Below are 72089 nucleotides of genomic sequence, written 5' to 3' on the forward strand. Positions count from 1 at the left end.
GTGGTTCTGCTATGAACTCCCCCTTCCAGGCCCCTCTATGCACACTGCCTGTGTATTATTTAGATTAGAGCAGCTTCTCTCTTATCTTTTACAAGCTGGATAAATCGTCCTCTGAGCTGGCTGGGCTTTCACATACTGAAGAATTACAGACAAGGGCAAAGCTGTTTGCAGGAAGAAACGAGCAGCCTGAAACTTCAGTGCATGAGAGATGCAGGGGGAAAGAAACACACGATGATCTCTTGAGATTCAAAAGGAAGGGTGTATACAGCCTGCTTGTGTATGGATGTATTTTTTATGTGTGGACATACTGTACATCAACCTACTTCCTGTTTTGGTGGCCATTTTGTTTGTTTATAAACAAACTTTTTAAACCTGTTTTTAACCACTTTTAATGCGGCGGGGAGCGGCGAAATTGTGACAGAGGGTAATAGGAGATGTCCCCTAACGCACTGGTATGTTTACTTTTGTGCGATTTTAACAATACAGATTCTCTTTAAGGACCAGAGACCGCTGGTACCAGAAATGGCAAAACACCAACAAATCGCCGCAAATACCCGCTGCAACTGCCATCCACGCCGCATGCCACGAACCTCAGGCCACCCACTCTGCTGTCTCTATGATGGCAGAGTGTTATGAGCCGGTCAGGAGCCGCTTTCGTTGGCTCCTGACCCTGTCTATCAATGTAAGCCAATGGGAGTTGCTTACGCTGATAGACAGGGCCAGAAGCCAATGAGATCTGCCCCTGTCCAGCTCACAGAGCTCTGCCTTCGTAGAGATGGCAGGGTGAGTGAGCTGCAGCGGGGAGACAGCAGGAATGCGTGGCGGCGGGGAAACAGCAGGAATGCGTGGCGGCCGGGAGACAGCAGGAATGCGTGGCGGCGGGGAGACAGCAGGAATGCGTGGCGGCGGGGAGACAGCAGGAATGCGTGGCGGCGGGGAGACAGCAGGAATGCGTGGCGGCGGTGAGTTGAAATCTACACCCTGGCAGCCAGATCAGCATCAAAACAGTGCGTAGATTTCAACTAGCGATGTCCTAAAGTAGTTAAAATAAGCAGCAAAAACCAAAGTTGTGGTCAGTCCAGTTATCGCATTATTTATTTCTATCAAAACCACATTTTCAAAAACAGAACAGAACGCCAACAGATTAAAGATTCCATATAAATTAAAATGGAAGAGTCTGACTTCCCTAGTTACAATTCCCTCTCATTCTGGAATTCCATTAATTATTTTAACACATAAGATCCAACAAAGCCATGATTAGTATCTAATCTGTAGAATTCCGTTGTAACTATGCGACTGGTCAATTACTTGCAAAATCAAGTTTATAACAGGGAAGATTGCCATCATTTGTATAGAGAAGTCACTCCCATTTTCATGTCTTGTGACCATGTTACAAAAAATGAAAAAAAAAAAAAAACCTTAAAGGGATACTGTAGGGGGGTCGGGGAAAAATGAGTTGAAGTTACCCGGGGCTTCTAATGGTCCCCCGCAGACATCCTGTGTTGGCGCAGCCACTCACCGATGCTCCGGCCCCCCTCTGGTTCACTTCTGGAATCTCAGACTTTAAAGTCAGAAAACCACTGCGCCTGCATTGCCGTGTCCTCGCTCCCGCTGATGGCACCAGGAGTGTATTGCACAAGTCCAGTATGGTCTCTGAATCACACACCTGAAACAAGCATGCGGCTAATCTTGTCTGATTTTTCTCAGAAACATCTGATCTGCTGCATGCTTGTTCAGGGTCTATGGGTTAAAGTATTAGAGACAGAAGATCAGCAGAAAGCCATGAAACTGGTATTGCCTAAAAGAAAATAAATATGGCAGCCCCCATATACCATCTAGCTTCAGCTTAAGTGAGATATACTGGCTGTGAGACCAATGCTAATACATCTGTAATTTGCACTGGTATGTTAGACATAACAGATTTTCATAGCAGCTGTACCATCACCCGGGTTGTGGGGGGTGAAAGGACAGTAGGACGGCAGTCACAGAAATGACACTGCATGTAAAACTACCATTTCAACTCTGTCATAGTGAAAGTACAAATTGTTTTATGCTATAGTTCTACAGATATCTCTGGTGATAGTTTCAGACAACAAAATACAGGGTGCATAGCTGCTGAATGAGCAGGTCAGAAAAGTGTCCCCCCTTCCAACCTTTTAACGACATTTAACTATTTGACATTCCTGGACGTGAAACTCACGTCCAGGAAGCCATGTGCGCTCCTGCGCGTCCACGCGGCCGATCGCGCGCGTGCACTCGCGCTCCCGGCCGGCGGTTTGTTAGCCAGTGAATCAGTGAATCGGGCAACGGTGCCCGATCACTGATTCCTCTCCCCCGCAGAAAAAGCGACAGCTTCTCTCGGAAGCTACGCTTTTTCTGCTTCCTATGTCGCTCTAAGCGTACGTGGTACGCTTAGAGTGACGTCACTGTAAACAACTCATGGCTGCCATCTTGTGGCCAAAAAGTAAACTACATCTAAATGTTAAATAAAAATACACATATATTTACAAAAAAAAATACAATTTCAATCCCACCCTCCCAAAAATACCCACATAAAATGTTTAATTAAAAAAAAAAAAAAAACATTACAATTAAAAAAAAAAAAAAAACATTACAATTAAAAAAAAAAAAAAAAACACAAATATTTACTTAAGGGTCTAAACTTTTTAAATATCTATGTAAAGATGAAATATTTCTTTTTTTTTTTATTATTATAAGCTTGTAAATAGTGATGAATGCAAAACGGAAAAAATGCACTTTTATTTCCAAATAAAATATTGTCGCCATACATTGTGATAGGGACATAATTTAAATGGTGTAATAAACGGGACAAATGGGCATATACAATACGTGGGTTTTAATTATGGAGGCATGTATTATTTTAAAACTATAATTGCCGAAAAGTGAGAAATAATGATTTGTTTCCGTTTTCTTCTTATTCTTCCTTTTAAAATGCATTTACAGTAAAGTGGCTCTTAGTAAAATGTACCCCCCAAAGAAAGCCTAATTGGTGGCGGAAAAAACAAGATATAGATCAGTTCATTGTGATAAGTAGTAATAAAGTTATAGGCTAATGAATGGGAGGCGAACATTGTTCGGATGCATGAAGCGAAAAACGACTGAATGCGAACTGGTTAATCGCAATATTATAATGGAAAACTACTTAAAGGGAACCAGAGAGGAACGAGGGGTGAAAAAGGGCAAAGATTTTATACATACCTGGGGCTTCTTCCAGCCCCATAAGCCTGAATCTCTCCCACGCCGCCGTCCTCAGCTTCCTGGATCCTCTGGCGGACGCGACCAATTGTCCGCATCACAGGGGCTCCCTCCATACATGTACGCATGCGGCTGCGCAGTAAGCAGCCACATGCGTATCTGTATGGGGAGAGCACCCTGTGATGCGGAGAATTGGCCGCGTCCGCCGGCCGACTTGCCGACTCGCGGCAATGACGGGACCCGGTGGCGGCGGATCCAGGCAGCAGAGGACGGCGGCGTGGGAGCGATCCGTGCGTATGGGGCTGGAGGAAGCCCCAGGTATGTATATCTCATCCTCTCTGGTTCCCTTTAAGGCCAAATGGAGCCTCTACGGAATAGATAAGATACATAAACGTAACTACAGCCATATAGTAGCTGGACTCAATCAATAATTACAGAGTTATTATGAGTAGTAAGTGAGAACAACGGTTAAGATGTGTTCTGTTATGCTATGTATGTCTATTTAGTTTTGTTTGTTTCTGTTGTTACTAGACATACTATATTCACCCACACCTATCATATACAGGAAGACCCTGAATCTGACTCCCCATCCTAACTAGACGCACTACATTTCTCTGGAATGAGCACAAGAGCAATAGCACAGTATATCAGAAAAGATTATGATACAAGTAAATACATTAACTGTAGATCTGTTAGTGGAGTGACTTATTACATAATTCCCTCTCTCTACATTGCAATTGACAGGTCAATAGACCACTGAGTCAATTGAACAAACAGCTGGAAGGAACCTACCCCTGCCAGTCAGCCATAGAGGTTAGAAATTGACTGGATAGGAAGTCTACTTCCAGCACTCTACAATTTAATACTATGCACCCCACCAGCAAACCCCTACTGCCCAGATTACTTATGCATATACTGCCCCTGCTCACACACATTTTCTACTTAAGAGTTGCTATAATACTTGTAGTGTATTGTTATGTTGGAAGCTATGTTACAAATCCCATGTCAAATCCTGCATATGATTTAATAAAAATTATTGTTGGAAAAAAAAAAAAAAAAAAAAAAAGGGTTCCCCCTACACTAGTTTACCTGGACATCATGTCATTTTGTTTCCATAAACCCCATGAGCAGAGAGAGGAGCCTAAGCAGGGTTGTAGTTTCATAATGCATCACTTCTGCTCAGTAGTAAATATGCAAAATATTCCCTAATGTCCCTGTACGCTAGACACAAGTCCAGAGTGGCTGATGTGAAGTGTACCTGTTATTTTACACAATCATTCTAATCCAACTTGCAAACAAAAGCTGTTTCAGGCTAAATTGACCTTCATCAGTGCAAGGGATGGATTACAACAGATACAACATGGAACTCAGTCTTTAAAGTGCTCCCGAGGTGAGTTATGTGGAGGCTGCCATATGTATTTCATTTTAATGGGACCCTGAACAATTTTAAAAATGACAATTTCCACTTACCTGGGGCTTCCTCCAGCCCACCATAGGCCGCGGGGTCCCCCTGCATACTCCTGGCTTCTCTCGCGGTCCTGCTGGCAGCTCAGTTATTCAGCAACTTCCTCCTGAAAGTCGCCAGTCTTCTTCCTGGCCGGCACAGGTCATCAAGTCGCCCGGCGTGAGAGTCCTGTGCATGTGTGGTTCAGAATTAGAGAGCTGCGCATGCGCAGGAATCTCACGCCGGCCAACTTGGTGACGCGTGCTCGGCCAGGAAGACGACTGGCGACTTTCAAGAGGAAGTCGCTGATTTATGAAGCCGCCAGTGGGACTGGGAGAGGAGCCAGGAAGACGTTGGGGGACCTCGGGGGCCTATGGTGGGCTGGAGGAAGCCCCGTGGAAGTGAAAATCATTATTTTTAAACCTGTTCAGGTTCCCTTTAAGCAATGCCAGTTGCCTGGCACCCCTGCTGATCCTCTGCCTCTAATACTTTTTAGCAAATCTGGTGTTTGACAATATTGTACAATCTGACAAGATTAGCTCCATGCTTGTTTCTGGTGTTATTCAGACACTATTGAAGCCAAATAGACCAGCAGGGTCGACGGCAACTGGTATTGTTTGACCTGGATGCTGCCAGATTTATTTCCTGTTATTCTCACCTCGATTTCACTTTAAAGAGACTCCGTAACAAAAATTGCATCCTGTTTTTTATCATCCTACAAGTTCCAAAAGCTATTCTAATGTGTTCTGGCTTACTGCAGCACTTTATACTATCACTGTCTCTGTAATAAATCAATGTATCTTTCCCATGTCAGACTTGTCGGCCTGTGTCTGGAAGGCTGCCAAGTTCTTCAGTGTTGTGGTTCTGCTATGAATTCCCCCTTCCAGGCCCCTCTCTGCACACTGTCTGTGTGTTATTTAGATTAGAGCAGCTTCTCTCTTCTCTCTTATCTTTTACAAGCTGGATAAATCGTCCTCTGAGCTGGCTGGGCTTTCACATACTGAGGAATTACAAACAAGGGCAAAGCTGTTTGCAGGAAGAAAAGAGCAGCCTGAAACTTCAGTGCATGGGGGAAAGAAACACACAAATGATCTCTTGAGATTCAAAAGGAATGCTGTATACAGCCTGCTTGTGTATGGATGTATTTTCTATGTGTGGACATACTGTACATCAACCTACTTCCTGTTTTGGTGGCCATTTTGTTTGTTTACAAACAAACTTTTTAAAACTGTTTTTAACCACTTTTAATGCGGCGAGGAGCGGCGAAATTGTGACAGAGGGTAATAGGAGATGTCCCCTAACGCACTGGTATGTTTACTTTGAAGCGATTTTAACAATACAGATTCTCTTTAAGCACTGCATAGTCTTCAAACAGCCTTAGAAGTTGGCCTTCATCACTGCGAGTACTGCCAGCTGATTGGTTGAGGCTGCTGGTTACTGGAGTTCCAGATAACTAGGATAGCTATGCTTAGTAAAGAGGTTTTTAGTCTCTTACAAAATCCCCAATAAATGAAGTCATTTGGCTGCTGGCAATAGCCGGTTTCTGAATTACGTGTTCAGAAATTGCGACAACTCCGAATGACATTAACACCAGAAGTTTCAGCGGGCCTAGGGTGAGGCGTCTTTCCATATCACCCTGCTCCGAAATTTGGCCCTGGCCATTTTCAATGTACTCTAAAATCCTAGTACTTGTGGTACGCCATGACTTTACTCTGCGTCTCCTAAATAGTCCCATATTTTACAATCTCATGCTTAGGGGGCCAGCCAGGGGTTGTCATTTTTTTTTAACCATAAATGCCCATACCAAATGCAGGCAACAACTAGCAATGCCGCTAAAACTACATATAAGTTCAATTCCCGCATGCAGGTGTGCTTTAACATAATGCTTTTATATTGAATGTTATTACCAGCCCTTTAGAATATTCTCTCTGTGTGATGAGACATTAACTTGTTACCTCTCGTACAGCTTGTATTGTATCAGCTGGGAACCAGATTTACTGCAAATCACGGGGGACGTTAAAAAAACAAAACGTAAACAACCAGAGCAGCAGCAGGGAAAAATAGCCCCGGCTGCATACAAATATACTGCATATGTATTTCATCTGATGCAAAAACAAAAAATAGTAATAATTCAGCCCTCAGGATAGGCAGAAAATAAAACGTTAGATAATTAGGAGCAAAGCAAGTACCGTTAATTACGATAGAAAAAAAAATATATTGTTTTTGAAAATCCTCAGAATGCCGTAATCTGTGCGAATGGCAGCATTGTCTATAAATAGAATTTTACTTTTGTAGAAAACAAGTCATTTTTCTTGTGTCTGCAGGTCGCCTGTTGTAAGTGTTTTTTCTATAAAAGTGAAACGGTCGGACGCAATCGATGGCCACAGTAAAGAGTCGCTGGGAGTCTCCGGTCGGTCATGGTAGGCACTTTTTCTGTGCAGAAATTCCAGCCGTGGTTTGACAACAGTGCCACGCCCAGCAGCGGGAAGAGGGCGGAGCCAGCGACTGTCGCGCAGCATCTACAGAGTCATGAAGTTGACGAACTCCGGGAGTTTGCGGCGGTTGCTCTGAGGTAGGAATGTGCTGCTCAGCTCCAGAACGTTGTTGCGGTTTTCTCCAGACCTGAAAGACCTAAAGAGGAAGGGGAGAAGTCAGATGATATTTTAAAATATTACCATTATTTTTAATATTAGATATACATGTTCTATGTACATGAACTAATGTAAAGCACTTGCTTAAAATCGTGGGTGTTTTCTGCAATGCGATAACGCGCATAATGCTTCCCAATGTGCAATCGCAGTGCACTGGTAGCATTGTGCGATTTTCTGCGGTGGGGGAAAAGCCCGACACTGTTGCTTTGTCTGCAATGGGGAAATAGCAAGCGTTGTGCGATACAGTCAGCTGTTCTCAGCTGGCTGCCGGCCAAGAATGCGGATTCAGCCGTGAGAAAATGCTGCCATTTTCCTGCGGCCTCAAGTGTGACCATTCCCTTAGTTTTCCATGTAACTCCAAGCCTGGGACCCACTTGCAGCGTTTTTGTTTTGAAAACCACACTCTCATTCACTTGAATGAGAGTCGTGGCACAGTTGGCGGAAAGGATTTTTTGAAAACAAAAACGCTGCAAGTGGGTGCCAGGCCTTAGGCTTTGCTTATAGTGGTGTGATGCAAAAGCTGCATTGTAGCGTGGAATGTCACCCTTCAAAGCAACACCTATGAGACATTCAAAGTGCAAAAGATACTATTGGGTAAGGTCCTTTATATCGTGAAGGATCAAAACACAGTCCTTTTTAAGGGCAGTCCACCTTTCCCACCATGACTAATGTATTGCTTTAGAGAAGGACTCATATAGTTAATGCAATCTCAAGATCACCGGAAATTCCTTATAAAAAAAGCTTTATTGACACATATACAAAACGGGTTCCAACGCTTCAGTGTCTTCTTCGCAGTTGGGAAGGTTTTGTGTACGCCTGGTATGTTCAGGCGCCCCCAGTATATTATTATTTGATTCCTATTTGGTTTTCCTCGTCTGATTGAGCCATACAGAGCTGGGTATCTTGGCCTGATGAAGGGCATATTTATTGTTATAAAAGCCCGAAACGAACGTGTGTCGTTGCCTTGAATAATACAAATACCCATAAAGCTACAATCATTTTCCAAGTCAAATTAGATATCGTTCCTATTTTTGGCTCTATGAGGACCCACTGTTTGATATTCAAGAACTGTATTTTTATACATTTTCTATTTTTGGATATACCTGTTTTGTATATGTGTCAATAAAGCTTTTTTATAAGGAATTTCCGGTGATCTTGAGATTGCATCAATTATAGGAGTCCTTCTCTAAAGCAATACATTAGACATTCAAAGTGCGTCAGACTTTTCCATTGCGTTGCATTCCTACTTTTACAGGGAAAGAAACGCAACACTCGCTGTCCACCGAGCAGAACGCTTGTTCATCTTTCTAATATGTGAACATCTGAACTTCAAAGTTGAAAAACTCAAAGCTAACCCATTGTTCTATCCAATGGAAAAATGATTCTTGATGAAGGTAAAGGATGCATTGTTGCTGTATACTCTGAAGACCACTTGTGTGTTATATTTTACTTTGAAATGTTATCAGATCTGATTGCTGTAAATATTGTAATCACATCTATACTTAAGATTCTTAATTACAGTATGAAAATACATTAATACACAGTATACAGACTGGAACCATTGTCTTCATTTCATAGAGGAATAATATCAATTAAATTATCCGTTTAGGTCTTCTGTGGGTACCATGAGGATTACCTCGCCGCCTCTGGGAGAGTTGGGATGTGTACAGTTAGGATGAATAATGAGATGCAAATTTCTCCTTGCATTCAATTTTCATGTAAACTATATGCAGCTTGACATTAAACCAGTCAGAATAATTTCCTGTCAATTTGTATTGGTCCAAGTTCAAGCTGCATAACATGTACATGAAATTTGAATGCAAGGAGAAATTCTCATTGATCATCCCCTAGACTGCAGTGTTCCCTAACCGTGTCCTCAAGGCCCACCAACAGTGCATGTTTTGTGGAAAGCCACAGAGGTAGTTAATCAGCTCTGCTGAGACACTAATTACCTCACCTGTGCATGTTTGTGGTTTCCTGCAGTGCATTGCAGGAGTCTGACAGCCACAATCATGACTCATTAAGGCAAATGCATTGTGGGACTTGTAGTTCCTTAACAGCTGGTGAGCCAAGTTTGCAGATCACTGCTCTAGAGCAGGGCTTTTCAACCCTGTCCTCAAGTACCACTGCGGCCTAGAGCGGTTCGGTTGCGTTTTTAGGAACACTTGCGGCTGAGGAAACGCTTGGGTAATGTATTTCAATGGGCTGGTGCACACCAGAGCGGGTCGGTTTTAGCTGAAACGCAAACTCCCGGACTGCAGCATTTTTGGGATTTCGGAGGCGTTTCTGCCTCCAATGTTAACTATAGGAAAAACGCTTGATAAAACGCCAGATCAGAGCGGTTTTCCAGGCGTTTTAGATGTTCAGTACAGCTTTACTGTAACAATATCTGTAATCTGCTACACAAAAATGCTACACAAAACCGCAAAGCGCTTCATAATAAGAAAAACGCTAGCATTTTGCGAATCTGCTAGCGGTTTTTGGTGTGCACTAGGCCTACCAATGCATGTTTTGCAGAAAACCACACACACATTCACAGGTGAGGTAATTAGTGTCTCAGCAGAGCTGATTAACTGCCTCTGAGGATTTCCATAAAACATGCACTGTTGGTGGTACTTGGGGACAGGGTTGAAAAGCCCGGCTCTGTGACTGATTCAGCAGGATGCTATGTAGCCCTCTTTGGGACAATACAATCCCTCTAGGTATGCATAATTAATCTATACGCACCCCCAGAATCCCCCCTAACCCCCCTTAGAGATATCCTGAAATTACTAGACGAATACCCTAACACCTCAGTTATCTGGGCAGGTGACTTTAACATAGCCATAAACTCTACACTAGATAGATCACATGCCACACCATCCTCAAAACAGAAGCAACAATCTACACTACTAAATAAACTCCTAACCTCAGCTCACCTCATAGACACATGGAGAGAATACAATCCCCTTGCGCGAGGTTATACCTTTTACTCCCCCTCTCACCACACCTACTCCAGAATAGACATGATACTTTTGTCAACCCCTCTAATACCTAACTTAACCTTCTCGAGACATGTCATTAGCGCATGGTCGGATCACGATATTGTTTGGACAGCCTGCGCCTCTCTTACCACCCCCTTAACTCGCCCCCCATGGAGATTGAACGAAAGCCTACTGGCGGATGGTGAAATAGTACTTGATCTAGAAGAGCGTCTCAGTGAATATTTCATAATTAATGATACCACTGATATCAGACCAGATATACTATGGCTAGCTCACAAACCCACAATAAGAGGACAGATAATCAAAATAGCCTCTCAAAGTAAAAAAATCTATAACTGAAAAACAACGTACTCTAGAACACAAACTAACTCAACTACGCTTAGCTCATGCACTCCAACGCTCTAGATATCTCCAGAATCAAATAGAGACCACTCAATCGCAAATAAATATCATACTATCAAACCGCACTAAGAAAGCGATTCGTTGGACGAGATCAAAAATATACGCTCAATACAATAAGCCAAGCACATGGCTTGCCAGAAAATTACGCCAGACCCAATCCCTTAATAAAGTTCACCAAATTAGAACTAAATCAGGAGCAGTCACCTCTGACCCATTAAAAATACACAAAGAATTTGCAGAATACTACCAATCCCTATATGCGGCTAAGGAAAATAATGACCCATTAACCCACCCCTCTGAATTTTTAAATGACCTAAGAACCCCATACCTCCACCCGGAAAAAGCTCTAGCTCTAAATTTGCCAATTTCAGAACTGGAAGTCCAAATAGCTATTAAACACCTGAAACAAGGTAAGGCTCCTGGGCCAGATGGCTTCTCGGCCATATACTATAAAAAATGTAAGAAAATTCTAACCCCCTATCTTGTCAAACTATTCAATGCTACCCTGGACGGCAAACCGCTTGCCCCCGAATTTTTACAATCCACTATTGCAGTGATCCCTAAGCCGAAAAGGGACCCTCTGGATATTAAAAATTACAGGCCTATCTCATTACTCAACCTAGACTATAAGCTATTCACATCAATTCTAGTCTCGAGATTAAATAGAGTGTTGGGCCCACTAATCCACAGAGACCAAGTGGGGTTCATCCCACAACGACAGGCCTCTGACAATGTCAGAAAGGTCGTGGACCTTCTCCATGTCGCTGCCTCCAATAAGCTTCCTTTGGCTCTGGTCTCGCTCGACATGGAGAAGACCTTTGACACAATCGACTGGCCATATATGCTACAGGCTCTCCAAAAAGCGGGTATAGGAGGCTCCTTCCTTCAGGCCATTCAAACCCTGTACTCCACCCCCTCAGCCCAACTAAAGCTCCCCTCCAACATACCAACCACAATTCCCATTCAAAGAGGGACGCGACAAGGCTGTCCCCTATCGCCTGCCATCTTCGCTCTGACTATAGAACCGCTGGCAGCCAAGATACGAGCCACAACCGACATCCAAGGTATATAAGTTGCTGGAACGGAATATAAAGCCAATCTGTTCACAGACGACCTGCTTCTTACTTTGACATCTCCTCATACATCCTTGCCTAACTTAATTGACCTAATGAAAAGATTTGGCAAGGTCTCTGGCCTCTCCCTTAACATTACCAAATCTGAAGTGCTTTTTGCCAATTTAACCAAAACACAGGCTACTGCTATTACTTCCTCCCTAGGCCTCTCACTCCAAAACAAATATATTACCTACCTTGGAGTTAAAATTTCTACCAACCCCAAAGAACTTTTCAACCTAAATTATAAACCAATGCTGGCCTCACTAAAGCAAGATCTACTAAAGTGGAATTCGCCCACCTTATCCTGGACTGGCAGAATCCAGGCGATCAGAATGACCCCGCTCCCCCGTCTACTTTACCTGTTCAGAACACTACCAGTCCTAGTTACCAAAACCTCCCTCAAAGATTTGCAACTCTCCATTTTCAAGTTTATAACAAACAATAAACGAGCTAGGATAAACCAAAAAATAATGTATACGAACAGAGACAGAGGTGGAATGGGAGTACCAGATCTATTTAGTTACTATCAAGCCTCGCAGATAGCACAAATAGCCCAGATACACGCTGATCTCAACCCTCCCCTATGGGCTGAAATAGAAAATGGCCTACTACAACCAGTCACATTTCCTGCTCTCCAATGGTCGCCACGCATATCCCCAACCAGATACCAAAAAATCTCCCCACTAACAGCACACTCTTTAACGATCTGGAATAGACTTAAACTCCAAAAAGGATTGCAGTCAGAGATCCCCCTCCAGATGCCTCTGATAGGCAACCCTAACTTCCCTCCTGGTCTAGAGCAAGGGGCATTCAAATGGTGGACAGAAAAAGGGTATGTTGCTGTCAAAAACTTCTTAGTAAACGACAAATCACCCACTTGGGAGCAATTTAAAAACACTACCTCTTTCCCACCCTCTGAATACTTCCACGCTATACAAATCTTCCACTTTATAAAATCAACATGCCCCAACAACACAATATTCCCCCCCAGGACCACCTATGAAGCCTGGTGTGCTCTACACCCTTTAGAAGGAGGCCTTATTTCATATATCTACTCCCAGCTCTCACAACCAGTAGAACTCACAAAAACCCGTACAATGCTACAATGGGAGAGAGATTTAGGTATCACGCTAACCCTTAAACGCTGGTCCAAATGCTGCTTAACCCTCACAAAAGGCAGCAACTATTTCTCTCATATTGAGACCAACTACAAAATATTACACAGAACCTATATAACCCCCACCAAAATGCATGCAATCTCACAGACTAACACCCATCTATGTTTCAGAGGGTGTGGCTTGCCTGGGACTATTGACCATATATGGTGGTTCTGCCCCATTGTAAAAAGATACTGGGACCAAGTTACTTCTATCCTAAGCACAGCCCTAGAAAGATCTCTCTCACCAGATCCCCTACTCCTATTATTGGGAGACAAACCCCCTGGTTGGAGTTTCCCCCAACATAGGCTCTCTCAGCATATAGCCAAGGCCGCAAGAATGCACATAGCACGCCAATGGAGGCAACCAACACTGTCAATGGACCTTACAGATCATATTATTAGCGATATCCTAATTTCAGAACGGACCTTAGCTATAATCAATGACAATACAGATGCCTTTACCAGAACCTGGCAGCCCTGGCTTTCTTGCTCCCACACGTTGGGTCTTCGATCCTGTGCCCTTTCTTTCTGAGTATCACTCTGCAACACCGCAGAAAAACCTGTATATACCCCTAAATACAATTGTAAACCAAACGACTGTCTGTAACCAACCAACTGTGTTTATCTGCGTACCAATATCAATGCTTCGACCAAAATGTACCACTACTTTTCTATCCTGTTTATGTAATGTAATGCCCTATGTTAAGGGCTTTTTGAACTGCGATTTTGCAATCATTTATATATTTCAATAAAAACTTTTGAAACTAAAAGCCCTGCTCTAGAGCATGTACAGCTGTACCGATATCTCACTAAAAGATCTGTGGTGCCAGATCATCTCATGCGAGCACACAGCTCCTCTCTTGATCCTACCTACTGTCCCAGCAAGCCCCAAGGTGTCCTCATCCTTCCTCTATAGTATCCCAGGGTGTCTGTAAAGAGTTGTCGCTATAACAATAGTACATAGATCTTAGACCAGGCAAAGCTGTAGATCAGTGTTTCTCAAACCTGTCCTCATGACTCCCCCACGGTGCATGTTTTACAGGCAACCTCACCTATGCACAGGTGGGGTGATCAGTGTCTCCGCTAGGTGGGTTCCATGTAGCTGAGACACTAATTATGCCACCTGTGCATAGGTGAGGTTGCCTGTAAAACATGCACCATTGGAGAGTCACAGAGAATGATCAACCTCTATCCTTCCTGGTGACACTAGAGGCTCATACACACATCAGACTATAGTCTTTGGAAAATGAAAGATCACAGACCAATCTTACCACCCTTCATGTAGTATGAGAGTCATACTCTACACAGTCTTTTCTATGGAGCTGAACTCCCCATCAGATGGAAATATTTGCAAGATGCTGCACACAAAGATGCTGCACACATTCAAAAGATCATTATCTGCAAAAGATCTGTTTCTGCAAAAGATCCATTCCCGCAAAATGCATTCATAGTCTATGATATCTGCAGATCTCAATACACGCCTTGTTTAACAGACATTCATCTGCAGATCAGATCCACCAGGATGGATCTTCAGATCTGCAGATGATTGTCTGTTAAAGGGACTCCGAGCAGTGCAGAAACTATGGAAAGATGCACATCATTTTAAAGCTCTCTTTCTCCTCTTTCCAATGATATATAAACCGCCACCCTACGCCTTTTAGTTTTCGCTATTTTCGCGATTGAAATTGCCGCGGCCGCAATTTCGATCGCGAAAATAGAGAAAACTAAAAGGCGTAGGGCAACGATTTAGGTATCGTCAGAAAGAGGAGAAAGAGAGCTTTAAAATGATATCCATCTTTCCATAGTTATATTGTATTACACAGGGCGACTTTTTGTCAAAGTCAGCAGCTGCATTCAGCAGAATGGAGCTGCTGACACTGGGGAAAGTGTCGTCCTGTGTAATACAATATAACTATGGCTTGATGGATATCATTTTAAAGCTCTCTTTCTCCTCTTTCTGGCGACACCTAAATCGTTGCCCTACACCTTTTAGTTTTCTCTATTTTCGCGATCGAATTCGCGGCCGCGGCAATTTAAATCGCGAAAATAGCGAAAACTAAAAGACGTAGGGTGGTGTTTTATATATTATTGGAAAGAGGAAAAAGAGAGCTTTAAAATGATATGCATCTTTCCATAGTTTCTGCACTGCTCGGAGTCCCTTTAAACAACATGTGCATGAGGATCTGCAGATATCATAGACTATGAATGCATTTTGCAGGAACGGATCTTTTGCAGATACTGATCTTTTGAATGTGTACAGCATCTTTCTGTTCAGCATCTTGCAAAGATTTCTATCTGATGGGGAGTTCATCTCAATAGAATAGACTGTGTAGGTATGGCTCTCATACTACATGGAAGGGGGTAAAATTGGTCTGTGATCTTTCATTTTCTAGAGACTACGGTCTGATGTGTGTATGCACCTTAAGGGCTAGTTCACAGTGCAGTTGCAGAATAATTCTGCATGTTAATTAATTGCCCATACAATTCTATGTGCCTGTTCACGTCTCTGCGCTGTAACAGATCTTGTTATCCTAACTGGCTGCATGCAGGCCTTGTATTTAAGTTTATGTCCAGTCCCCATTGCAGTTCAGTCATAACAGGTGCATTATGCAACTGACCACTGTGAATGCAAAAGGTTTGTACGCACCATCTCTGTGGCAGACAAGACACCCGGGTACACGACTAAACTAAGGATATGAAAACTACTTTTCCACCACCGTAGTACCCCAATACTCATTATACAGGTGGTAAAATGACATGTAAATCTGTTCTGCAGCTTCCATATCCATGTTTTTCTCTACAAGTGGACAATAAACCCCACTGAAAACATCTAAAGATGAAGTGATGGTGAACAGAAGCTTCAATGGCTTCTACTGAAGACACCAATAAAAAACAAACCTAAGCAACAAGTATTTTTTGATGCTTTGACAAACAGATGTATTTGCCTTGTTGTCAATGTGGCGATAGGTACAACACCAGCAACAAATGAGGGGTAAGTGAGAAATGCTGAGAACAACAAAGAAGCAATGGTCTATCACAAACATACAAGTGGCCAAAAGTCAAACAGAAACAGAGATTATCATCAACACCAAAAGTGTTAGGGCTCGTTTCCACTATAGCGAATCCGCATGCGGGCTCTGCATGCAGATTCGCATAGTCAATGTAAGTGGATGGGGCTGTTTCCACTTGTGCGGCGGCGGGAGCGTTTTTTGGTGCGGCAGAAATCTGCACGGCAGAGCCGTCAGATTTCGCGTGCGGGAGGAATACGGGCGAATCGCCGCTAATGCATTTAATAGGGAAATCGCATGCGGCTTTGTCATGCGGATTTCCCTGCGATTTCGCATGGTTTGCTATGGAGCTTTACTCAGGCAGTGACATGGTTAAATTCGCCTGGCTCCTTGCCATGCGAAATCGCGGCTAAATCCGCATGCGGAAACGCAGCCGCATGCGATTTCTTCTGCGGTGGAATCCAGGCGATTCCGCACCGCAACAGTGGAAACGAGCCCTAACTGAAGCATTTCTAGAGATGAAGAAGCATCTCCAGTGAGGAATCAGGATTTTTAATAAAGATCTGCTGTTAAAGGACAACTGAAGTGAGAAGTATATGGAGGCTACCATATGTATTTCCTTTTAAGCAATACCAGCTGCCTGGCTATCCTGCTGATCCTCTGCCTCTAATACTAGAACAAGCATGCAGCAGATCAGGTGTTTGACATTATTGTCAGATCTGACAAGATTGGCTGCAGTAGTGTCTGAATAACAACACCAGAAAAAATAGCATGCAGCTAAATAGACCAGCAGGACTGCCAGGCAACTGGTGTTGTTTAAAAGGAAATAAATAGGTGCTGCGCAGCAGTACAATGCACTTGCGTACTGCTGCATGCATTCTGCCCGCAAGCGCAGAGCTTAGCTATTCACTGTTAAAAATGGGATCAGCAGCGGGTAGCAGCGCAGGTGGCAGGCAATCACACCCGTTGCGTTCCGATCACACGGCCATCTGCGCTACATAGATGTGAACGAGGCCTAACATTGATGTGCTGATAAAAAGCGGACAAAAGCACACTAACCGGAAATGAGGCCTTAACCTTTATAAAAAAAAAAAAATAAAGAAGCTGCTGTCCTCGGGCAACACACTTCAAAGGAAGCAGGGGAACCAAAGAAGGGGCTGCTACTGGAACAGGATGAGCTCGCTGGAAGCTTTCTTTATTTATGAAGTATTATTTTGATTTGAAGTGCTGGAATATAGTTTTTCTGGGAATGATTACTAATCTGACTGCTGACTCTAAAATCTCTGCATGTAAAACCCCCATCATCCAGCACCAACAGGGATTAGCTGATGCCAGATAAGTAGTTTCCGGTTCCTTGACAGTCATGGTCCTGCTACGGCTCCAGTAATCCGGTGACTTCGGCTGAAGGTGCGCACCCACGCGCCATCAAGCCGGTTGCCGTAAGAGACCTGCGCATGCGCAGTTCACTAAAGACTGAACCATGCATGTGCAGGACTTACGGTGACCAGCGTGATGAGGAATACGGTGCACACATTCAGCTGAAGTCGCCGGATTACCAGGACCATGGAAGGGACCAAGAAAACGCCAGGGGACCTTGCGGGCTATGGGGGGTTGGAGGAAGCCCCAGGTACGTCCGGATTTCATTTTTTCCTTACTGCTCAGGGTCCCTTTAATGTAACGGAGGTCTATTACTGTATAAAGAAGTATAAAAGTCATTTATGCATCCTGCAAGGCCAGGATATGTTTCTGGTTAACCGAGTTATGGATAATGGGGGTTTTACTGTACCTTGCAACTAAACTTAGATACCATAGATTTTTCCTCATTTTGGCCTGGTGCACACCAAAAACCGCTAGCAGATCCGCAAAATCCTAGCAGATTTTGAAACGCTTTTTCTTCTTTTTCTGTAGCGTTTCAGCTAGCGTTTTGCGGTTTTGTGAAGCGTTTTTGGTGTAGTAGATTTCATATATTGTTACAGTAAAGCTGTTACTGAACAGCTACTGTAACAAAAAACGCCTGGCAAACCGCTCTGAAGTGCCGTTCTTCAGAGCGGTTTGCGTTTTTCCTATACTTAACATTGAGGCAGAAACGCCTCCGCAATCAAAAATCTGCAGCAGCCCGGGAGTATGCGTTTCTGCAAAACGCCTCCCGCTCTGGTGTGCACCAGCCCATTGAAATACATTACCCTAGCGGATCCGCACCCGCAAGCGGATCGCAAACCGCAGCCGAACCGCTCTGGTGTGCACTAGGCCATACTGTCCCACTGACATTCGGAACACCATTGTGTCCATGCACAGAGCATGGGAGACCGTAATAAAAATTAGACGGAGGTTATAACATTTATAGCTGTCTTTGCCTCTGCTGCATAGACTGTCCCTGTTACACTTGTAAGCATCAGGCATGATATCTGCCAACAGGGACACAGACAGTAATAACTTTCCTATAGAGCTTCAAACCCTTCCCTCATTCAAAACTACTATGTAACCTTTTTCAAAAGCTAAAGGATGAGTGTGCACATATGTACTAAACCATCCCCAGATGAAGTCTCTACAAATAACATAATAATGCAATACTGAACTTCCCCAGTTACCTACAGTTTACTAGAACCTCCACTGCAGCCTGTACACTGCACACTAGTGGTAATATCTGTGTACCTTACCAGATTCTCCATGCCTCTTCCAGCAATCCCCACTACTGCCCAACACTTTGGGCTCTATTCTCAATGACTTCCCGCATGCGTTAAAGTACATGCAGGAAGTTTGCGACCAAAACATCGGCAAGTTCACATTCACAAAGGTTTCCGCATGTTTTCTCTGAATGCGGAAAAAGTGCGGGATTCATGCGGAAAAATTTCCGCAAAAGTCGGTATTTTCTGGAAAAAAAAAAAAAATTCCCAAAACAGGCGCATCATTTCGTCATTATTTATCAATTTTTTTTTTTTTATCACCTACAAGTAGTAGGTGATATATTCCGCATCCCATTGACTTTAATGAAGTCTGGAGGCTTATGGGCTGTGCTTTCTGGACTTTAACATTTTTTTTTTAAAACACTTTTTCATGCGACCTTTTTACCGCATGTTTTCCGCACGTTTAATGGCTGTTTACGCATCTTTTTACCGCATGCGGAAAACATGCGGAAAATATTAGTGAATGTGGAAAAAATGCGGAGTTTACCGCTGGCGGAAATTTTTCGGTAAAATTTTGTGGTATTTTTTCATCTTTGTGAATAGAGCCCAATGTAAAAGCTGTACTCACATCTGAGATCTGTAGTTCTGCCTTATCAGTGCTTCCTGCACATCACTTCCTGTTCTTGTCTGTGTGCAGGAAGCAGGAGGGGCAATGGCCGGGAAAAAGCAATCATATCTGATCTACTAGTCATGTAACAACCCATACACAGCGGATGGGTATATAACACAAAGTCAGAGTAGCCGCAGGGTTCTCGCATCTTCTCTGTGGAGGAATCAGTAATATATTTTAATTGGAATTATGAGCAAGGAATAATCTGAGGCTGCTTTATCACAATATCAAAAGCAGACTCGCCATTCCAGCTGTAGGCTTGTTGTCATGGAGAAAGTTGTGCATGTTATACAATGCTGACAGAGGGGAATCCTAGAACCATTCTGATTATGAGCCACAGCTGATCAAGCTTTTCCACCCCGTTACACATGATTTCACCTGCATTATTGGACAATGTGGAATCTGTATTTTGGCCTAGTACACACCAGAGCGGTTCGGTCGCGTTTTCAGATCCGATTGCGGATGTGGTAATGCTAGGGTAATGTATTTCAATGGGGGTGGTGCACACCAGAGCGGGAGGCGTTTTGCAGAAACGCATACTCCCGGGCTGCTACAGATTTTGGATTGCGGAGGCGTTTCTGCCTCATTGTAAAGTATAGGAAAAACGCAAACCGCTCTGAAAAATGCTACATCAGAGCGGTTTGCCAGGCGGTTTTTGTTACAGAAGCTGTTCAGTAACAGCTTTACTGTAACAATATCTGTAATCTGCTGTAGGGTTGTCGCGATATACCGGTATCGTGATATATCGCGGTTTCAATGTGCATGGTTATCATTTTGTCAAAATACCGGTTTTTCCGCTTCCGCATTTGCCGCCTGTCGCCGCCCGTCACCACTCAGCGAGTCGGCTCTCAGGCGCCGGATATGACGCGCGTCCAGTGAGGACGCGGCTGCTGGAATGCAGAGACTTCCTCCCAGGCTCCCACCAGCGGCGCCCTATGCAGAGCACTTCTCCTGAGTAGTCCTGTGCTGGCGTCATCAATGACGCTCGTTCCCGCCCAGCGTCTCTGCAATCTAAGTGAATGAAGCACTTAGGACTGAGGACTGCTGCTGCTGACAAGTGAGTATTTGTCCCCTGACTCCCTTCTCACTCCCTCTGGCTCTCCAACTAATTCTAGCTACACGTATCCCTATGCTACAGCCACCTACCACTAGCTACACCTATCCCTGGCTACCTATGCTGCGGCCACCTACCACTGGCTACACCTATCCCTGGCTACCTATGCTGCGGCCACCTACCACTGGCTACACCTATCCCTGGCTACCTACCACTGGCTACACCTATCCCTGGCTACCTATGCTGCGCTACCTACCACTGGCTACACTATCCCTGGCTACCTATGCTGCGCCACTTACCACTGGCTACACCTATCCCTGGCTGCCTATGCTGCGCCACCTACCACTGGCTACACCTATCTCTGGCTACCTATGCTGCGCCACCTACCACTGGCTACACCTAATCCCTGGCTACCTATGCTGCGCTACCTACCACTGGCTACACTATCCCTGGCTACCTGTGCTGCGCCACCTACCACTGGCTACACCTATCCCTGGCTACCTATGCTGCGCCACCTACCACTGGCTACACCTATCTCTGGCTACCTGTGCTGCGCCACCTACCACTGGCTACACCTATCTCTGGCTACCTGTGCTGCGCCACCTACCACTGGCTACACCTATCTCTGGCTACCTATGCTGCGGCCACCTACCACTGGCTACACCTAATCCCTGGCTACCTATGCTGCGCTACCTACCACTGGCTACACCTATCCCTGGCTACCTATGCTGCGCCACCTACCACTGGCTACACCTAATCCCTGGCTACCTAATGCTGCGCCACCTACCACTGGCTACACCTATCTCTGGCTACCTGTGCTGCGCCACCTACCACTGGCTACACCTATCCCTGGCTACCTATGCTGCGCCACCTACCACTGGCTACACCTATCCCTGGCTACCTATGCTGCGCCACCTACCACTGGCTACACCTAATCCCTGGCTACCTATGCTGCGCCACCTACCACTGGCTACACCTATCTCTGGCTACCTATGCTGCGCCACCTACCACTGGCTACACCTATCCCTGGCTACCTATGCTGCGCCACCTACCACTGGCTACACCTATCCCTGGCTACCTATGTTGCGCTACCTACCACTGGCTACACCTATCCCTGGCTACCTATGCTGCGCCACCTACCACTGGCTACACCTAATCCCTGGCTACCTATGCTGCGCTACCTACCACTGGCTACACCTATCCCTGGCTACCTATGCTGCGCCACCTACCACTGGCTACACCTATCTCTGGCTACCTATTCTGCGCCACCTACCACTGGCTACACCTAATCCCTGGCTACCTATGCTGCGCTACCTACCACTGGCTACACCTATCCCTGGCTACCTATGCTGCGCCACCTACCACTGGCTATACCTAATCCCTGGCTACCTATGCTGCGCCACCTACCACTGGCTACACCTAATCCCTGGCTACCTATGCTGCGCCACCTACCACTGGCTACACCTATCTCTGGCTACCTGTGCTGCGCCACCTACCACTGGCTACACCTAATCCCTGGCTACCTAATGCTGCGCCACCTACCACTGGCTACACCTATCCCTGGCTACCTAATGCTGCGCCACCTACCACTGGCTACACCTAATCCCTGGCTGCCTATGCTGCGCCACCTACCACTGGCTACACCCATCCCTGGCTACCTATGCTGAGCCACCTACCACTGGCTACACCTATTTCTGGCTACCGATGCTGCGCTACCTACCACTGGCTACACCTATCCCTGGCTACCTATGCTGCGCCACCTACCACTGGCTACACCTAATCCCTGACTACCTATGCTGCGCTACCTACCACTGGCTATACCTAATCCCTGGCTACCTATGCTGCGCCACCTACCACTGGCTACACCTATCCCTGGCTACCTGTGCTGCGCCACCTACCACTGGCTACACCTAATCCCTGGCTACCTGTGCTGCGCCACCTACCACTGGCTACACCTAATCCCTGACTACCTATGCTGCGCTACCTACCACTGGCTATACCTAATCCCTGGCTACCTATGCTGCGCCACCTACCACTGGCTACACCTATCCCTGGCTACCTATGCTGCGCCACCTACCACTGGCTACACCTAATCCCTGGCTACCTATGTTGCGCTACCTACCACTGGCTACACCTATCCCTGGCTACCTGTGCTGCGCCACCTACCACTGGCTACACCTAATCCCTGGCTACCTATGCTGCGCCACCTACCACTGGCTACACCTAATCCCTGGCTACCTATGCTGCACCACCTACCACTGGCTACACCTAATCCCTGGCTACCTATGCTGCGCCACCTACCACTGGCTACACCTATCTCTGGCTACCTGTGCTGCGCCACCTACCACTGGCTACACCTAATCCCTGGCTACCTAATGCTGCGCCACCTACCACTGGCTACACCTATCCCTGGCTACCTAATGCTGCGCCACCTACCACTGGCTACACCTAATCCCTGGCTGCCTATGCTGCGCCACCTACCACTGGCTACACCCATCCCTGGCTACCTATGCTGAGCCACCTACCACTGGCTACACCTATTTCTGGCTACCGATGCTGCGCTACCTACCACTGGCTACACCTATCCCTGGCTACCTATGCTGCGCCACCTACCACTGGCTACACCTAATCCCTGACTACCTATGCTGCGCTACCTACCACTGGCTATACCTAATCCCTGGCTACCTATGCTGCGCCACCTACCACTGGCTACACCTATCCCTGGCTACCTATGCTGCGCCACCTACCACTGGCTACACCTAATCCCTGGCTACCTATGTTGCGCTACCTACCACTGGCTACACCTATCCCTGGCTACCTGTGCTGCGCCACCTACCACTGGCTACACCTAATCCCTGGCTACCTATGTTGCGCTACCTACCACTGGCTACACCTATCCCTGGCTACCTGTGCTGCGCTACCTACCACTGGCTACACCTATCCCTGGATACCTATGCTGCGCCACCTACCACTGGCTACACCTATCCCTGGATACCTATGCTGCGGCCACCTACCATTAGCTACACCTATCCCTGGCTACCTACTACACTGCGGCCACCTACCACTGGCTACCTGTGCTGCGGCCACCTACCACTGGCTACCTATGCTGTGGCCACCTACCACTGGCTACACCTATCCCTGGCTACCTATGCTGTGGCCACCTACCACTGGCTACACCTATCCCTGGATACCTATGCTGCAGCCACCTATTACTGGCGGGTGGGGGCACATTATTTAATGTAAGGGGGTGGGGCCCAGGTCCAAATAATTGTTTAATACCTAATACCATCATACCGTGGTATTTTTTTTGACGGTTATCATACCGTGGAATTTCATACTGTTGCAACCCTAATCTGCTATACCAAAAACCGCAGCACAAAACCGCACAAAAACATAAGAAAAAACGCTAGCGTTTTGCGGATCTGCGTGCGGTTTTTGGTGTGCACCAGGCCTTTGTGTGCATTTCTATCTTTGCAACACTAGTAGAAAAAATTTTACACTCACCCCCAGATCCACAAAGGTCTTCACGGCATTTTTTACAAGACACAAGGTGGCGCTCTCAGCTAGGAGGAAAAGAGAGAATAGAATAAATAAAATATGTGTCAAGATGGGTTACAGACACAAAGCCAGCATGAAATGCTAGGGACACACTTCCTATCAGATCGAGAGGTCGCACCGATTATACCAGACTTATCCGATCTGCTCCAGATCAATTACAGGATCTATTTTATGTAGTAATGATCTGAAAAATCATTCCCGTTATCAATGGTGAGTAGTTTGGACATGTACACCACATAATGTAGCTCCCCTTCAGATTACCTGTCGCTCTAACAGGAAATTGTATTGTGTGCACCCAGCATTACACACAGGAGTCTAGTCCTGGGAAAAGAGGTGAGTGGACTCACCTGGAAAACCCACGCGTAGCGCCCAAAAACGGGCGTGGTTAAGCATGATGTGGGCGTGGTCATGGGTGGGGCCAAATATACATGACCTTAGCAGTGATGTAAAAGGTCTGCCGGGGAAGTTTGAGCTCTGCCGTAGTGTATACCACAAAATAGATGTAATCTGACAGCATTTCACCAAAAAGACACAATCTGGTAGAAGTTCCTCCAAAATACAGATAATATGGCAGTGGTTCCCCCAAAATAGACAATGTGGCAGCAGCAGTTCCCCCAACATACACATAATTTGGAAGCAGTTCCCCAAAATATGCGAAACCTGGCAGCGGATCACCCAAAATGCACGTAACACCCAAAATACATATAATCTGGCAGCAGTGGTCCCCCAAACATACACAATCTGGCAACATTTCCCCAAAATACGCTGAATCTGGCAGCAGCTGTTCCCCTAACATACACATAATCTGGCAGATGTTCCCCAAAATACACGTAATCTGGCAGCTGTTCCCCAAAATACACGTAATCTGGCAGCAGCCATTCCCCTAACATACACATAATCTGGCAGCTGTTTCCCAAAATACATAACAGCGGTTCCACAAAAATGCAGATAATCTGACAGCAGTTCCCCCCAAAATAGGTACCCCTGCATAGGTAGCCAGGTCTATAGGTGTCCCCAGTATAAGTAGCCATGAGTATAGTAGTCCCCAGTATATGTAGCCAGAGGTATATGTGCCCAGTATATGTAGCCAGGGGTATATGTCCCCAGTATATGTAGGCAGGTGTATATGTTCTCAGTATATGTAGCCAGGGGTATATGTCCCCAGTATATGTAGCCAGGGGGTATATGCCCCCAGTATATGTAGCCAGGGGGTATATGCCCCCAGTATATGTAGCCAGGGGGTATATGCCCCCAGTATATGTAGCCAGGGGGTATATGTCCCCAGTATATGTAGCCAGGGGGTATATGTCCCCAGTATATGTAGCCAGGGGGTATATGTCCCCAGTATATGTAGCCAGGGGGTATATGTCCCCAGTATATGTAGCCAGGGGTATATGTGCCCAGTATATGTAGCCAGGGGTATATGTGCCCAGTATATGTAGCCAGGGGTATATGTGCCCAGTATATGTAGCCAGGGGTATATGTGCCCAGTATATGTAGCCAGGGGTATATGTGCCCAGTATACAGTGGGTTGCAAAAGTATTCGGCCCCCTTGAAGTTTTCCACATTTTGACACATTACTGCCACAAACATGCATCAATTTTATTGGAATTCCACATGAAAGACCAATACAAAGTGGTGTATATGTGAGAAGTGGATCGAAAATCAAACATCATTCCAAACATTTTTTACAAATAACTGCAAAGTGGGGGGTATGCGTAATTATTCGGGCCCCTGAGTCAATACTTTGTAGAACCACCTTTTGTTGCAATTACAGCTGCCAGTCTTTTAGGGTATGTCTCTACAAGCTTTGCACATCTAGAGACTGAAATCCTTGCCCATTCTTCTTTGCAAAACAGCTCCAGCTCAGTCAGATTAGATGGACAGCGTTTGTGAACAGCAGTTTTCAGATCTTGCCACAGATTCTCGTTTGGATTTAGATCTGGCCTTTGACTGGGCCATTCTAACACATAGCTATGTTTTCTTTTAAACCATTCCATTGTTGCTCTGGCTTTGTTTAGGGTCGTTGTCCTGCTGGAAGGTGAACCTCCGCCCCAGTCTCAAGTCTTTTGCAGACTCCAAGAGGTTTTCTTCCAAGATTGCCCTGTATTTGGCTCCATCCATCTTCCCATGAACTCTGACCAGCTTCCCTGTCCCTGCTGAAGAGAAGCACCCCCAGAGCATGACCGGGCCACAGCAACTCCAACACAGCAGGTCTTGCAAGGTGTTCCTGGTATCCACTGGTCGATGCCTATAAAAAGTGGTCCAAGGAAAGACAGCTGGTCAACGGATAACATGCCATGGCTGCCCAGGGCTTGACAAGGTTTGTGGGGAAATGAAGCTAGCCCCTGTGGCCTTATCCCACCACTGCAGCACGGACTGCTGGAAAACGTATAACTGGTCATGAGCCAACAGTATCCTGACATTGCAGCTTGCTGAATATGGGGCTGCCTATGAGGAAGATCCCAGTAGACCACTGAAAGCACCTACCATGGGCACATGAGTCAGAACTGGACCATAGAGCAATGGAAGATGGTGACTTGGTCTTTGGTTTTGAAATTCCAACAGAACATCTGTGGGATATGCTGGGAAAACAAGATCCATCCATGCAGACCCCACCTCACACCTTTACAAGCTAGGATATGCAGCTAATTTTAACTTTTTGCCGACTGCTCCACGTCAATTGGCGTGAACGCAGCGGCAGCCCCAGGACCGCTCAACGCCAATTGGCATGAAGTCCTGGGGGCGGAAATTGCAGGGGATCACATGCGCCGATGAGATCGCCGCTAGGAGACTGCTAGATGGCAAAACCACCATTTACATGTTGCAGCGCTGCGATGTACGGCAGCGCTGTCCCCCTATGAGGCTCAGGAGCGATCCGCTGTCATAGGCTGAAGCTTATAACAGCCAATCGCTGCCACGGGCTGGCGGGGGGAGGGTGGGGGGGGGTAAAAAAAATAGGAAAATTTATAAAAAAAAAAATGTATAAACAAATAAAAAAAAAATAAACATGCTGGCAGCGATCAGAGCCCACCAACAGAAATCTTTGTTAGTGGGCAGAAAAGGCGGGGGCAGGTGAAAATCACTTGTGAGCTGAGTTGTCCGGCCCTGCAGCAAGGCCTTAAAGCTGCAGTGGCCTAATTTGTAAAAATTAGCCTGGTCACTAGGGGGGTGTAAGCCTACAGTCCTTAAGTGGTTTAACACACTTAAAGCGGACCTGCACTCAGAACTTCCTCTCTGCTCTAAAAGATAATCAACAACATAATAACCTTTAAAGAAAAACAATTCTTTATAACAGCTTACGGAGGTCCTACAATAAATCTGCAGTGTGTCTACTTCATGCTTTTAAGGAAGCGGAGAAAGGGTTAACATCCCGTGTTTACATATTAGCGGTGTCTGTGGAGATTGACAAATTCCTGGGCTGACACAGCTGAGAGATGAAATTACACTTGTGATCACTTGAATGAGGGGAAATTAGGCGGGCTCTTTTCTCTAATAACACTCAGGGTGCATTCTTCTCTGTTTTCCTTCTGCCCTGCGTAAGAGTGCAGTTCCACTTTAAGTATATTGACACTTTAAAGTGAGGAAGAGGAAAGTCTCTGAATCCTATAGAGGCTTCCCGGATCCTCTTGGCTCCAGCCGCAGCTCGCCGGGACCCTCCTTAACATTTGGGCTGCCCTCCTCTTCTAGCTTGAGTGTGGCCGTACTGCAACAATAGGCGCAGTACACCCCCGCTTATGCCTGAAGAGGTGCGCAGGCCTGAAGTTCCTACCATAAAGCCCTCTTCCGAGAGCCTGCATTTGGCAACAGGGGACTGGAGGATGCAATGGGAAGCCTCTACAGCAGGAGTGTCCAAACTTTTGAGGCCTAGGGCCATATCGCTGTTCTTGAGAGTGCTAGGGGGCCAAACTAGCAAAATTAAACTCATTTTTGCTGATTGCTGCTACGTACACCCCTGCATGCGGCACCGCAGCTACAGCCTGTGGGCCACATGGAATTAACAACTGCAAAGAGCTTTGGGAGACACCAGAAATGGCTCGGCGGGCCATATGTGGACCCCGGGTCAGAATTTGCAAATGATTGCTCTATAGGATCCAGAGGATTCACCCTTCTTAGGTAAGTATGCGCTATTGCTTCGGGTACACTTTAAGGTCACGTTGTGCTTTTCATGAAAGCTGGAGGAGCAATTAATACAAGTATTAAGCTGTTACAATATAAAAGAACTGCTGTGATTTTTATCACTCAACCAAGTGACGGCTGATTGGATCCTGGCCTTTTGTCTGTTTGAATCTCACTATTCACACAGATAATAGCGGCTTCAGGCCTGATCTACCCTCTCTGGCATTAAAAACATCCTCTTCTTAGCCAGAGTGGAGTGCTTGGTTTAAGGACGTGTTTAACCACTTGACCACTGCGGGGTGTTTTCCCTTTAGGGCCAGAGAAATTTTCACCTTTCAGCGCTCCTCCCTTTCTTTCACCAATAACTTAGGGTGCATACACACATCAGACTATAGTCTTTGGAAAATGAAAGATCACAGACCAATCTTACCCCCTTCCATGTAGTATGAGAGCCATACTCTACACAGTCTTTTCTATGGAGCTGAACTCCACATCAGAAAAAATCTTTGCAAGATGCTGCACACAAAGATGCTGTACAGACACAAAAGATCAGTATCTGCAAAAGATCTGTTCCTGCCAAAAATCCATTCCTGCAAATTGCAATGATAGTCTATAAGATCTGCAGATCATCATACACACATGATTTAACTGACATTCATCTGCAGATCAGATCCACCAGGATGGATTTTCAGATCTGTGGATGATTGCTTGATCTGCAGATGAATGTCAGTTAAATCATGTGTGTATGATGATCTGCAGATCTCATAGACTATCATTGCAATTTGCAGGAATGGATTTTTGGTAGGAACAGATCTTTTGTGTCTGTACAGCATCTGTGTGTGCAGCATCTTGCAAAGATTTCTGTCTGATGGGGAGTTCAGCCCCATAGAATAGACTGTGTAGAGTATGGCTCTCATACTACATGAAGGGTGGTAAGATTGGTCTGTGATCTTTCAGTTTCCAAAGACTATAGTCTGATGTGTGTATGCACCCTTAATCACTACTTATCACAACAAATCATCTACATCTTGAGTGGTACATTATGCTAAGAATTATTTTATTCTAAATGCATTTTAATGGGAATAATAAAAAAAAAAGTGGAAAATAAATATTTCAGTTTTCGGCCATTCTAGTCATAAAATAAAACGTTCTACTGTAGATAAAAGCCACACATTTTATTTGCCCATTTGTCACGGTTATTGCAACATTTAAAATATTTCCCTATTTCCATTTGCCGGGCTGTCCTGCTGGTCATCTGCCTCTAATATTTTTAGTCATAGACCCTGAACAAGCATGCAGATCAGGTCTTTCTGACTGGATTATCCACATGCTTGTTGCAGGTGTGTGATTCAGACACTACTGCAGCAAAAGGGATCAGCAGGACTGCCAGGCAACTAGTATTGTTTAACTACCTAACAACCACATCACGCCAATGGGCGTGACCGTGGCGACAGCCCCAGGACCGCCTAACGCCATTTCCTGGGGCCGGCTACTGCAGGAGATCGCGCGCGTGGATGCGGGTGCATCTCCGCTTGGAAGGCAGAGCTCCGCCCAGCCTTCAGTCCTCGAGCAGCGCTGCAGTGGGGACAGCCGTGTGAAACGACTGTCCCTCTGTGGGACACAGGAGCGATGGGCAGTTATAGGCTGAAGCCTATCACAGCCAATCGCTGTGATAGGCTGGCCGGGGGAGGGAGGGAAGTTTGGAAAAATTAAAGAAAAATACACCTTTTTATTAAAAATAAATATTTGTCAAAAAAAAATAAACATCTGAGGGGCGATCAGACCCCACCAACAGAGCTCTGTTGGTGGGGAGAAAAAGGGGGTGGGCGGAATCACTTGTGTGCTGTGTTGTGTGGCCTTGAAGCGAGCACTTAAAGCTGCAGTGGCCCTTTTAGTAAGAAATGGCCTGGTCTTTAGGGGGGTTTAGCACTGTGGTCCTCAAGTGGTTAAAGTGGACCTGAACTCTTGAACAGGACAGAAATAAAACAGAGAAATGCACCCTGTATGTATTTAGAGAGGCAAGCTTGTCTAATTCCCCCTCATCTGTGTCTAATCACAACTGTAATTTGATCTCTCCCCTGGGTCAGCTGACTGTCACTGCAGATAAGGTCATTTGAAAGCACAGAATGTTAAGGGCCCGTTTCCACTATAGCGTTACGAAATCGCCGGCGAATCACCGCAGGCAAATCGCATGCGGGTGCGATTCCGCATGCGTTTTTTGCCGTGATTTCGCATGCGATTTCGCATAGGTAAGGCTGTATGCGATTTTTACCATGTCACTGCCTGTGTGAATTAACATGGGTACCTATGCGAAATCGCATGCGAAATCGCGGCAAAAAACGCATGGGGAAAACGCATGCGATTTCCCTATTAAATACATTGTGTGCGATTCGCCTGCATTCCACACGCAGGCGAATTTTGAGGCCCCTACCCTGCAGATTTTTTCTGCACAGAAAAACGTGCGGGGAAACGCACAAGTGGAAACAGTCCCATCCACTTGTACTGACTGTGCGAATCCGCATGCGTTGCCCGCATGCGGATTCGCGATAGTGGAAACGGGCCCTAACAATATTTCCGCTTCCATGAAAGCAGGAAGTAGAAACACTGAAGATTTATTGTAGAATTTGTATCAGCTGTGACAAAGAAACACAAGGGGGAACGAGGAGCCCAAATATTGATAAAACAAATTTGTTGTCATTTGTAAGTGCTGAGTGGATCTGTCAAAAAAAAAAAAAAAATCTGTCGGGCCCTTTTCCACCAGCGCGTTTGCGCTGGCTGAATCGCACAAACTCAAACCGCTAGCGATTTTACAATCACTACGGTTTGCTTTTTAACATAGGAATCGCGGTAGGTCATTTCCACTACCGCGATTTGTTTTTGCCGGGAACGCGAACACGCGGCGGAGCGATATTTGCCGCGATTTTGCTATGCAGTGCATAGCATAGCAAAATCGCGGCCGCGAACGTCGGGGAATCGCCGGTAATTGCGATTCAGCAATCGCTAGCGTTCAGCGTGAACGCTAGCGATTGCTAGTGGAAAAGGGCCCTTATCAGTCTGCCGACAGACTGTACACACGTCCTGCTGTCGGCAGAACGTCCGCCCAGCGGGAAGGTCTGACGGACTCGTGTTACAATAGTACGTGTGTACACACCTCAAAGAGACTCTGAAGTCTCAAAAAAATACACGTATTTTTATTTAATAAATATGTTTAATATTTTAGCCCTAACTAAATCCCCCCGAACACCCCGGGGGGCAATCCGGGAAGCGCTTCCATGTGAGGCAGGGCTATGAGCTGCAGCTCTGCCTCACACGCGTCTGTCAGCGGCGGATCGCTGCCTTTCCCCCTCCCCTCTCAGCCTTCCTTCACTGAGGGGCGGGGGAGAGGCGGAGATCAGCCGCTGACAGACGCGTGTGAGGCAGAGCTGCAGCTCATACCCCTGCCTCACACGGAAGCTAATGCTGGCAATCCACGGCCAAGAAATTTGTGGATTTTGCAGGGGAGAGGGAGGGCGCGTTAGGGGGGATTTAGATAGTTTAAAGCGGCGGGGATGAGGCGGTTTAGTTAGGGCTAAGGTATTCATCATAATTCTTAAATAAAAATACATTTTTTTAGAGACTTCAGAGTCTCTTTAAGGGGCCAGTGAGTGTCTCCTCTTAACCAAATAGCCGTGATTATGCTTCTATGCATACTCACGGCGTCTGATAAGGGTGCCTGTAAAGCTGACCTGAACTCAGTCAGAACTTCCTCTATGCTCTAAACGATGTACAACAGCATAACTTTTAAAGAAAAACATTTCTTTGTTACAGCTGATACACATCCTGCAATAAATCTGTTTCTACTTCCTGCTTTCATGGAAGCAGACCTGTAATTATCCTGTGCTTTCAAATGATCTTATCTGCCGTGGCAGTCAGGTGACACAGGGGATAGATCAAATTATTACTTGTGATTAGACACAAATGATGGGTAATAAGTCAGGCTAAACTCTCTAAATACATACAGGGTGCATCCTATATAATAAACCCTAACCGTCCTTGCGTCATCCTCCTCCTGTCCGTGTTTTCTGGCTACTGCGCATGTGTAGCCGGCAGGAGCAGAAGGACAGGGGGGCGGGCGGCTTATTCAGGAAGAGTCTAGCGCCCGTCTGTAAACAGGCCTTAGGCCTAGTTTCTATATGTTTTTCTTCCGTCAAGTGCAAGAGTTCAGGTCCACTTTAAAGGGAACATGACAGTGGTGGGGGAAAAAAAGTCATACATACCTGGAGCCTTCTCCAGTCCCTTGGCTCCTTTGCCATCCTCCTGGCCTGCCTCAATCTGCCGCTATGGCCTTTGCACATGCGCGGCTCGGCCACGTTCCCGCTCCCCATCGTGCTCCCGTCACCAGGAGCATACAGTGCCTGCGCAGTACTACAGTACAGGTGCAGAACGCTCCTGGAGTTAGGAGTGCGATGGCGGTGAATGCAAAGCTGAACTTCAGAGGACCCTAGCAGCAGATCGAGGTGTCCCGGGAGGACAGTGAGGAAGCCTCAGGTATGTATGAATCTTTCCCCCTCCCCAGTATCAGGTACACTTTAAACATGTTTTCCGCATGCAAAAAATAACTGACAGCAGAGTGCAGCACTGTGTGTGTTTTTGCTATCAATTACATTAGCAGCTATAAAAAAAAAAAGTGCACGTTATTCCACATGCAAGCACACATGGAGTTTTATACATACCTGGGGCTTCCTCCAGCCTCCTCCATGCAGATCGCTTTTTTTTTTTTTAGCTCACAACTGTCCTTTTAAAGAGAATCTGAAGTCTACTAAAAACAAGGTTTTTACTATAAAAACCTCTTTAACCTAATTGCCCTTCCTAAAACGCTGCATCCCCGCGGCTGAAAACGCCATAAATCAGCCCAAATTACCTTAGGGACATCGCGGGGCTCCCTCCGCATAGAGGAAGAGCTTTCAGCTGCAGCTCTGCCTCCATGCGCGTCCATCAGCGCGCATCGCCACCTCGGCGGAGATATGCGCGGATTGACGCGCATGGAGGCAGGGCTGCAGCTGAAAGCTCTGCTTCCTTAGGGCAGCAACATCCACGACCTAGAAAGTCATGGATTTTGCCATAAGGGATTATGGGTGATTTATGGCGTTTTCAGGCGCGCACAAGCTTGTGCTGACTTATGCAATAAAATTAAAAACTGCGTTGTGATGATGGTGTGCTGACCTAAATTCATTTGCACCTATTGACATTTGGGTGACATGGCTTAGCACCCAGGTTCAGCACCCAACACTCGGGCAAGGTGTGCCACTCCAGAAATGTTTGTGCACCATTCCAGTGCTGGGTCCCTCTTTGGTCCAATGTTTCTCCACTGTGCAACCATGGCCGTGAGTGAGTATGTCTGTACTGGGCATGTGCAAAAAAGGATCGATCATGCATGCCGAGTAGAACTGATGCTGAGAATACATGGTTAGATAGTTGCGCCGGATTGAGCCGCTGGCTCGATCCCGGCGCATCCCTGCTTGTCCCCTCCGGCGCCTGGATTGATCCCCGCTCGTCCCCTCGGGCGCTCCTTCCGCTCGTTTTCTGCCCATTGTCACATGCCCAGTACAAATGTGCTCACCCACGGCCGCCCTAACCCTCCTGCTATACGTTTGATAGTGAATGTAAGCTGATTCGACGGGTAGGTTATTTCGTCGGTACACCGCCCTTGTGCACTGAACAAGCCAGAAGGGGACCCAGGTCACCACATACTCGGGCTGTAAAGCAGCAGAAGGTATTCCCAGCAGGCACATCTGCTCCTCCAGGCAGCGTGATATCTCCTCTCTTATCTGCACAGGAGAGGCTGCACTGAAGAGCCCTCTCCACTGTCCAGTGAAGGGGTTACTATGCTATCCCGGTGGTAGAGAGGGGAGAGAGCATAAACTGTGCAGGGAAATGTCGCCCTGCGGCCTCCGTCCAGCCGCTGCAGGCTTCCATCAGCTCAGCAAACTCTCTCCTGTGCATGCCAGTCACTCACATCACATCCTCATGTTACACACACTTGTCGTTCACTTCTCTCTGGCTGCTTGCAGGAGAGATTGTCTCATGTGGGGGCGGGGCCAAGACGGAGGGAAAAAGAAACTGGCGACATCATTGGCCAAGGGGGGGCGAAGGCTGAGGCTAGGCTGCGCTGATTGGTTTAGCAGAGCTGAGGGACGGGACTCTTGTCTGCAGGCTCAGCAGGAAACACATATTTATGGACATTGCAGCGATTAATACTGAAATCCCGGACACAAAAAAGTAACACTATTTATAGAATGTTTGTTAATTAACATGGTTGGCAATGTGTTGTGGGCGGGGTTTGGTGCTTACATCATCATCATCTAGCTCAGCCTGCAGCTATCCTTATGGGCTGAGGCTGAGCCTGTCACACGAAACCACATAGCCCCCTGGCCAATCACTGGCAGGGGGCGTGGATTTGATGTGAAAAGGTGGGAGGTTTGAGTAGTACTTCTGTAGTGTGCATGGGGATCAGCTGATATAGTCTGGCGTGTAGTGCTCACAGCCTGCCTGTCATCCTATGCCTCCTCCAACAGCAGAAGCCAGCCTCATGCCTCCTCCAGCAGCAGCAGCAGCAGCAGAAGCCAGCCTCATGCCTCCTCCAGCAGCAGCAGCAGCAGAAGCCAGCCTCATGCCTCCTCCAGCAGCAGCAGCAGCAGAAGCCAGCCTCATGCCTCCTGCAGCAGCAGCAGCAGCAGAAGCCAGCCTCATGCCTCCTGCAGCAGCAGCAGCCAGCCTCATGCCTCCTGCAGCAGCAGAAGCCAGCCTCATGCCTCCTCCAGCAGCAGCAGAAGCCAGCCTCATGCCTCCTCCAGCAGCAGCAGCAGCAGAAGCCAGCCTCATGCCTCCTCCAGCAGCAGCAGAAGCCAGCCTCATGCATCCTCCAGCAGCAACAGCAGCAGCAGCCAGCCTCATGCCTCCTCCAGCAGCAGCAGCCAGCCTCATGCCTCCTCCAGCAGCAGCAGCAGCAGAAGCCAGCCTCATGCCTCCTCCAGCAGCAGCAGCAGCAGAAGCCAGCCTCATGCCTCCTCCAGCAGCAGCAGCAGCAGAAGCCAGCCTCATGCCTCCTCCAGCAGCAGCAGCAGCAGCAGCAGAAGCCAGCCTCATGCCTCCTCCAGCAGCAGCAGCAGCAGCAGCAGCAGCCTGCCTCATGCCTCCTCCAGCAGCAGCAGAAGCCAGCCTCATGCCTCCTCCAGCAGCAGCAGCAGCAGAAGCCAGCCTCATGCCTCCTCCAGCAGCAGCAGCAGCAGCAGAAGCCAGCCTCATGCTTCCTCCAGCAGCAGCAGAAGCCAGCCTCATGCCTCCTCCAGCAGTAGCAGCAGAAGCCAGCCTCATGCCTCCTCCAGCAGAAGCCAGCCTCATGCCTCCTCCAGCAGCAGAAGCCAGCCTCATGCCTCCTCCAGCAGCAGCAGCAGAAGCCAGCCTCATGCCTCCTCCAGCAGCAGTAGAAGCCAGCCTCGTGCCTCCTCCAGCAGCAGCAGAAGCCGGCCTCGTGCCTCCTGCAGCAGAAGCCGGCCTCGTGCCTCCTGCAGCAGAAGCCGGCCTCGTGCCTCCTGCAGCAGAAGCCGGCCTCGTGCCTCCTGCAGCAGAAGCCGGCCTCGTGCCTCCTGCAGCAGAAGCCGGCCTCGTGCCTCCTGCAGCTGAAGCCGGCCTCGTGCCTCCTGCAGCTGAAGCCGGCCTCATGCCTCCTGCAGCTGAAGCCGGCCTCGTGCCTCCTGCAGCAGCAGCAGCTGAAGCCGGCCTCTTCCAGCAGCTGAAGCCGGCCTCGTGTCTCCTCCTCCACCATGTACAGCAGCTGAAGCCGGCCTCGTGCCCCAGTTGTCCTCACGGTAAGTAGCTGAGCTCACCCACTTGCTTTTAAAGGGAAACTTAAAAAGGGATATGAATGTTTCCTTTTAAACAATACCAGTTGCCTGGCAGTACTACTGATCTCTTTGACTGCAGTAGTGGCTTAATCACACCAGAAACAAGCATGCAGCTAATCCAGTCTGACTTCAGTCAGAACACCTGATCTGCATGGTTGTTGAGGGGCTGTGGCTTAAGGCTCATACACACATCACACTATGGTATTTGGAAAATGAAAGATCACAGACCAATCTTACCACCCTTCATGTAGTATGAGAGCCATACTCTACTCAGTCTTTTCTATGGAGCTGAACTCCACATCAGAAAAAAATCTTTGCAAGATGCTGCACACACAGATGCTGTACAGACACAAAAGATCAGTATCTGCAAAAGATCTGTTCCTGACAAAAATCCATTCCTGCAAATTGCAATGATAGTCTGAGATCTGCAGATCATCATACACACATGATTTAACTGACATTCATCTGCAGATCAAGCAATCATCCGCAGATCTGAAAATCCATCCTGGTGGATCTGATCTGCAGATGAATGTCAGTTAAATAATGTGTGTATGATGATCTGCAGATCTCATAGACTATCATTGCAATTTGGAGGAAAGGATTCTTGGCAGGAACAGATCTTTTGCAGATACTGATCTTTTGTGTCTGTACAGATCCGTGTGTGCAGCATCTTGCAATGATTTTTTTTCTGATGGGGAGTTCAGCTCCATAGAATAGACTGTGTAGAGTATGGCTCTCATACTACAGGAAGGGTGGTAAGATTGGTCTGTGATCTTTCATTTTCAAAAGACTATGGTCTGATGTGTGTATGTGGCCTTACAGTATTGGATACCCAGGATCACCAGGAGAGTTAGGCAACTGGTATTATTTTAAAAGAAAAAATCTATATCCTTCTCAGTTTAGGTTCCCTTAAAACAATACCAGTTTCTTGGCTATCCTACTTACCATCTGCCTGTAATCTTTTTAGCTATTGACCCTGAACAAGCATGCAGCATATCAGGTGCTTCTGACATTGTCACTTCTGACAAGATTATCTGATGTTTGTTTCTGGTGTGATTCAGTCACTACTGCAACCAAATCAGCTGTATAGCAAAACAAATGATATTGCTTAAGGGAAATTACGTTTTGCAGCTCTCTTGTATCTCTTGTTGCAGCCTACAGGCCCCCTGGAGGAAGTACTCAGGTAAGCATAAATGCTTGTAGTTCTTTGGTTTCCTTTAGGCCTCTTTCAGACAGCAGAGGCACTAACAGGTGCCCAGCTGGTGCTGGAGAGCAGCTGACAGGCAGTGAATGAAACGCCTGTCTGAAAGAGGCCTCAAGCAGCTGCAGGCCCAGTCTGTAACAGCCAGCCATCCTGCAGCACACAGGTCACCCAGCATAGCATCCCCAGGTCAGCTGGTCACTCGGCTGGCACAATACAGTCAGCATCACCAGGCTGTTAAATGGAACCAGAGACGTTGGGGGGGGAGCTTTTATACATACCCGGGGCTTCCTCCCGCCCCATACGCACGGATCCCTCCCACGCCGCCGTCCTCTGCTGCCTGGATCTGCCGGTACCGGGTCCCATCATTGCTGCCAGTCGGCCAATTGTCCGCATCACACGGGGCTCCCTCCATATACGTACGCATGAGGCTGCTTACTGCGCAGCCTTATGTGTACGGGTATGGAGGGAGCCCCTGTGATGCGGACAATTGGCCGCGTCCACCGGAAGTGACGGGACCCGGTACCGCCGATACAGGAAGCGGAGGATGGCGGCGTGGGAGCGATCCGTGCGTATGGGGCTGGAAGAAGCCCCAGGGATGTATAAAAGCCTGTTTTATTTTTTTTTAACAACATTCCTCTCTGGTTCCCTTTAGGGCTCGTTTCCACTATAGCGAATCCGCATGTGGGCACTGCATGCGGATTCGCATACTTAATGTTAGTGGATGGGGCTGTTTCCACGTGTGCGGCGGCGTTTTTCGGTGCGGGGAAAATCTGCACAACAGGGTCGTGCAGATTCGCGTGCGGCAGGAATGCGGGCGAATCGCCGCTAATGTATTCAATAGGGAAATCGCATGCGGCTTTGTCATGCGGATTTCCCCGCGATTTCGCATGCGATTTCGCATGAAAGCCAATGGAACTTAACACAGGCAGTGACATGGTTAAATTCGCATGGCTCCTTGCCATGCGAAATCGCGGGTAAATCTGCATGCGGAAATGCAGCCGCATGTGATTTCTTCAGCGGTGGAATCCAGGGGATTCCGCACCGCTACAGTGGAAACGAGCCCTTAAGCAATTCAGCTCAGTACCACCAGCTCGTTATGCCAGCAGAGCATCCCCACCAGCCAACCCAGCTCACATGACTGCCAGGCCAGCCCAGCACCCAGGCCAACACAGGAACTCTGCCTATTATTGTAAAATGCTGGCCGTTTATGGTATTTGTGTGGGAACACAACTGCTGCTCTTTTGTGGTAACGTGCTGCAGAGGGGCTCCTGATCTCCCAGGACCCTAACAACTCCCCTGGTCAATGAAATGGTAACCATTCCCTGATGTCAATTTTATGCTAATTGTATGCAATGTTTGCTGCTTAGGATTGGAACAATAAAATCCAGCCAGTTTGTTGTAGAGCCCCTGACTAGAGGCTCATACACATCAGATTATAGTCTTTGGAAAATGAAAGATCACAGACCAATCTTACCACCCTTCATGTAGTATGAGAGCCATACTCTACACAGTCTATTCTATGGAGCTGCACTCCCCATCAGACAGAAATCTTACCCCCTTCCATGTAGTATGAGAGCCACACCTACACAGTCTATTCTATGGAGCTGCACTCCCCATCAGACAGAAATCTTACCCCCTTCCATGTAGTATGAGAGCCCTACTCTACAGTCTTTTCTATGGAGCTGAACTCCACATCAGGAAAAAATCTTTGCAGGATGCTGCACACACAGATGCTGTACAGACACAAAAGATCTGTTCCTGCCAAAAATCCATTCCTGCAAATTGCAATGATAGTCTATGAGATCTGCAGATCATCATACACACATGATCGAACTGACATTCATCTGCAGATCAAGCAATCATCCGCAGATCTGAAAATCCACCCTGGTGGATCTGATCTGCAGATGAATGTCAGTTAAATCATGTGTATGATGATCTGCAGATCTCATAGACTATCATTGCAATTTGCAGGAATGGATTTTTGGCAGGAACAGATCTTTTGCAGCTACAGATCTTTTGAGTGTGTGCAGCATGTTTGTGTGCAGCATCTTGCAAAGATATTTTTCTGATGGGGAGTTCAGCTCCATAGAAAAGACTGTGTAGAGTATTGCTCTCATACTACATGGAAGGGGGTAAGATTGGTCTGTGATCTTTCATTATACATTCCTAGTAGTTTGGGTCACCCTAAGCTGCTTGGTTACTCTGTTGTACTCGACCAAGCCCTATTTCATACAGCCTTATCAATCCCTGCCATGTACTGATGAGGGCCAAAAGTCCGAAACAGGCTGTCTACATGTGGGTTTGGTATGGCTGTGTAAAACTTAAAGCTATAGGCTTGCTATAAACCAGCAGTTCTGGATGCTTGCTTGGCTTGACAAGGGCGGAAAGGGATAATTTGCATATTTAGTAGTAGTGCATTGTGGGTAATCACAAATGTTCATTTATAACTGAATTATTGCAAATTTCCTTCTGTTTTAAGAAGGCAATTACACCAAGCTTTGCTTTTTTAGTAGGAGGGCTTTTTGGTTCCTTTCATCCCCCTATACATTCCTAGTAGTTTGGGTCACCCTAAGCTGCTTGGTTACTCTATCTTTCATTTTCCAAAGACTATAGTCTGATGTGTGTAAGAGCCTTAGGCCACATACACACATCAGACTATAGTCTTTGGAAAATGAAAGATCACAGACCAATCTTACCACCCTTCGTGTAGTATGAGTGCCATACTCTACACAGTCTTTTCTATGGAGCTGAACTCCACATCATAAAAAAAATCATTGCAAGATGCTGCACACACAGATGCTGTACAGACACAAAAGATCAGTATTTGCAAAAGATCTGTTCCTGCCAAAAATCCATTCCTGCAAATTGCAATGATAGTCTATGAGATCTGCAGATCATCATACACACATGATTTAACTGACATTCATCTGCAGATCAGATCCACCAGGATGGATTTTCAGATCTGCAGATGAATGTCAGTTAAATCATGTGTGTATGATGATCTGCAGATCTCATAGACTACCATTGCAATTTGCAGGAATGGATTTTTGGCAGGAACAGATCTTTTGCAGCTACTGAACTTTTGTGTCTGTACAGCATCTGTGTGTGCAGCATCTTGCAAAGATTTTTTCTGATGGGGAGTTCAGCTCCATAGAAAAGACTGTGTAGAGTATGGCACTCATACTACAGGAAGGGTGGTAAGATTGGTCTGTGATCTTTCATTTTCCAAAGACTATGGTCTGATGTGTGTATGTGGCCTTAGGGATCATCAATGATAAGCAAATCATTCCCAGCTGATGCAGGATTATGCAAGTTTTACACACAAATGTATGACGCTTGAAAATGGCCCATCACCTTGGCAGAATTAATTTGTCCCATTTCCAAGCTGCATATATTTGCATATAAAATTGCATGATTCTGCATTAACTTGGTAGTATTTGCATCTCATTGCCCATCCCTACTACTGCATTGTGGGAGTTCCTGCCCCCTGCACACTGGTGGGTGGGCTCCTTAACTCAGCCTGGAAGCTGTTTTCTGACCACAGACCATCAGCCTGGTGTGAAGTGCATTCCTGAAGGCTTGGGTGTAAGTTCTTGGGATTGTTTTGGAGGGGGTAGGTTATCAAGAATACATGGTGGATAACCACAGGTCAGTATTAGGTGTGTGTATAGATATGTAATCCGCTTTCTATTGGCTGTAGATGTTCCAGGCTTGCATAGGGATGAGCAGGCAACATTCTGTAACTTGATTTTGTAAGGTGTGTGGTGTTTTTTATTTTTTATATTTTTTTCTCCTCTCGCATTGAAGTCTATGGGGTGGGGCTGATTGTTGTGATTGCAATACATTTACTCATTAGACACCAAATTTGGTCTGTATATCAAGGGTAACCGAGGGAGCATGTTGAAACTTATTTTTTGTGTTTGTAATGGCCACTCTGTAATGCACCATGTGACATATGCAGTGTGTTGTGGTATAATAATGTGTGGCAGCATAACCCATGGCGCAAAATGCATGCTGTGACAGTGACGCCTACTTTTCATTGCCTGTATGTGACGCAGCGTGGGGGTCCTGTGTGGCACTGCTGTTCTGTTTGCTGTAGCAATGGGAACACAATATCAGATGTGAACTAGCATGAAAGACTTTTACATGAAAGGTGTACATAATTAAAGAGAACATGAAGTAAGGATTATTAAGAAAAATATATACATTGTGGTTTTTTTGTTTTTGTTTTTGTGTTAATACCAGTTGCTTGGCAGAGCTGCTAATTAGGAGTGGTCATTCAGATGCAAATTATTTTGAGTTGGTGCAGTTTGTTTTTTGTTTTACGCCCTGTAATATCTAGATTTGTTGTTAACCCTTTAATGACTGCCGCCTGTAGGGATGAGTCGTTATTGCTAAGGCAATATTTTTGAGGCCCAGTGCTCTACAGATGCATTGCTTTGCCATTACCTACTGATGCATCTGTACAGCACTGGGGCCCCTGACCTGTTGCCCTAGCAATGGCATCTGATCACTACTGACATGCAGGCTGGGGGTAATGGTTTGCAGCATGCCCAGCTTATAGTGAAATAAGGTATCATTGTAATCAGGTAAGGGCCAAACTGTGGCATTTGTCATGTGGAAACTGAAAAAGTGTTTTCTCTCCCAAATTGTACCATTATTGGTCACCTTTTAAAGATTTGCTCATCCTCACTTAAGTTAGATAGCCAATGTTCCCATGTTGAATTTTTCTTTTCTTTTTTTGTCTCATAGTTACACCCCATCCAATTGGGGTAGGAATGTTTCCAGTGCACAATTTGACATGTATTTTGGTTTGGTTGGGGGAAAGCCAGGGTAAGTATAGATTTGTTCTATTTGTTAGTCTCTGGTACAATGTAAGGAAAGGGGCACACTTGTCTTTCAGCTTTTCCTGTGTGTGGTTTTTCTGCATGCCATGTGTGTGTGTTTTTTTTTTTTTTTGTTTTTTTTTATGCAGGATTTTTTTTTCTCCCTCACAGCCACTAATGTAATTGTTAAAAAAAAGTTCAGAATTGTACTGCAGCTTTTTTTTTTTTTTCTTCTTCTTCTCTCGCTGTTTGTGAAAAATGCATTGTGTGCTATCCATTGATTACCAAGTTCCTCAGAAGTCCTTCAGAAAACACACATGAAAATAGTTGTGTCCCCTGCCTCAAGGCTACTCACACTAAGTCATTGTGACAGATACATTTTACACTGAAGCATACTTTTAACTGCACCAAATGTCACACTGCATGTAATGTACAACACAACACAACACAACACACAACACACAACACACAACACACAACACACAACACACAACACACAACACACAACACACAACACACAACACACAACACACAACACACAACACACAACACACAACACACAACACACAACACACAACACACAACACACAACACACAACACACAACACACAACACACAACACACAACACACAACACACAACACACAACACACAACACACAACACACAACACACAACACACAACACACAACACACAACACACAACACACAACACACAACACACAACACACGTTTGGCTATTATAGCTAAGAAAATCAACAGCAAGGCCTGGAGGCCCCTTGCAGGACCCGTCCCGCGGTCCGCTGCGTCGGGGCCCCAGGCCTCCGGCCTGGAGGCCCCTTGCAGGACCCGTCCCGCGGTCCGCTGCGTCGGGGCCCCAGGCCTCCGGCCTGGAGGCCCCTTGCAGGACCCGTCCCGCGGTCCGCTGCGTCGGGGCCCCAGGCCTCCGGCCTGGAGGCCCCTTGCAGGACCCGTCCCGCGGTCCGCTGCGTCGGGGCCCCAGGCCTCCGGCCTGGAGGCCCCTTGCAGGACCCGTCCCGCGGTCCGCTGCGTCGGGGCCCCAGGCCTCCGGCCTGGAGGCCCCTTGCAGGACCCGTCCCGCGGTCCGCTGCGTCGGGGCCCCAGGCCTCCGGCCTGGAGGCCCCTTGCAGGACCCGTCCCGCGGTCCGCTGCGTCGGGGCCCCAGGCCTCCGGCCTGGAGGCCCCTTGCAGGACCCGTCCCGCGGTCCGCTGCGTCGGGGCCCCAGGCCTCCGGCCTGGAGGCCCCTTGCAGGACCCGTCCCGCGGTCCGCTGCGTCGGGGCCCCAGGCCTCCGGCCTGGAGGCCCCTTGCAGGACCCGTCCCGCGGTCCGCTGCGTCGGGGCCCCAGGCCTCCGGCCTGGAGGCCCCTTGCAGGACCCGTCCCGCGGTCCGCTGCGTCGGGGCCCCAGGCCTCCGGCCTGGAGGCCCCTTGCAGGACCCGTCCCGCGGTCCGCTGCGTCGGGGCCCCAGGCCTCCGGCCTGGAGGCCCCTTGCAGGACCCGTCCCGCGGTCCGCTGCGTCGGGGCCCCAGGCCTCCGGCCTGGAGGCCCCTTGCAGGACCCGTCCCGCGGTCCGCTGCGTCGGGGCCCCAGGCCTCCGGCCTGGAGGCCCCTTGCAGGACCCGTCCCGCGGTCCGCTGCGTCGGGGCCCCAGGCCTCCGGCCTGGAGGCCCCTTGCAGGACCCGTCCCGCGGTCCGCTGCGTCGGGGCCCCAGGCCTCCGGCCTGGAGGCCCCTTGCAGGACCCGTCCCGCGGTCCGCTGCGTCGGGGCCCCAGGCCTCCGGCCTGGAGGCCCCTTGCAGGACCCGTCCCGCGGTCCGCTGCGTCGGGGCCCCAGGCCTCCGGCCTGGAGGCCCCTTGCAGGACCCGTCCCGCGGTCCGCTGCGTCGGGGCCCCAGGCCTCCGGCCTGGAGGCCCCTTGCAGGACCCGTCCCGCGGTCCGCTGCGTCGGGGCCCCAGGCCTCCGGCCTGGAGGCCCCTTGCAGGACCCGTCCCGCGGTCCGCTGCGTCGGGGCCCCAGGCCTCCGGCCTGGAGGCCCCTTGCAGGACCCGTCCCGCGGTCCGCTGCGTCGGGGCCCCAGGCCTCCGGCCTGGAGGCCCCTTGCAGGACCCGTCCCGCGGTCCGCTGCGTCGGGGCCCCAGGCCTCCGGCCTGGAGGCCCCTTGCAGGACCCGTCCCGCGGTCCGCTGCGTCGGGGCCCCAGGCCTCCGGCCTGGAGGCCCCTTGCAGGACCCGTCCCGCGGTCCGCTGCGTCGGGGCCCCAGGCCTCCGGCCTGGAGGCCCCTTGCAGGACCCGTCCCGCGGTCCGCTGCGTCGGGGCCCCAGGCCTCCGGCCTGGAGGCCCCTTGCAGGACCCGTCCCGCGGTCCGCTGCGTCGGGGCCCCAGGCCTCCGGCCTGGAGGCCCCTTGCAGGACCCGTCCCGCGGTCCGCTGCGTCGGGGCCCCAGGCCTCCGGCCTGGAGGCCCCTTGCAGGACCCGTCCCGCGGTCCGCTGCGTCGGGGCCCCAGGCCTCCGGCCTGGAGGCCCCTTGCAGGACCCGTCCCGCGGTCCGCTGCGTCGGGGCCCCAGGCCTCCGGCCTGGAGGCCCCTTGCAGGACCCGTCCCGCGGTCCGCTGCGTCGGGGCCCCAGGCCTCCGCATTTCGAGCTGGTTTTTAAGCATTCTAAAAGAATGTGAACACCTGCAGTTTGCTTTCTGAACTCTTGGAGTGCTGTAGAGTAGAGAGGCAGTCCATAAAAAAGGCTATTTTGTGCTGTGTGTCTCTTTAAACAAAACCTTTGCTTCCCAGTCTCCACTGCTTGTCACCATTGGTTCTCACCTCTCAATCTCTCAGTTCTACAAATCACCTCTAACCATGCTCCAGCGGGCCAGAGTCCGTCACATTGTTGTGACAGTTAGTACGGCACGGTCATATTAGCAAATTAGTAGTAATTACAGCCTGACTCACTGAACCGCATGGCAGCAGCGGCCAGCTCTGTAAGGGCTAGTTCACCATGGGACTGGGAGCAGAAATCGTGAATCAATTTTTGTGGTTCATTTTTACTGTAATGTGAGTCCCATTCAATAGAATGATAATCACAGCTCCCCTGTGTTGATGTGATGCCTATGAGAGACCTATCAGAGACACCATCAAAAGAAAGGCCTATTCGTGTGAAGAAATGGATGTAAGATTCATTTGTGTGCTAAGTTGTGTTGCCCTGTAGTGAGCTGTTAAAGCTGCAGAGTGCAGAATTGTGAAAAATTGCCTGGTCACGAGGGGGGTTAAAGCCTGTGGTCCTCAACTGGTTAAAGCATTTGCAACAGCTGTTGTTGTTGTTATTATTATTATTATTATTATTATTATTATTATTTATATAGTGCTGACATATTACGCAGCACTGTACAGTGTGTATATATGTGTGTATATGTATATATATATATATGTGTGTATATGTATAGTCTTGTCGCTAGCTGTCCCTCAAAGGAGCTCACAATCTAATCCCTACCATTGCATATGTCTATATTGTGTAGTGTAAGTACTGTAGTCTAGGGCCAATTTTTTTAGCGGGAGCCAATTAACTTATCTGTAGGTTTTTGGAATGTGGGAGGAAACCGAAATGCCCGGAGGAAACCCACGTAGACACGGAGAGAACATACAAACTCTTTGCAGATAGTGCCCTGGCTGGGATTTGAACCAGGGACCCAGCGCTGCAAGGCGAGAGAGCTAACCACTACGCCACCGCGCTGACCCCACTACGCCACCGTGTAATCTACTCAACAGGTGAAAACAGTGGCTCTCTGCAGTTGGTTTGTGGACAGCCATGGCTAAGACAAAGGAGCTCAGTGAGGACCTGCAGCTGCACATTGTGGCTGTTCACAAGAGCTACAAAGCCATTTCTAAATGTTTTCAAGTTCCAGTGGCTACAGTGCAAAGTATTATTAAAAAATACAAGATGTTCCAGAAAATCTCAGAGGATGTGGTCGGAAGCCAAAATTGACGCCTGTGCTGGCCAGGAGGATAGAATGGTGATAAACAATCCAAGGATCACCACCAAGGCCATCCTGGTCAATCTGGGCTCTGCTGGTGGCAATGTCTCAAGGCAGACAATCCAACGGACACTGAATATACTGCTGCGTTCCACTGATGCAGACCAAGGAGGACGCCACTTCTCCTGCAGATAAGGCACAGAAAAGCTTGCTTGGCCTTTGCAAATGCTCATCTGGACAAAGATGAAGACTTCGGGTCTTCTGTGTTATGGTCAGATGAAACAAAAATTCAATCGTTCAGTCACAATTTGGTTCTTTCATTTAGCATCAAAAAGGAGAAGCCTTCAACACAAAGACCATCCCCACTGTTAAGCAAACATGGTGGTGGGAACCTAATGCTTTGGGGGTGTTGTTTAGCCAATAAATCAGGGAACCTAATCACAGTACACAGCACCATAAAAAGAGAAATGCATGAGAATTCACAACGACCATATCAGGCAGTCTGCAGAGAAACTTGGCTTTGGGCACCAGTGGGCATTTCAGTCCATGACAATGACCCAAAACACACAGCAAAAGTGGTGAATAAATGATTAACAGATAACATTAATGTTTTGGAGTGGCCCAGCCAGAGTCCTGACTTGAATCCAATTGAGAATCTGTGTAGGGAGCTAAAGATCAGAATGATTGCAAGACCCTCCAACCTGAAAGATTTGGAGCTTATTGCTAAAGATGAAGATCAATGGGCAAACATACCTGTGGAGACATGCAAAAGGCTGGTCTGCACTTATAGAAAATGTTTGCTGTAATAGTCAATGAAGGCTTTTCTATTGATTATTGAGAAGGGTATGAATAATTTTGGACTGGACAAATGTAAAGCTGAGATGTTTTTTCCACAACAAAGCTTCTTGTACATCGCCATCTTATCTTTTGGGAGACCCCTATGTCCTTTCCTGTCAAAAATGACTTGCTGGTTGAATGAAAGTAACTTTAAGTCAAAATTTGTCAGGGGTATGAATAATTATGGACAGCACTGTATGTATCCATGTTTATCCCATCATGTCACCTCCATTCAGGGACTATACCACTTTACTAACCAATACACTTAATAGAATGAAAGAGTCCTAAGGATTTAAATCTGCCTCCTTCTGAGAAAAGTGTGTAAGAATACTTACAGCCAATAAATTCCCCACATTGAACACAAGTGTCTTCTAAGCAGTGACTTACACAGCAAACATTTGCCACATTCAGTACATGAATGGTGCTTTTTACCTGTGTGAAATCTGTGTGTGAAGCTGGGATTTCAGAAAAAAAAAAACTCTTACCACACCCAGCACATGAATATGGCTTCTTGCCAGTGTGGGATCTCTTATGAACATGAAGAGCTGATTTTGAAACAAAGCATTTCCCACACTCAGCACATGGATAGGGCTTCTCAGCAGTGTGTGATCTGAGTGTGGGAAATGCTGTTTCAAAATCAGCTTTTGTTCATAAGAGATTTCTCCCCCCCCCCCCCCCCCCCCCCCCCCCCCCCCCCATGCACGCACTCACACACGCACTCACACTCTGTTTAGAAGCTCTATTCGTGTGGTGTGTGTCCATTAATGTAGTGTGTGTGGGTAATGTTTTGCACAGAAATCACACACTAGTGGGAAGCCCTATCCATGTGCTCTTATATTTGGCAAGGTCTTATTTCTGTGCAAAACATTTCCCACACTCGGCACATGGATAGGACGTCTCACCAGTGTGTGATCTGAGTGTGTGACAAGGTCTGATTTTGGGGCAAAACATTTCCCATACTCACAACATGAATAGGGCTTTTTACCAGTGAGAGATTTCTTATGCATGAGAAAATTTGATTTACTTCCACAACATTTCCCACATTCATACATGAGACCTCCCACTTGTGAGAAGCCCTATCCATGTGCTGAGAACTGATTTCTGTACAAAACCATTTCCCCCACTCAGCAGATGAATAAGTGATTCTCACCAGTGTGAGATCTCTCAGGCCTGACAAGAAGTGATTTATAAACAAAACATTTCCCACACTCAGCACATGAATGTGGTTTCTCACCAGTGTTAGTGATCTCTTGTTTGACAAGGTTTTCTTTATCATTAAAATATTTCCCATACTCTGAACATTTCCACAAAGAGTTAAAATTCAATAAAACTGCAACCACGGAAAAGTGCTTTAAATTAACCATAAATTACTTGCCTTTCCTAACTTCCATTAGACTCGAGTATCCTCGGAAATGGTCCAGGCCATATCCTCTTGATATTTGACGAACAGAGCGCCACACATCTCAATCCCATTCTCTGCTCTGGACTAAGTATAGCAAGCCCCAGAGCAATGACATTCTGAATGCTGCTGCAGAATGTCATTTTGCTGACTTTTAAGGACATCAAGGTGAAAAAAAAAAATGAGCTAAACAATTTAATCTATCCTTTTTCTCTTCCCCCCCCCCCCCCAAAAAAAAAAATCTCTTCTGCTTTCAGAAGCCGTTTTCTGCCAGGAAAGTGGTTTATGGCTGTAATTCCTTAACAGTGAGGGTTACGCTATAGTCTGACCCGGTCCCAAGCCAGACAGAAACTGTCACTTGCATACCTGATTAACTCTTTCAGACAGAGAAAGTAAAAAAGGAACATAGCCCAGTTATTTGTGTGCTTGGTACTGTACATACACATGTCTATCTCATCATGTCACCTCGGGTGTCCTTTAAAAAAACATTTTATTCCTGCGATGGTGCTGTGCTCATACAGAGGTCATTTAGCTGTAACTAGCAACATAATGGAGGCTCAGGAAAGCCTAGTTCTGTGTGTTTAGGTGGGAGCCGTGAGCGCCTCTAGTGCAGAATCATCACGATGGCGGCAGACAGCGCTGAGCGAGAGGAAGATGGCAGCCTGGAGATTGTATCGAGTGGTAACATCTTGGGATCTATTACGGAGCACAAAGAGGCACGAGACCTGATTGTGAACCTGCAGATGTCCTGTATGGAGCTGGTGAGCAGAGGTGTGCGCACAGAGGTTTATAGGTGAGACAACCACTAGATCCATATGTGTGTGACTGCGGGACATAGTGAGTCCTGCTGATCCAGAATCTGGGGGTAGAGGTGGAGGGGGGATTGCTGGGGTAATAGATTGAACTCTGCGCTTTGGGATTAGGCAGGGGTAGGAGACGAGAAGCCTGTATGTCCCTTGTCGGAGTCTCACCATCCTCTCTTCTTTCATTATAGTTATTATGGACAATTATCAGGAGCAGCCTCACCTTCTGGATCCACATCTAGGTAAGTTATTTTCATAACAATAGACAATGGTGAGAAATGTTGCTGAAGTTAATAACCGTGTGGAGCCAGTCGACACTTCACTTTGTAAACCGATCCCTTTGTGAACCTGTCGGGGGCCACTATATCAGGATCTTGGCTTCAAAGTGATAGGTTCAGATCAGGTTCATGGTCTCTGATCAGGGTCAGGGCTCCAATCAATGGCTCAGATCAGTCATGCCGTTGAGTCGTGGGTTCAGAGCAGGGTCATGGCTACCGAGTCGTGGGTTCAGAGCAGGGTCATGGCTACCGAGTCGTGGGTTCAGATCAGGGTCATGGCTACCGAGTCGTGGGTTCAGATCAGGGTCATGGCTACCGAGTCGTGGGTTCAGATCAGGGTCATGGCTACCGAGTCGTGGGTTCAGAGCAGGGTCATGGCTACCGAGTCGTGGGTTCAGATTAGGGTCATGGCTACCGAGTCGTGGGTTCAGATCAGGGTCATTGCTACCGAGTCGTGGGTTCAGATCATAACGGCGTTTAAATTTTGAATCTATTTCTGACTCTGACGCCTATTATTTGCGTGTAATCAAAAGTAAACCAATTCAGGTATAAAGTTTTTTTATTATTACTATTTAGTATGTATGTAGCTCCGACACCTTGCGCAGAACTGTACATTGTCTTGTCACTTAAAGAGACTCTGAAGCGAGTCTAAATCCATGTTTTTAACTGATTATGTTAAGCACTATAGCTAGTGCTAAAACGCTGCATCCCTGTGGCAAAACAAGGGGTTTATACCCCCCAATCCCCTTGTCTAATTGCGGGGAGCACTTCCTGCGTGAGGCAGAGCTTAGGGCTGTAGCTTCACACGTCAATCCCCACTGATTGCCGCCTCTCCCGCCCCTCTCAATCTTCCTTCACTGAGAGGGACTGAGGGGAGGTGGAGATCCGCGGGCTGATAGACGCGAATGGAGGCAGAGCTGCAGCTCAAAGCTCTGCCTCGAGGGGCAGCAAAATCCACGACCACGAAAGTTGTGGATTTTGCCCTGTGATTTGGGGGGTATAAACCCCTCGTTTTGCCGTGGGGATGCAGCCTTTTAGCACTAGCTATAGTGCTTAACATAAATAGCAGTTTAAAACGTGAATTTAGACTCTCTTCAGAGTCTCTTTAAAGAGGAACGTTAACCAAGGAATGAACTCCATTCCAGTCAGTAGCCGATACCCTCTTTCCTATGAGAAATCTTTGCCTTTTCTCTAATACATCATCAGGGGAGTCTGTATGGCTGATATTGTGGTGAAACCCCTCCCACAGTGTGATGTCAGGGCCATGGTCCTGACCGTTTGCTTTCTGAGAACCTCCTTCACGGAAGGTTTGGTTCGCGGAAAAGTTTGCGAACCGCAATAGACTTCAATCTGGAGGCGAACTTTGAAAAATAGAAAAAATTATTATGCTGGCTACAAGAGTGATGGAAAAGATGTTTCAAGGGGTCTAACACCTGGAGGGGGGCATGGCAGAGTGGGATACATGCCAAAAGTCCCGGGGAAAAATCTGGATGTGACGCAAAGCAGCGTTTTAAGGGCAGAAATCACAATGGGCTCGATTCACAAAGCGGTGAGAACCCAGTTAAAGACTTTAGGCGTGATAACCATTTTTATCATGCTTAAACTCAGTTTAGGCATGATAAGTTTAGATCGCGCGCAAAGTCCCGCACGCAAAGCAGCGCCATTAAACTCTATGCAAAGTGCACCAGACTTTGCTAGCGCAAAACTTTTGATCAGCTGTGCTAACCCAGTTGGTGCTAAAACTTATCACACCTAAACTTATCGGGCCTGATTCACAAAGCGGTGCTAACAGTTAGCACCCTGGTGAAAAGCCCTTTATCACGCCTAAACTCAGTTTAGGTGTGATAAGTTTAGGCGTGATAAGTTTGGGTGTGATAAGTTTAGGCATGATAAGTTTAAGCACCAACTGCGTTAGCACCGCAGTGCACAGCTGATCAAAAGTTTTGCGCTAGCAAAGTCTGGTGCACTTTGCATATAGTTTAATGGCGCTGCTTTGCGTGCAGGACTTTGCACGCTATCTAAACTTGTCTAAACTTATCACGCCTAAACTTATCACACCTAAACTTATCATGCCTAAAGGTGTGATAAAGGGCTTTTCACCAGCGTGCTAATTGTTAGCACCGCTTTGTGAATCAGGCCCATTAAATGCTAAATTGCAGACCTGAAGTGCATTCAAACATCTTGCATTGGTATACATCAATCAGGGAGTTCTGCTTCACACTGACACACCAAACTCACTGGGTAACGCACCGCAAACAGCTGTTTGTGTAGTGACGGCCGTGCTAGACTGGTGCGCACCGTGGCCAGAGTGTAGGCAGTGGCGTTTTTCAAGCCCATATGGTCGCCGGGCTGTGGTAGCTCAATGATAGAACAACAGTGACTGTCCAGCTGATCAAATTTGGTCTGACCACAATGAAGCAACGACCTTTTGTGTGCCACCCCCACCCGAGACACTCAAATAGCCGGCGGTCATTGCTTCATTGTGATACGCAAGCCCCTTCACCGTGGCAAGGTAATGATCACGAAGGGGGATGGGCACATGTACATGCCTTTTTTGTTGCAGCCGCCCGCATTGCAGCCAGAAAAATTAGGCAGGCATGTACACGCACCAGAAAAATTAGTGTAGTGGCTGCTGCTAGCAGCGGCCTTAAAAATTCAGGAATCTGCCTAGAGTCCTGGACCCTGCTGGTGGTGGCGGAGAAGGCAAGCAGCCTGCAGGCAGAGATGCTATGTGGGGACTGACTTAGTCTTCTGTCGTGCAGTAGCCCTCCGTGATCCATTCCTCATTCATTTTGATAAAGGTCAGGTACTGAACACTGTTGTGATTTAGGCGACTGCTCTTCTCAGTGACTATGCCTCCAGCTGCACTGAAGGTCCTTTCTGACAGGACGCTTGCAGCAGGGCAAGAGAGAAGTTGTATGGCAAATTGGGACAGCTCTGGCCACAGGTCAAGCCTGCGCAACCAGTAGTCCAAGGGTTCATCGTCGCTTTTCGCAGTGTCTACATCCACACTCAAGGCCAGGTACTCGGCTACCTGCCGATCCAGGCGTTGGTGGAGGGTGGATCCAGAAGGACTATGGCGAGGAGTTGGACTAAAGAATGTCGGCATGTCCGACATCACCCTGAGATCACTGGAGCGTCCTGTCCTTGCCTGCGTGGACTTGGGAGGAGGAGGGTTACTGCCAGTGGTACCTTGATTGCGTTGTGCAGCCACATCACCCTTAAATGCATTGTAAAGCATCATCGACAGCTTGTTCTGCAAGTGCTGCATCCTTTCCGCCTTCTGTTGAGTTGGTAACAGGTCCACCACTTTGTGCCTGTACCGAGGGTCTAGTAGCGTGGCCACCCAGTACAGGTCATTTGCCTTGAGTTTTTTGATACGGGGGTCCCTCAACCGGCTGGACAACATGAAAGAGGACATCAGCTGGATGCAAACGTACTCTCCATCTCCTCTTGCTCTTCCTAAGTGACGGGACGCAACTCCTCTTCCTTCCCCCAGCCGCGAACAATACCACGGGAACGTGGAGCAGCAGAAGCCCCCTGTGACGGCTGCCGCGGTTGTTCTTCTTCCACCGCCTCTTCCTCCTCACCAGAAACACCTTCTTCATCACCATCATCAGAGTCTGACTCCTCTCCTTCCCCACACGACTCCTCCTCTTCCTCCTCCTCCTCCCCCCTCTGTGCTGCCGCAGGTGTTGTGGAAACATCGGGTTCGGATGTAAATCGCTACCCACGACTCCTGCTGCCGTAACTGTTCTCGTTCACGCTCCTCCACAGCTGTATCCACCACTCTACGCACGGCACGCTCCAGGAAGTAGGCGATCAAGTCGCTGATGGTGCCCTCAGCGCGACTCACCAGTTTGGTCACCTCCTCAAAGGGCTCCATGACCCTGCATGCATTTCGCATCAGTGTCCAGTTGTTGGGCCACAACATACCCATCCTCCCAGATTGTGTCCTCGTACTGTAATGATACAGGTACTGGGTGACGGCTTTCTTCTGGTCTACCAGGCGAGAGAACATCAGCAGGGTGGAATTCCAGCGAGTCGGGCTATCGCAAATCAGACGTCTCACCGGCAAGTTGTTTCTACGCTGAATGTCCGCAAAGCGTGCCATGGCCTTGTAAGAGCGCCTGAAATGCCCACACAACTTCCTGGCCTGCTTCAGGACTTCCTCTAAGCCTGGGTACTTGGACACAAATCTTTGCATGACCAGATTCAGCACATGTGCCATGCAGGGTATGTGTGTCAGCTTTCCCAAATTCAAAGCAGAAATGAGATTGCTGCCGTTGTCACACGCCACGTTGCCGATCTCAAGCTTGTGCGGGGTCAGCCATTGCTCCACCTGTTTAAGAGCAGCCAGGAGAGCTGCTCCAGTGTGACTCTCCGCTTTCAGGCAAGACGTCTAACGCTGCGTGACACCGTCGTGGTAATAGCTGGCGAGCTAATAGTTCCGCCACGCCAGCTGTCAGACACCGGGCAAGAGGGTGACTGGCAGACATTTGCTTCTTACGCTCAAATACTTCCTTCACGGACAGCTGGGTACTGCTGTGGGCAGAGAAGGAACCACTGAAAGGAAGAGGTGGTGTGGAAGAGGGTGGCTGTGAAGGTGCAAGGGAGAAAGCGGATGAAGACGATGCACCTGAAGTAGGAAGAGAAGGAGGGTGGCTTGTCTTTTGAGGGGTGCTGCTTTTCCTCAGGTGTTCTTGCCATAGCTGTTTGTGCCTTCTCTCCAGGTGCCTTCGTAAGGCACTTGTCCCTACGTGAGAGTCGGCCTTTCAACGGCTCAATTTTTGCTGGCAGAGACAACAGATGGCTTTGCTCCGATCTGAGACACACATGTTAAATTTCCAAACCGCTGAGCCCCCCTGGGGTGATGGCACTACGGTGGCATCAGCAGCTGACGTTGAGGGGCATGCTGGCTGGCCATAGCTGGCGATACATGGCACCGGACACTGCCCCCAGCTGTTTCTGAGGACGAGCTCCCTCTGCTTCTATCATGGATTCGTCTCTTCCTACTCCTCTCTGACTCCCCCTCTGAACTGTCCCCCTGGTCACCTCCTCTACCGGGAACATACATGGCATCCGTATAATCATCATCATCCTCCTGCCCAGCTTCGCTTTCCTCAGAAACCTCAACTGCACCAACTTTAGGTAGTTCATCATCCCCCTCCTCACACGTTACGTCCATACTATCGCCACCTAACTCAGACGTATGAGGTGGTGTACCTGCGCCTTCTTCTTGTTGTTGCAGTAGTGGCTGTGAATCAGTGATTTCACCACCACCACCAAATAACTCCTGCGAAGTGTCAAATGCAGCAGATGTGGTGCTTGTTGTAGCGCTGGTGGCTGCGGGAGATGAGGTGTTCTGTGTTAAATACTCAACCACGTCCTCACAATTTTGGGAAGTGATGACACGTGCCTTCTTCTGAGCACTGTATTTTGGGACAGGTCCGCACGATATCACAGCTACACCACCTCGCACAGACCTGCCGGTGCCTGGTGGCCTACCTCTGGGTCTGCCTCTACCTCTTCCTCTACCTGGTTTGTCCATTTTGGCCATCTCAGGGGGATGCTAGGTATATGCAGTGAGGTGGGTTTGCTCAACACAACAGGTAGTTGGATGCAGTGAGCTGGGTTCACTGAACAGTAAAGGTACTTAGATGCAGTGAGGTGGGTTCACTGAAAACACAACAGGTAGTTGGATGCAGTGAGCTGGGTTCACTCAACACAAAGCTAGGTATGTGCAGTGATGAGGTGGGTTAGGTAAACACAACAGGTACTGGGTATATGCAGTACTGGGTAGTACAATGTGCAGCTCCCTGTCACACACACAGGTAGTCCCTGAATGTGCTGGGCTGCTGGCAGTGGCACACACACTATGAATTAGCAAGGCTGTGCATGCAACAAAAGTGTCAGTTTGACACACAGAAAAAAAAAAGTACAGGATGAGCTCTGAAAAGAGCTGTTGAGGGGTGCTATAAAAGCAATAATCAGCCAGGAGAAAGCTAAGCAGCCAAGAACCTAACTAATCTGTCCCTAGAAGAACAAGTCTGCAGCAGCTGTCCCTAGTCTGTCTCTAGCAGGCACACGAGTGAGGCTAATGGCCGCCGGAGCCTGCCTTTTATATAAGGGGGGTGGGGCTCCAGGGCTTAGTGTAGCCTGAATGGCTACAATGTGCCTGCTGACTGTGATGCAGAGGGTCAAGTTGACCCTCATAGTGCATTATGGGGCGAATCAAACTTCTGCAAAAGTTCGCCTGGTGCAGGCGAACGCGAACCCCCAAACTTCGCCTGGAACCGTTCGCCGGCGAACCGTTCGCTACTACTCTACTCACAATCAAATGATTACCATAGCCCCATGTCTATATTGTGTAGCGTATGTATCATAGTCTGTATGTTTGTGGGATGTGAGAGGAAACCGGAGTGCCCGGAGGAAACCCATGTAGACACTGGGAGAACATAAAAACTCTGTCCTTTTGTTATAAGGTTACTGAATGGCCAATAAGATGCAAATAATTCATAGATGCAGAATTACGCAAAGTTCTGGTTAGTTCATTTAAAATGCATATATTTGCATAATTATGCATAATCGCAGTTTTATTTGCATCTCATTAACCACTGACCCATCTATCGTCTTTCATTTGTGAGGGTTGCATTTTATCTGGAGTATTCACACAGGCAGGGATTACACACCTTGCATGGAACGTAGATTTACCATTTCCTGTATGGATGTGGAATTGAAGGAGGTTGGAAGTGCTGTGGGTAAAGAAATCTGAGTTGGGTGTTTTTGTGTGTCTGCAGTCCTGCATAGCAGTGTGCTGATAGGTGCATTACTCATGTTTTACCACTAGGAGGCTCCAGAGCTCTCATCGGCTCAGTGCAGTGATAATAGTCCTGCTTTGTTTTGCAGAGTGGATGTTGGAGTTACTGCTGGAAATTATTATACAGGATAAATCCTCCTCGCCTAATCTCTTCCACCTGGCCTTCAAATTCCTCTCTATCATTTCTAAGGTAAGTCAGACAAACCCTGGCCTGGGAAAGCTCTCTGAAGGCCGGTGACACTGATATAGACTGTAGAGTATCGTACCATGTCAGCCATCAGTAAAAGCAAGAAGATTTGAATCCGTATGATTCTAATTACAGTGCGGCCCATAATTATTCATACCCCTGACAAATGTTGACTTAAAGTTACTTTTATTCAACCAGCAAGTAATTTTTTGATGCAAAATGATATAGATGTCTCCCAAAAGATAAGACAATGTACAAGAGGCATTATTGTGTGTGTGTGTGTGTGGGGGGGGGGGGTGTAAGTTTCTCAGCTTTTATTCACATTTGAGCAAAAAGTGTCCAGTCCAAAATTATTCATACCCTTCTCAATAATCAATAGAAAAGCCTCCATTGGCTATTACAGCAATTAAACGCTTCCTATAATTGCAGACCAGCTTTTTGCATGTCTCCACAGGTATTTTTGCCCATTCATCTTTAGCAATTAGCTCCAAATCTTTCAGGTTGGAGGGTCTTTTTGCCATCACCCTGATCTTTAGCTCCCTCCACAGATTCTCAATTAGATTCAAGTCAAGACTGTGGCTGGGCCACTTCAAAATGTTAATGTTGTTGTCTGCTAACCATCTCTTCATCACTTTTGCTTTGTGTTTTGGGTCATTAAGTTTATCTGCAGACTGTCTGATGTTGTCGTTGAGAATCCTCATGTAATTGTTTTTTTCATGGTGCCGTTTACTGTGATTAGGTTCCCTGGTCCATTGGCTGAAAAACACCCCCAAAGCATTAGGTTCCCACCACCATGTTTGCCAGTGGGGATGGTGTTCTTTGGGTTGAAGGATTCTTTTGTTATGCCAAATGAAGGAAACATCATTGTGACCTAACAACAATTTAATTTTTGTTTCATCTGACCATAACACAGAAGACCAGAAGTCTTTTCTTTGTCCAGATGAGCATTTGCAAAGGCCAAGCGAGCTTTTGTGTGCCTTATCTGGAGAAGTGGCGTCCTCCTTGGTCTGCATCTGTGGAACCCAGCAGTGTCTGTTGGATTGTCTGCCTTGAGACATTGCTACCAGAAGTGCCCAGATTCCCCAGGATGGCTCTGGTGGTGATCCTTGGATCGTTTTTTGACCTCTCTCACTATCCTCCTGGACAGCACAGGTGTCACTTTTGGCTTCCGACCAAGTCCTCTGAGATTTTCTACAGTGCAGAACATCTTTTTAATACTACTTTGCACTGTAGCCACTGGAACTTGAAAACCTTTAGAAATGGACTTGTAGCTGCAGGTCCTCACTGAGTTCCTTAGTCTTAGTTATGACTTTCCACAAACCAACTGCAGAGAGCTGCTTTTTTTCACCTGTTGAGTTGATTAAAACAGCTGTTCCCAATTAATCAGGGTAATTAGGAAGCTTTAGAACAGCTTGGACTATTTGGAATGGTACTGAACTTTGGATTTCCCCACAGACTGTGACAGTTTGTGAAGGGTATGAATATTTTTGGACTGGACACTTTTTGCTTAAATGTAAATAAAAGCTGAGAATTTTTATTTTTTTCCCCTCCACAATAATGCTTCTTGTACATCATCTTCTCTTTTGGGAGAAACCTGTGTCATTTTCCAAAAGTAACTTTGTCAAAATTTGCCAGGGGTATGAATAATTATGGGCAGCACTGTATTGGCAGCCGATCGATGGCCCAGAGGGTTGCATTGGATCGAATGGTGCAACACTGCATTTTAATCGGATTTCAATAGATTTAATTCTGAAATCTATTGAAATTCGATTCCTACTGTGTGGCACACATCAGATACATTCCTGTCAGATTTGACCTGACAGGCATCTGACAGAAATCTATCTGATGGTCGAATCTGCTGCAATTCTATAGGTGTATGGCCACCTTTAGATATTGGCTGATCAGCCTTCTTCAGAATTTATTACAGGAACACAGTTATTATTTTACCTTAGCGGTATGGACGAGCTCAGCTCGTCCATTACCGCCAGAGGGTGCCGCTCAGGCCCTGCTGGGCCGATTTGGATGAAATAAAATGCAGCACACGCAGCCGGCACTTTGCCAGCCGCGTGTGCTGCCTGATCGCCGCCGCTCTGCGGCGATCCGCCGCGAGCAGTGGCGAAAGAGGGTCCCCCCAGCCGCCTGAGCCCTGCGCAGCCGGAACAAATAGTTCCGGCCAGCGCTAAGGGCTGGATCGGAGGCGGCTGACGTCAGGACGTCGGCTGACGTCCATGACGTCACTCCGCTCGTCGCCATGGCGACGAAGTAAACAAAACACGGAAGGCCGCTCATTGCGGCCTTCCGTGTTACTTTTGGCCGCCGGAGGCGATCAGAAGAACGCCTCCGGAGCGCCCTCTAGTGGGCTTTCATGCAGCCAACTTTCAGTTGGCTGCATGAAATAGTTTTTTTTTTTTTTTTTTATTTAAAAAAAACCCTCCCGCAGCCGCCCTGGTGATCTTAATAGAACGCCAGGGTGGTTAAGTTAGCCAATAAATGGTATCGTCCTCATTTATAACTGATGTAGACAGTAATTGAGATTTCTGGTGATTTGTTGCCCATACACCACTCAATGTTCCTGCTTGATCAACCATTCAATCATTTTATCGAATCAGAGGAGAATAGATTATTTTCCATTCTGCTTGATTGATGGAATTTGACCGATGTATTGTCAAAACAACTCAATCAGGCAAGATGGAAAATTATTGGTCGACCGCAATGGAATCTGCTAACGTTCACATGATTTCGATACACAAATTAAATTTTTGGTATTTGAGCAAGGAGGCAACACATGGTTCAGTTTGATTAGTGAAGGAGACTCCTATAAGATCTTGCTTGTAGTGTGTGGGGACCTAGTAAATCGACTTTCCATCAACCACACTGTAGTTGATTACTTGATGGAAACTCGAGTAATGTATGGGTACCTTTAAAGTGAACACGAGGTGAGTGATATGGAGGCACACCCAGTTGAAGCTCGCAGAGGGCGGGTGTGACGCGTCAGTGGGCGGGGCTACACCCAGTGGAAGTCTGGTGGAGCGCTCCCCTTACAGCATATGGCTTGTCTGTTGCCATTGTGGACCGTGTGAACACGGATGGATCTGCGGATCTCTCTTGGACTATAGAGACATTGCCAGACGCTATTTACCCCGTGTTACATCCAGCAGGGCAAGTTGTCCGCAGGAGTGAAGTCCTGGATGTCCCAGGAGATGATTTATGCGGCAACAATCCCTTGGGACCTGGTGAAGACAGTACCTGTATGGCTTGGTAGTAAACAGGCATTTTCGTGCAGCCACTCCACAGCAGATGTGCCTCTCTCTCGCTGTCGCCAGGAAGACACTGAGTGTGTGAATGCCGGTACTGGCAAGGGGAGTGAGTGTATGGTATGTGCTGTGTACTGGTTTAGGTGGAGCGCTCTACCTTTCATTTTAAATGGTTTTATATGTGTATTTTGGACGTTGTGATACTGAATTCCCAATAAAGTTCGCTTTTTGTATTTTTGCGTATGTATATTTGCATAGTACTTAAATGGTGTTTTGGTAGCCGTCATTCCTGCAAGCATTGCAGTGTGTGGGTGCATTACTTGTGGTTAAGCACGTGCATACCAGAGCCCAACGTCCTGTTATTAAAAAACGTTGTTGTGTAGGTGGGAGGGTGTCATACTTTACTCACCGCTCCCTCTGTTTCAAGCTGCGTGGCTCCATTTCCCCCGTTTCAAACCCCCATTGCAGCTCCCGACCAGAGCGTCCAGTATGGAAATACTGCCCCGTGCGTGTGCAGTATTTCCTTTCTTCTGTCCTGTGAACGCGCTCCTCCGTCTTCGCTACTGCAGAGGGCTGTGAAGCGCGCAGATGCCTGCAGGACAGGAGCGAGTGGGCGTGACTAGGAAAGATGGAGGAGCGTGTTCACAGGGCAGAAGAAAGGAAATATTGCACATCGGGTATTTCCACCTATCTCCGTACAGTTTGCCGCAACAGCGCCCCCGCTGGAGCCAGGAAAGGTAAATCAGCGCTTGTCGGGGGAGGATTCCGGGAGACTTCGGGGGAGCCAGCGCTGGACTGCCTGCAGCTACAGGGGAAGGGGAAGCCTCATTGGGACCCTGAGGCTTCCCCCTACCAAGGTAAGTACCCCCAGGGAACTTTTTTTTTTGTTTGTTTTTTTTGTTTTTTGTTACTGAGTCTCTTTAAAGGATACCACAACTGACATGTGGCATAATGAGATAGACATGGGTATGTACAGTGCCTAGCACACAAATAGCTATGCTGTGTTCCTTTTTTTTCTTTCTCTGCCTGAAAGAGGTAAATATCAGGTATGTAAGTGGCTGACTCCGTCCTGACTCAGACAGGAAGTGACTACAGTGTGACTCTCACTGATAAGAATTTCCCCCTTTTTTATCTCTTTCTTGCTCTCAGAAGCCATTTTCTTCTAGGAAAGTGTTTTATAGTTGGAATTTCTTATCAGTGAAGGTCACACTGTAGTCACTTCCTGTCAGGACTGAGTCAGCCACTTACATACCTGATATGTACCTCTTTCAGGCAGAGAAAGAAAAAAGAACACAGCATAGCTATTTGTGTGCTAGGCACTGTACATACCCATGTCTATCATTATGTCACATGTCAGTTGTGGTATCCTTTAAGCAATACCAGTTGCCTGTCCTGCTCATCCTCTGCCTTTAAAGGGGAACTGAAGTGAGAGGTATACAGAGGCTGCCATATTTATTTCCTTTTAATCAATACTAGTTGCCTGGCAGCCCTGCTGGTCTATTTCTCTGCAGTAGTATCTGAATAACACCAGAAACAAGCATGCAGCTAGTCTTGTCAGATCTGACTTTAAAGTCTGAAACACCCGATCTGCTGCATGCTTGTTCAGGGGCTATGGCTAATAGTATTAGAGGCAGAGGATCAGCAGGGCTGCCAGGCAACTGGTATTGCTTAAAAGGAAATAAACCTGGCAGCCTCCATATACCTCTCTCTTCAGTTCCCCTTTAATGCTTTTAGCCACAGAACCTGAACAAGCATGCAGCAGATCAGGTGTTTGATATGATTGTCAGATCTGACAAGATTAGCTGTATGCTCCTTCCTGGTGTGATTCAGACACTACTGCAGCCACATAGCTCAGCAGGGCTGCCAGGCAACTGGCACTGATTAACAAGAAACAAATGTGGCAGCCTCCATATCACTCTCACCTCAGGTTCACTTTAAGACCTGACCATAAGATGCATGATTTTTTTTTTTAGAAAGATCGCAATATAAGCTCAACCCCAAAAATAAGCCCAGTTTGCAATGTCATTGTGGTCACAGGAATACGTAGCATACATTGCGCACACAGTAAATAATAATTTGATTAGAGATGAGCGAAGTCATGGCTGGCAGTTTTGTGAACTTTTCATGGAACTTCCATCGGTTGTCCAGAATCTCATAAATCGGTTTATCTAAACTGGGGATTTCAATTAGACAAAACGTAAAAGTGAAACTATAAATCACGTCTTTTGATCAATATTAAAGAGACTCCGTAACAAAAATTGCATCCTGTTTTTTATCATCCTACAAGTTCCAAAAGCTATTCTAATGTGTTCTGGCTCACTGCAGCACTTTCTACTATCACCATCTCTGTAATAAATCAACTTATCTCTCTCTTGTCAGACTTGTAAGCCTGTGCCTGGAAGGCTGCCAAGTTCTTCAGTGTTGTGGTTCTGTGATGCATCTCCCCCCTCCAGGCCCCTCTCTGCACACTGCCTGTGTATTATTTAAATTAGGGTAGCTTCTCTCTTCTCTCTTATATGCTGGATAAATCCTCCTCTGAGCTGGCTGGGCTTTCACATACTGAGGAATTACATACAGACAGAGCTGTCTGCACTCTGCAGGAAGAAACAGCCTGACACTTCAGTGGAAGATAGCTGCAGGGGGAAAGAAACACACAAATGATCTCTTGAGATTCAAAAGGAAGGGTGTATACAGCCTGCTTGTGTATGGATGTATTTTCTATGTGTGGACATACTGTACATCAACCTACTTCCTGTTTTGGTGGCCATTTTGTTTGTTTATAAACAAACTTTTTAAAACTGTTTTTAACCACTTTTAATGCGGCGGGGAGCGGCGAAATTGTGACAGAGGGTAATAGGAGATGTCCCCTAACGCACTGGTATGTTTACTTTTGTGCGATTTTAACAATACAGATTCTCTTTAAGGGCTAAAATTGAAACATTTCGCTTTGAGTTACAGTTGTTTGTCTAAAAGGAGTTTTCTTGCTATGATGCGGCTACATGGGAAAACATTTAGATGATTGTATCGGTACACGGGCAAGGCAGGAAGTGCACGTGTTGTTGGGATCTTAGGTTTTTCAAGCATTTTCTTCCTTCTACAATTGTGTTTTCCACACGTGGTTTTCAGTGGATTCTTTTATTACAGCATAATCTTGTTATAATAATTCGGGTATAGTAAACTACCTCTCCAGGTCCCGGCCAATCTCCATTATAAGTCAATGGGAGCAACGCCTGGTATAGTAAACTCTGATATAATTAAACTTCTGTTACAGTAAACATGTTTTTTGGCCCCTACATGACGCTGTCTCTGGATATAGTAAACAGTGGGCGGTGCATGCATCATGTCAGTGTGACACCCATGGTCTGCTGCTCTCTTCAGGCTCGTGCTTCAAGGCAAGTGTTGCAAGTCCCACCCCCGGAGGTATCTGAGCCACTCACAGGAAGCGAGTGGCTGCCTCTATTCAGTAACTGCTGCAATTTTTAAAGGATACCACAACTGACATGTGACATAATGAGATAGACATGTGTATGTACAGAGCCTAGCACACAAATAACTATGCTGTGTTCCTTTTTTTTCTTTCTCTGCCTGAAATAGGTAAATATCAGGTATGTAAGTGGCTGACTCAGTCCTGACTCAGACAGGAAGTGACTACAGTGTGACCCTCACTGATAAGAAATCCCCCCTTTTTTATCTCTTTCTTGCTCTCAGAAGCCATTTTCTGCTAGGAAAGTGTTTTATAGTTGGAATTTCTTATCAGTGAAGGTCACACTGTAGTCACTTCCTGTCTGAGTCAGGACTGAGTCAGCCACTTACATACCTGATATTTACCTCTTTCAGGCAGAGAAAGGAAAAAAAGGAACACAGCATAGTTATTTGTGTGCTAGGCACTGTACATACCCATGTCTATCTCATTATGCCACATGTCAGTTGTGGTATCCTTTAAGGAGCCATGGATACTGTACCAGCAATTTGTCCAGCCAGGCTATGCAGCCCTAAAAAGCTGGGCACTTCCAGTAACTTCCATTCTGTTGGTGCCTGCGGTAGCCAAATTCCTGTGCGGGGCCCTCGCGGCACCCAGAGAGTGCACAGTAAATTTGGTGTCGCTGCGACTTGCGGTTTGCCAGATATGGCCTTTTCTCCCAGACTACTTTGCACCACATGTTGGACAGTCTCCTGCTCCGAACATTGTAGGAACAGTTTGGGATGGGCCCCTTCCTATTCTGATAGGTCTATGCACTAGGGCCTGTAGCATGGTCCATAAAGACATGGATGACTGGCCTGCATGGAGTCCTGATCTTAACCCCACAGAGAGCACCTTTGGGATGAAGTAGGGACTGTGAGCCTTGCCTTCTTATCCAACATCAATGCATGTGCATTAAATGATTGTTATATAATTAATAATAATAATTGCAGTATTTGTATAGCGCCTTTCTCCTGTTGGACTCAAAGCACTTGCGAGGCAGCCACTAGAGCGCACTCAGTAGGCAGTAGCAGTGTTAACCACTTGAGGACCGTGGGCTTTAACCCCCTTAAAGAGAATCTGTATTGTTAAAATCGCACAAAAGTAAACATACCAGTGCGTTAGGGGACATCTCCTATTACCCTCTGTCACAATTTCGCCGCTCCCCGCCGCATTAAAAGTGGTTAAAAACAGTTTTAAAAAGTTTGTTTATAAACAAACAAAATGGCCACCAAAACAGGAAGTAGGTTGATGTACAGTATGTCCACACATAGAAAATACATCCATACACAAGCAGGCTGTATACAGCCTTCCTTTTGAATCTCAAGAGATCATTTGTGTGTTTCTTTCCCCCTGTTCTCATGCACTGAAGTTTCAGGCTGCTTGTTTCTTCCTGCAAACAGCTTTGCCCTTGTCTGTAATTCCTCAGTATGTGAAAACCCAGCCAGCTCAGAGGACGATTTATCCAGCTTGTAAAAGATAAGAGAGAAGCTGCTCTAATCCTAAATAACACACAGGCAGTGTGCATAGAGGGGCCTGGAAGGGGGAGTTCATAGCAGAACCATAACACTGAAGAACTTGGCAGCCTTCCAGACACAGGCTGACAAGAGAGATAAATTGATTTATTACAGAGACTGTGATAGTACAAAGTGCTGCAGTAAGCCAGAACACATTAGAATAGCTTTTTGAACTTGTAGGATGATAAAAAACAGGATGCAATTTTTGTTACGGAGTCTCTTTAAGGACCAGGCACTTTTTTTCCATTCAGACCACTGCAGCTTTCACGGTTTATTGCTCGCTCAAACAACCTACCACCTAAATGAATTTTGGCTCCTTTTCTTGTCACTAATAAAGCTTTCTTTTGGTGCTATTTGATTGCTGCTGCGATTTTTTTACTTTTTGTTATATTCATCAAAAAAGACATGAATTTTGGCAAAAAAATGATTTTTTTAACTTTCTGTGCTGACATTTTTCAAATAAAGTAAAATTTCTGTATACATGCAGCACGAAAAATGTGGACAAACATGTTTGTTTTTGATAAAAAAAACCCCATTCAGCCTATATTTATTGGTTTGGGTAAAAGTTATAGCATTTACGAACTATGGTGCAAAAAGTGAATTTTCCCATTTTCAAGCATCTATGACTTTTCTGAGCACCTGTCATGTTTCATGAGGGGCTAGAATTCCAGGATAGTATAAATACCCCCCAAATGACCCCATTTTGGAAAGAAGACATCCCAAAGTATTCACTGAGAGGCATAGTGAGTTCATAGAAATTATTTTTTGTCACAAGTAAGCGGAAAATGACACTTTGTGACAAAAAAAAAAGTTTCCATTTCTTCTAACTTGCGACAAAAAAATGAAATCTGCCATGGACTCACCATGCCCCTCTCTGAATACCTTGAAGTGTCTACTTTCCAAAATGGGGTCATTTGTGGGGTGTGTTTACTGTCCTGGCATTTTGGGGGGTGCCTAATTGTAAGCACCCCTGTAAAGCCTAAAGGTGCTCATTGGACTTCGGACCCCTTAGCGCAGTTAGGCTGAAAAAAAGTGCCACACATGCGGTATTGCCGTACTCAGGAGAAGTAGTACAATGTGTTTTGAGGTGTATTTTTAAACATACCCATGCTGGGTGGGAGAAATATATCTCTGTAAATGACAATCTTTTTTTGATTTTTTTTTTTTTTTTTTTTTTACACACAATTGTCCATTTACAGAGAGATTTCTCCCACCCAGCATCGGTATGTGTAAAAATACACCCCAAAACACATTATACTACTTCTCCCGAGTACGGCGATACCACATGTGTGGCACTTTTTTGCACCCTAACTGTGCTAAGGGGCCCAAAGTCCAATGAGTACCTTTAGGATTTCACAGGTCATTTTGCGGAATTTAATTTCCAGACTACTCCTCACGGTTTAGGGCCCCTAAAATGCCAGGGCAGTATAAGAACCCCACAAATGACCCCAAGGTATTCCGTTAGGAGTATGGTGAGTTCATAGAATTTATTTTTGTCACAAGTTAGCGGAAATTGATTTTAATTGTTTTTTTTTTTCACAAAGTGTCATTTTCCGCTAACTTGTGACAAAAAATAAAATCTTCTATGAACTCACCATACTCCTAATGGAATACCTTTCGGTGTCTTCTTTCTAGAATGGGGTCATTTGTGGGGTTCCTTTACTGCCCTGGCATTTTAGGGGCCCTAAACCGTGAGGAGTAGTCTTGAAACCAAATGTCGCAAATCTTTTGATTTGTTTTTACACACAATTGTCCATTTACAGAGATTTCTCCCACCCAGCATGGGTATGTGTAAAAATACACCCCAAAACACATTATACTACTTCACCTGAGTACGGCGATACCACATGTGTGACACTTTTTTGCAGCTTAGATGCGCTAAGGGGCCCAACGTCCTATTCACAGGTCATTTTGAGGCATTTGTTTTGTAGACTACTCCTCACGGTTTAGGGCCCCTAAAATGCCAGGGCAGTATAGGAACCCCACAAGTGACCCCATTTTAGAAAGAAGACACCCCAAGGTATTCTGTTAGGAGTATGGTGAGTTCATAGAAGATTTTTTTTTTTGTCACAAGTTAGTGAAAAATGACACTTTGTGAAAAAAAAAAAAAAAAAAAATTTCGCTAACTTTTGACAAAAAATAAAATCTTCTATGAACTCGTCATACACCTAACAGAATACCTTGGGGTGTCTTTTTTTTTTTCTAAAATAGGGTCACTTGTGGGGTTCCTATACCGCCCTGGCATTTTACGGGCCCAAAACCGTGAGTATTCTGGAAACCAAATTTCTCAAAATGACTGTTCAGGGGTATAAGCATCTGAAAATTTTGATGACAGGTGGTCTATGAGGGGGTGAATTTTGTGGAACCGGTCATAAGCAGGGTGGCCTTTTAGATGACAGGTTGTATTGGGCCTGATCTGATGGATAGTAGTGCTAGGGGGTGACAGGAGGTGATTGATTGGGTGTCTCAGGGGGTGCTTAGAGGGGAAAATAGATGCAATCAATGCACTGGGGAGGTGATCGGAAGGGGGTCTGAGGGGGATTTGAGGGTTTGGCCGAGTGATCAGGAGCCCACACGGGGCAAATTAGGGCCTGATCTGATGGGTAGGTGTGCTAGGGGGTGACAGGAGGTGAATGATGGGTGTCTCAAGGTGTGATTAGAGGGGGAATAGATGCAAGCAATGCACTGGTGAGGTGATTAGGGCAAGGGTGTGAGGGCGTTCTGAGGGTATGGGCGGGTGATTGAGTGCCCTAGGGGCAGATAGGGGTCTAGTCTGATGGGTAGCAGTGACAGGGGGTGATTGATGGGTAATTAGTTAGTGTTTGGAGGAGAGAACAGATGTAAACACTGCACTTGGGAGGTGATCTGATTTCAGATCTGCGGGCGATCTATTGGTGTGGGTGGGTGATCAGATTGCCCGCAAGGGGCAGGTTAGGGGCTGATTGATGGGTGGCAGTGACAGGGGGTGATTGATGGGTGATTGACAGGTGATTGACAGGTGATCAGGGCGGATAGATGCATACAGTACATGGGGGAGTCTGGGGAGAATCTGAGGGGTGGGGGGGTGATCAGGAGGGAGCAGGGGGGGATAAAAAAAAATAGCGGCGACAGATAGTGACAGGGAGTGATTGATGGATGATTAGGGGGTGATTGGGTGCAAACAGTGGTCTGGGGGGGGGGGGTCTGAGGGGTGCTGTGGGCGATCAGGGAGCAGGGGGAGGGAAATCGGTGTGCTTGGTGCAGACTAGGGTGGCTGCAGCCTGCCCTGGTGGTCCCTCGGACACTGGGACCACCAGGGCAGGAGGCAGCCTGTATAATACACTTTGTAAACCTTACAAAGTGTATTGTACACTTTGTATGCGGCGATCGTCGGGTTAACATCCCGCCGGCTCTTCCGTATGGCCGGCGGGATGTTGCGGCGGGTGATCGGAGACAGGCGCCGGCGGAGGATCGCGTCACAGATGATGCGATCGCTCCGCCCATGCCCCTACAAGGACCGCCGCCATTTATCAATACGGCGGTCCTTGCGGGGTCCACTTCCCGGCCGCCAATTGTCAATACGGCGGTCGGGAAGTGGTTAATGGACACCTGGCTGCTGTGGGCAGAGGAGCAGGAACCGCTCAAGGTGGGAGGCGGAGTGGAGGAGGGTGGCTGTGAAGGTGCAAGGGATAAAGCAGCTGAAGATGCTGCACCTGAAGGAGGAAGAGGAGGCGAAGGGTCGCTTTGTGTTTGTGCGCTGCTTTTCCTCAGGTGGTCATCCCATTGCTGTTTGTGCTTCTTCATCAGGTGCCTTCGTAAGGCACTTGTCCCTATGTGGGTTTTGGTCTTTCCACAACTCAGTTTTTGGTGGCAGAGAGTACAGATGTCATTGCTATCATCTGAGGCAGACACAAAAAAAAATGTCCACACTGGTGAATTCTGGGATGATGGCACTTTGGTGGTGGCGGCAGCAGCTGACCTTGAAGGGCATGTTGGCTGACTGTCCATAGGTGGCGATACATCCTGCAGACACTGCCACCAGCTGTTTCTGACGAGCTCCCCCTGCTTCTTACAGCAGCTCGTCTCCTCCTACTCCTCTTTGACTCCCCCTCTGACCTGTCCCCCTGTTCATCTTGTCTTCTGGGATCCCACGTGACATCCATGGCAGTATCATAATCATCATCATAATCATACTCCACAGCTTCGCCTGTATCAAACACCTCCAAAACTGCACCAATAACAGGTTCTTCATCATTCTCACACCTTACGTCCATAGTGACGCCTAACTCAGACATGAGGTGGTATTGTAACATGCTTAGCGCCATCATCTTGTAACAATAATGGCTGTGAATCAGTTAATTCCCCACCAAATAACTCCTGCGAACTCTCAAATGGAGCGGTTGTGGTACTAGTAGTATCACTGGTGGCTGAGTGTTAAGTAGGGTGCCAGAATTAGAGCAGGAGGAGGAAGATAGTTGAGGAAGATGAGGTGTTCTGTGTTAAATAGTCAACTACAATATTGGGAGTTGATGGCCCGTGCCTTCTTCTGAATACTGTACTTTGGTCGAGGGCTGCACAAAATCACGACCTTGAACAGACCTGCTGGGTGGCCTGCCTCTGGCTCTGCCTCTGCCTGCTGTTTTGTCCATATTGGGGGGGGGGGGTGAAGTGAAAGGTATGCACTGACTGGTATAATACAATGTGCAGTCACGCAGATGCAGTGAAAGGTACTGACTGCTGGTATATTATGTGAAGTCACACAGATGCAGTGAAAGGTACTGACTGCTGGCATAATACAATGTGGGTATCACACAGATGCAGTGAAAGGTACTGACTGTTGGTATAATACTACAATGTGCAGTCACACAGATGCAGTGAAAGGTATATACACTAAATGTGCTGGGCCTGGCACAGTATAGCAATTAGCAAGGGCCAGCTGTGCACACAGGGCTGTATATGCAGTGTCAGTGTCACAAATGTGCAGTCACACAGATGCAGTGAAAGGTATTGACTGCTGGTATAATAATACAATGTGCAGTCACACAGATGCAGTGAAAGGTACTGCCTGCTGGTATAATACAGTGTGCAGTCGCACAGTTGCAGTGAAAGGTACTGACTGCTAGTATAATATGTGCAGTCACACAGATGCAGTGAAAGGTATACACTGAATGTGCTGGGCCTGGCACAGTATAGCAATTAGCAAGGGTCAGCTGTGACACACAGGGCTGTATATGCAGTAGTGTCAGTGGTGGCACTGGCACACACAAAAAAAAACACTTCACAAGAACATTAGCTCTCAAAAGAGCTGTTTTGGGGTGCTTTTCAGCAACAAATATCAGCAAGGGGCAAGCTAACAAGAGCTTAACTAAGCTTTCCCTATCTCTCCAGCAGCAACCTCTCCCTTCTCTCACTACAGGCAGAAGACAGAGTGAGAAAATGGCCGAAGCTGCTACCTTTTATTAGGGGGTGGGGGGTCCATGGGCGAGTGCAGCCTGATTGGCTGCCATGTGTCTGCTGACTGTGATGTAGAGGGTCAAAGTTTAGCCCAATGATGTGGTATGGGGGGGTCGAACTCGCTATGTATTCAGTTCACCACAAACACTAACCACTGAAGTTCGGGTGAACAAGTTCACCAGCGAACCATTCAGCCATCTCTAACCTAGCAAACATTACTTTTCTTCTCCATAAAACATCATTCCCCAGTTTCCCTGGCTCTTATTTGGTACATTGCTGCACAAAGGAAGTTGCAGGGCAAGCTGGGTTTTCTTTTTTTACTTTCCCCTTAGAAATAGCTAATGCAGCCTGATTGACTGAAGCCTCTTTCTCTCCCGTGTTCCCCTCCCTCAGCTCCTCTCTGATTGGCAGGGCCGGATTTACAGCTTAGGAGCCTATAGGCACAGAAGTTCTGGCGCCCTTAACCCCACCCCTTTGCACAGGCCACACCCCTTTTACAATCAGATTTTACCAAATTTAGAGCACGTTGTCTCTATAAAGAGCAGTGTGGTGCATCAAAGACCAGCCCCAAATGCCAGTCACAAGCGGGTGTAGGTTCCCTGAACACTGCATGCGATTCCGATTCCGCTTTTTTATATTTTTTACATCCAATTCCGATTTTTAATCTTTACTGCATGCTGCATTTTTTGATCCATTTTTCTGTTGAATGTATTCAGGGAAAATCGGAATTGAAAATCGGAAACGGAATCGCAAAACTGATTTGCAGTGTGCAGTGCGCCGTATACTGGCACACTCTGGCCAGCCTGTCCCCATCTTGATCTATCCCCAACCCCTCGTGCACTGCCAGGCCATCCCAGGTCCCCCTTTGACTTGGGCTCCATGGGGGCCCCTGCACTATTTTTTTCCAGCGTACCATCTCACCTGTCCTGACGCACTGCTCTATTAGTCCGTACACTCTCGTCTTCATCCTTGCTAGTTATTACATAATGACATGGGCCAGGTTACTGAGATGATACAACTAGCAAGGATGAAGATGGGGAGTGAATGCGCCAGGGCAGGTGAGTTGGTACAATGGCAGAAACAGTGCAGGGGCCCCAGGGAACATAAGTAGGGAGAGACCTGAAATGGCATGGCAGCAGGGTGAGCCCTCACAAAGATTTACTTCCAGAAAATTCAGGTATTTTAATAAGCTTTGTTGAAAATGTGAGAACACCAGTGCCTGCAGGTCTAAACAGCCACAGCACTTTACAGCAGATATTAATGGCTGCAAGTTCTGTGTCTCTTCCCTCCCTTGTGGCATGCAACATGACTTCATGGCTACAGCAGGATACCTTTTTGGTGCATTTCTCGCAGCAACACAGCCACGGCTTGTGTAACAGTGTTGTTTGGATGGTGGTGGGCATAACTGTGTGGTGTGGATGGTGGTGGGCATAGATGTGTGGTGTGGATGGTGGTGGGCATAACTGTGTGGTGTGGATGGTGGTGGGCATAGCTGTGTGGTGTGGATGGTGGTGGGCATAGCTGTGTAGTGTGTGTATGGTGGTGGGCATAACTGTGTAGTGTGTGGATGGTGGTGGGCATAGCTGTGTAGTGTGTGGATGGTGGTGGGCATAGCTGTGTAGTGTGTGGATGGTGGTGGGCATAACTGTGTGGTGTGGATGGTGGTGGGCATAGCTGTGTGGTGTGGATGGTGATGGGCATAGCTGTGTGGTGTGGATGGTGGGCATAGCTGTGTGGTGTGGATGGTGGTGGGCATAGCTGTGTGGTGTGGATGGTGGTGGGCATAGCTGTGTGGTGTGGATGGTGGTGGGCATAGCTGTGTGGTGTGGATGGTGGGCATAGCTGTGTGGTGTGGATGGTGGTGGGCATAGCTGTGTGGTGTGGATGGTGGTGGGCATAACTGTGTGGTGTGGATATTGTGGGCATAATTGTGTGGTGTGGATGGTGGTGGGCATAGCTGTGTGGTGTGGATGGTGGGCATAGCTGTGTGGTGTGGATGGTGGTGGGCATAGCTGTTTGGTGTGGATGGTGGTGGGCATAACTGTGTGGTGTGGATATTGTGGGCATAATTGTGTGGTGTGGATGGTGGTGGGCATAACTGTGTGGTGTGGATGGTGGGCATAGCTGTGTGGATGGTGGTGGGCATAGCTGTGTGGTGTGGGTGGTGGGCATAGCTGTGTGGTGTGGATGGTGGTGGCAT

At 47.3% G+C, this 72089-nt stretch overlaps 1 long non-coding RNA gene across 2 annotated transcripts; it reads right to left on the reverse strand.

Annotated features, from left to right (window-relative positions):
* Nucleotides 1-6896: 6896 nt before the first annotated feature.
* LOC137525404 (uncharacterized) lies at nucleotides 6897-34074 on the reverse strand. Of its 2 annotated transcripts, none has more exons than XR_011022917.1 (3): nucleotides 34000-34074; nucleotides 23832-23890; nucleotides 6897-7291 (listed from the first exon to the last, which is right to left on the reverse strand). It is a non-coding gene; the product is annotated as an uncharacterized lncRNA (long non-coding RNA). The 2 variants fall into 2 exon arrangements; XR_011022916.1 differs by lacking the exon at nucleotides 34000-34074 and adding an exon at nucleotides 33735-33883.
* Nucleotides 34075-72089: the final 38015 nt, after the last annotated feature.

This window comes from Hyperolius riggenbachi, chromosome 7 (assembly GCF_040937935.1).
Source record: "Hyperolius riggenbachi isolate aHypRig1 chromosome 7, aHypRig1.pri, whole genome shotgun sequence".
In the NCBI taxonomy this organism is placed as follows: domain Eukaryota; kingdom Metazoa; phylum Chordata; class Amphibia; order Anura; family Hyperoliidae; genus Hyperolius; species Hyperolius riggenbachi.